The sequence below is a fragment of the Oncorhynchus nerka genome, linkage group LG23, assembly GCF_034236695.1.
Source record: "Oncorhynchus nerka isolate Pitt River linkage group LG23, Oner_Uvic_2.0, whole genome shotgun sequence".
NCBI lineage: Eukaryota > Metazoa > Chordata > Actinopteri > Salmoniformes > Salmonidae > Oncorhynchus > Oncorhynchus nerka.
In genome coordinates this window covers 5,952,538-6,024,626 of record NC_088418.1, presented here as the reverse complement: position 1 = coordinate 6,024,626, position 72,089 = coordinate 5,952,538, and positions in this window count along the sequence as shown.

The window sequence follows — 72,089 nt, the reverse complement described above, 5'->3', positions numbered from 1 at the left end:
GGTGTTTTACGTTGTACACGTAGAAAATGTTTGCAGAATTCTGCATACAGAGTCTCAATTTGGTGTTTGTCCCATTTTGTGAATTCTTGATTGGTGAGCGGACCCCAGATCTCACAACCATGAAGGGCATTGGGCTCTATAACCGATTCAAGTATTTTTACCTGTGGCGCTGATGTTTAGGCCGAGGTATGTATGGATTGAGTGCTTTTAGGCAACGGTGTCTAGATGGAATTTGTATTTATGGTCCTGGAGACTGGACCTTTTTTGGAACACCATTATTTGGTAGGCCCTCCTTGATTGGGGACAGAAGCACCAGATCATCAGCAAACAGCAGACATTTGACTCCGGATTCTAGCAGGGTGAGGCCGGGTGCTGCAGACTGTTCTAGTGCCCTCTCCAATTCGTTGATAGACATGTTGAAGAGGGTGGGGCTTAAGCTGCATCCCTGTCTCACCCCACAGCCCCGTGGAGAGAAATGTGTCTTTGTTTTTAGCCCAATTTTCACCTCACACTCGCAGTTTGTGTACATGGATTTTATAATGTCATATTTTTCCCTCCCAACACCACTTTCCATTAATTTGTATATCAGACCCTCATGCCAAATTGAGTCGAAAGCTTTTTTTGGAATCAACAAAGCATGAGAAGACGTTGCCTTTGTTTTCGTTCGTTTGTTTGTCAATTAGGGTGTGCAGGGTGAATACGTGGTCTGTTGTACGGTAATTTGGTAAAAAGCCAATTTGACATTTGCTCAGTACATTGTTTTCATTGAGGAAATGTACGCGTCTGCTGTTAATGATAATTTGGTAAAAAGCCAGTTTGTCATTTGTGAAAATTAATTAATTGCATTAATGATAATGCAGGGGATTTTCCCAAGTTGCTGTTGATGCATATCCCACGGTAGTTACTGGGGTCAAATTTGTCTCCACTTTTGTGGATTGGGGTGATCAGTCCTTCGTTCCAAAAATTGGCGAAGAAGCCAGAGCTGAGGATGATGTGAAAGAGTTTAAGTATAGCCAATTGGAAATTGTGGTCTGCATATTTTATAATTTAATTGAGGATACCATCAACACCACAGGCCTTTATGGGTTGGGGGGGTTGTGTTTTGTCCTGTAGATCTTTCAAGGTAATTGGAGAATCCAGTGGGTTCTGGCAGTCTTTAATAGTTGAATCTAAGACTTGCATTTGATTATGTTTTTGCTGTTTGTTCTTTATTATAGAGCCAAAAAGACTGGAGAAGTGGTTTACCCATCTGAGTTTTGGATAGATACAGTTGAAGTTGGAAGTTTACATGCACCTTAGCCAAATACATTTAAACTCAGTTTTTCACAATTCCTGATGTTTAATTAGTAAACATTCCCTGTCTTAGGTCAGTTAGGATCACCACTTTATTTTAAGAATGTGAAATGTCAGAATAATAGAAGAGAGAATGATTTATTTCAGCTTTTGTTTCTTCCATCACATTCCCAGTGGGTCAGAAGTTTACATACACTAAATTAGTATTTGGTAGCATTGCCTTCAAATTGTTTAACTTGGGTCATATTCTCGGGTAGCCTTCCACAAACTTCCCACAAAATTTGGGTGAATTTTGGCCCATTCCTCCTGACAGAGCTGGTGTAACTGAGTCAGGTTTGTTGGTTTCCTTGCTCGAACACGCTTTTTCAGTTCTGCCCACACATTTTCTATGGAATTGAGGTCAGAGCTTTGTGATGGCCACTCCAATACCTTGATTTTGTTGTCCTTAAGCCATTTTGACACAACTTTGGAAGTATGCTTGGGGTCATTTTGTTGCCAAACGGTTCTATTTTTGTTTCATCAGACCAGAGGACATTTTTCCAAAAAGTACGACCTCTGTCCCCATGTGCAGTTGCAAACCGTAGTCTGGCTTTTTATGGCGGTTTTGGAGCAGTGGCTTCTTCCTTGCTGAGCGACCGTTCAGGTTATGTCGATATAGGACTCGTTTTACTGTGGATATAGATACTTTTGTACCTGTTTCCTCTAGCATCTTCACAGTGTCCTCTGGGATTGATTTGCACTTTTCGCACCAAAGTACTTTCATCTCTAGGAGACAGAACGCGTCTCCTTCCTGAGCGGTATGACAGCTGCGTGGTCCCTTGGAATTTATACTTGCGTACTATTGTTTGTACAGATGAACGTGGTACCTTCAGGCGTTTGGAAATTGCTCCCGAGGATGAACCAGACTTGTGGAGGTCTACAATTATTTGCTGAGGTCTTGGCTGATTTCTTTTGATTTTCCCATGATGTCAAGCAAAGAGGCACTGAGTTTGAAGGTAGGCCTTGAAATACATCCATAGGTACACCTCCAATTGACTCAAATGAGTCTATCAGAAAGTGAAATAATCTGTCTGTAAACAATTGTTGGAAAAATGACTTGTGTCATGCACAAAGTAGATGTCCTAGTCGACTTGCCAAAAGTACAGTTTGTTAACAAGAAATTTGTGGAGTGGTTGAAAAACGAGTTTTAATGACTCCAACCTAAGTGTATGTAAACTTCAGACTTCAAATGTAACTCTTTGTGTTGTTTGTTTAGTGTTTTCCAATTTTCCCAGAAGTGGTTAGAGTCTATGGATTCTTCAATCACATTGAGCTGATTTCTGACATGCTGTTCCTTCTTTTTCCGTAGTGTATTTCTGTATTGTTTTAATGATTCACCATAGTGAAGGCGTAGACTCAGGTTTTCAGTTGGATAGGTTCGCAATTTCATTTATTCGTTTTCAATCAAACCATTTGTCATTCATTCTCTTAGGTTGTCCGCTTGAAATGTTTAGATTTGATAGGGAAGCTGCGAGGTCAAATATACTGTTTAGGTTTTCTACTGCCAGGGTCTCTCTCCTCACTCAACCTCTCTCTCTCTCCTATCTGTCCTCTCTCTCCCTCTCTCCTCACTCACTCTCCTCTCCTTTCTCTCCTCTCTCTCTTCACTTCTCACTCACTCTCCTCTCTCTCCTCACTTCTCACACACTCTCCTCTCCTCTCTCTCCTCACTCTCCTCTCTCTCACTCACTCTCCTCTCTCTCACTCACTCTCCTCTCTCTCTCTCACTCACTCTCTCTCCTCTCCTCTCTCTCCTCTCCCCTCTCTCCTCACTCGCCTCTCCCCTCTCTCCTCACTTCTCACTCAGTCTCCTCTCCTCACTCTCCTCTCTCTCACTCACTCTTCCTCCTCTCTCTCCTCACTCACCTCTCTCTCCCCTCTCTCCTCACTCTCCTCACTCTCCTCACTCTCCTCTCTCTCACTTCTCACTCACCTCTCTCTCACTTCTTTATCACCTCTCTCTCACTTCTTAATCACCTCTCTCTCCTCTCTCCTCACTCTCCTCACTCTCCTCTCACCTCACTCTCCTCTCCTCTCACCTCACTCTCCTCACTATCCTCTCTCTCCTCACTCTCCTCACTCTCCTCACTCTCCTCACTCTCCTCTCTCTCACTTCTCACTCACCTCTCTCTCACTTCTTTATCACCTCTCTCTCACTTCTTAATCACCTCTCTCTCCTGTCCTCTCACCTCACTCTCCTCTCCTCTCACCTCACTCTCCTCTCCTCTCACCTCTCTCTCCTCTCCTCTCTCCTCACTCTCCTCACTCTCCTCACTCTCCTCACTCTCCTCACTCTCCTCTCTCTCACTTCTTTATCACCTCTCTCTCACTTCTTAATCACCTCACTCTCCTCTCCTCTCACCTCACTCTCCTCACTCTCCTCACTCTCCTCTCTCTCACTTCTCACTCACCTCTCTCTCACTTCTTTATCACCTCTCTCTCACTTCTTTATCACCTCTCTCTCACTTCTTAATCACCTCTCTCTCCTCTCCTCTCACCTCTCTCTCCTCTCCTCTCACCTCACTCTCCTCACTCTCCTCACTCTCCTCTCTCTCACTTCTTTATCACCTCTCTCTCACTTCTTAATCACCTCACTCTCCTCTCCTCTCACCTCACTCTCCTCTCCTCTCACCTCACTCTCCTCTCCTCTCACCTCTCTCTCCTCTCCTCTCACCTCACTCTCCTCACTCTCCTCTCTCTCACTTCTTTATCACCTCTCTCTCACTTCTTAATCACCTCACTCTCCTCTCCTCTCACCTCACTCTCCTCACTCTCCTCACTCTCCTCACTCTCACTTCTCACTCACCTCTCTCTCACTTCTTAATCACCTCTCTCTCACTTCTTAATCACCTCACTCTCCTCACTCTCCTCTCTCTCACTTCTCACTCACCTCTCTCTCACTTCTTTATCACCTCTCTCTCACTTCTTAATCACCTCTCTCTCCTCTCTCCTCACTCTCCTCACTCTCCTCTCACCTCACTCTCCTCTCCTCTCACCTCTCTCTCCTCTCCTCTCACCTCACTCTCCTCACTATCCTCACTCTCCTCTCTCCTCACTCTCCTCACTCTCCTCTCTCTCACTTCTTTATCACTTCTCTCTCACTTCTTAATCACCTCACTCTCCTCTCCTCTCACCTCAATCTCCTCACTCTCCTCACTCTCCTCTCTCTCACCTCTCACTCACCTCTCTCTCACTTCTTTATCACCTCTCTCTCACTTCTTTATCACCTCTCTCTCACTTCTTAATCACCTCTCTCTCCTCTCCTCTCACCTCACTCTCCTCTCCTCTCACCTCACTCTCCTCTCCTCTCACATCTCTCCTCTCCTCTCACCTCACTCTCCTCACTCTCATCACTCTCCTCTCTCTCACTTCTTTATCACCTCTCTCTCACTTCTTAATCACCTCACTCTCCTCTCCTCTCACCTCACTCTCCTCACTCTCCTCACTCTCCTCACTCACCTCTCTCTCACTTCTTTATCACCTCTCTCTCACTTCTTAATCACCTCACTCACCTCACTCTCCTCTCACCTCACTCTCCTCTCCTCTCACCTCACTCTCCTCACTATCCTCTCTCTCCTCACTATCCTCACTCACTCTCCTCACCTCACTCATGTCATTCACTCTCAGCTACAAAACACAGTGGAAATGAACTCCCTGCTAGTTCCAGCCACTGGATTCAGCTAACTGTGCTGCTTATCACAACGCTCAACACCATTAGTCCTAATAGCTGCAGTCTCGATCTGCTCCCAGAGGTGTGAGAGAGAGAGAGAGAGAGAGAGAGAGAGAGAGAGAGAGAGAGAGAAGAGAGAGAGAGAGAGACAGAGAGAGACAGAGACAAAGAGAGACAGAGACAGAGAGAGAGAGAGAGAGAGAGAGAGAGAGAGAGAGACAGAGACACAGAGACAGAGACAGAGACAGAGAGAGAGAGAGACAAAGAGAGACAGAGACAGAGAGAGAGAGAGACAGAGATAGAGAGAGATACAGAGAGAGAGAGAGAGAGAGAGACATAGAGAGACAGAGACAGAGACAGAGAGAGAGACAAAGAGAGACAGAGACAGAGAGAGAGAGACAGAGAGAGAGAGAGATACAGAGAGAGAGAGAGAGAGAGAGAGAGAGAGAGAGAGAGAGAGAGAGAGAGAGAGACAAAGAGAGACAGAGACAGAGACAGAGAGAGAGAGAGAGAGAGTGCACTGTGTAATAGGTAGGAACTAGGGTAGCAGGGCCAATAGTGCACTGTGTAGGAACCAGGGTAGCAGGACCAATAGTGCACTGTGTAGGAACTAGGGTAGCAGGGCCAATAGTGCACTGTGTAGGAACCAGGGTAGCAGGGCCAATAGTGCACTGTGTAGGAACCAGGGTAGCAGGGCCAATAGTGCACTGTGTAGGAACCAGGGTAGCAGGACCAATAGTGCACTGTGTAGGAACCAGGGTAGCAGGGCCAATAGTGCACTGTGTAGGAAATAGGGTAGCAGGGCCAATAGTGCACTGTGTAGGAGATAGGGTAGCAGGGCCAATAGTGTACTGTGTAGGAACCAGGGTAGCAGGGCCAATAGTGCACTGTGTAGGAACTAGGGTAGCAGGGCCAATAGTGCACTGTGTAGGAACCAGGGTAGCAGGGCCAATAGTGCACTGTGTAGGAACCAGGGTAGCAGGACCAATAGTGCACTGTGTAACAGGCATTTGCAAAAGCAACAGCAGAGAAATGTCCGCCCCGACAGCTTATTGAAGCTCTGTGTGAACCGACAGGTCGTTAGCGTTACCGGGGCCATATGTCCTCATTCAACCATCAATCAAAGACTAATTAAGGATTCAATTCAATTGGAGATGATTTAAGGTTTAAACTGTGAAGCCTGTAAGGACAGAATAATGAGGAATGTTCCCTCCTTTTGACAGACACAAGCTAATAATAGTTGTATTGTTAGTGTGTGTGTGTGTGTGTGTGTGTGTGTGTGTGTGTGTGTGTGTGTGTGTGTGTGTGTGTGTGTGTGTGTGTGTGTGTGTGTGTGTGTGTGTGTGTGTGTGTGTGTGTGTGTGTGTGTGTGTGGCTGTGTGTGTGTGTGTGTGTGTGTGTGTGTGTGTGTGTGTGTGTGTGTGTGTGTGTGTGTGTGTGTGTGTGTCTGTGTGTGTGTGTGTGCGTGTGTGTGTCTCTGTGCATGCGTACCTGAGAGAGAGAGTGTGTGTCTCTGTGCATGTGTACCTGAGAGAGAGAGTGTGTGTCTCTGTGCATGTGTACCTGAGAGAGAGAGTGTGTCTCTGTGCATGCGTACCTGAGAGAGAGAGTGTGTCTCTGTGCATGTGTACCTGAGAGAGAGAGAGTGTGTGTCTCTGTGCATGCGTACCTGAGAGAGAGAGTGTGTGTCTCTGTGCATGTGTACCTGAGAGAGAGAGTGTGTGTCTCTGTGCATGTGTACCTGAGAGAGAGAGTGTGTGTCTCTGTGCATGCGTACCTGAGAGAGAGAGTGTGTGTCTCTGTGCATGTGTACCTGAGAGAGAGAGTGTGTGTCTCTGTGCATGCGTACCTGAGAGAGAGAGTGTGTGTCTCTGTGCATGTGTACCTGAGAGAGAGAGTGTGTGTATCTCTGTGCATGTGTACCTGAGAGAGAGAGAGTGTGTGTCTCTGTGCATGTGTACCTGAGAGAGAGAGTGTGTGTATCTCTGTGCATGTGTACCTGAGAGAGAGAGAGTGTGTGTCTCTGTGCATGTGTACCTGAGAGAGAGAGAGTGTGTGTATCTCTGTGCATGTGTACCTGAGAGAGAGAGTGTGTGTGTGTCTCTGTGCATGTATACCTGAGAGTGTGTGTGTGGTGTTTCGATATAAAGGTTACCTACTGAAGCCCACTGAGTGGAAGTGCAGAACGGTAGAATGGGAACCACACAGGACTTTCTTTCAGGAATAAAGGAAATTGGAAACCTGCCACCTACTAAGACGGACCCTTTGATTGACACAATATAAGATTCAGTCTCTTCAGAAAGTGTCCACACCTCTTGGCGGTTCCCCCAAATGTAGACCTAAACACAATATAAGATTCAGTCTCTTCAGAAAGTGTCCACACCTGTTGAGGGTACCCCCACATGTAGACCTAAACACAATATAAGATTCAGTCTCTTCAGAAAGTGTCCACACCTGTTGAGGGTACCCCCACATGTAGACCTAAACACAATATAAGATTCAGTCTCTTCAGAAAGTGTCCACACCTGTTGAGGGTACCCCCACATGTAGACCTACACACAATACCCCATCATGTCAAAGTGGAACTATGGGTTTTTTAATGAAAATGCTGAAATGTTGTTGAGTCAATAGGTTTTCAACCCTTTTGCTAGGGCAACGTACGTTCAGGAGTAAAGAAATGTGCTTAACAAGTCACACGATAAGTTGCATGGAGCATCATTGAATCACTACCTCATCTCTGTACCCCAACACATAGAATGATTTGTAAGGTCCCTTAGTCGAGCAGTGAATTTCAAACACACAGATTCAATCACAAAGACCAGGGAGGTTTTCCAATGCCTCACAAAGACCAGGGAGGTTTTCCAATGCCTCGCAAAGAAGGGCATTTATTGGTGGAAAAATTGACATTGAATATCACTTTGAGCATGGTAAAGTAATTCATTAACATTTTAGATGGTGTATCAATAAACCCAGTCACGACAAAAATACAGGCGTCCTTCCGAACTCAGTTACCGGAGAGGAAGGAACCCGCTCAGGGATTTTCACCATGAGGCCAATGGTGACTTTAAAACAGTTACAGAGTTTAGTGGCTGTGATTGGAGAAAACTGAGGATGAATCAACAACATTGTAGTTACTCCACAATACTAACCTAACTGACAGCGTGAAAAGAACCCTGTACAGAATAAAAATATTCCCAAACATACATCCTGTTCGCAACAAGGCACTAAAGTAATACTGGAAAAAATGTGGCAAAAGATTCCAATACAACACATTACGGAGTACCACTCTCCATATGTAAAGAAAATTAATCACAAGTCACGACTCGTCTCCAGTGTTCATGGAAGCAGAGAGACCACGGGCCTGAGAAAACTCCACACAATGCTGCTATGCTCTCCTCTCCTCCCCTTCTCTTCCACCCTTCCTCTCCTCCACCCTTCCTCTCCTACCTCTACTCTTCCTCTCCTCCCCTTCTCTCTTCCACCCTTCCTCTCCTACCTCTACTCTTCCTCTCCTCTCTTCCACCCTTCCTCTCCTACCTCTACTCTTCCTCTCCTTCTCTCTTCCACCCTTCCTCTCCTACCTCTACTCTTCCTCTCCTCCCCTTCTCTCTTCCCCCCTTCCTCTCCTACCTCTACTCTTCCTCTCATCTCCTTCTCTCTTCCACCCTTCCTCTCCTCCACCCTTCCTCTCCTACCTCTACTCTTCCACTCCTCTCCTACCTCTACTCTTCCACTCCTCTCCTACCTCTACTCTTCCACTCCTCTCCTCCCTCCCCTCTCTTCCACCCTTCCTCTCCTCTCCTCTCCCCTTCCTTCTCTTTCCTCACCCGTCCTCCACCCTCTCCTCTCCTCCTCCCCGCTCTCCTATAGCTAGTGCCTATAAGACGATGTCAACACGCTGCTGTGTTTAGACGGGTCAGGTTTAGACAGGCCTGGAGGGGTAGAATCACATTGATTTACTGAGTCATGTCTTCCTCTATTGGCAGGAGTCCCTCTGTCCCTCTGCTCAACATGTGGTAGAGTAGACGGTAGAGTAGACGGTAGAGTAGATGGTAGAGTAGACGGTAGAGTAGATGGTAGAGTAGATGGTAGAGTAGACGGTAGAGTAGATGGTAGAGTAGACGGTAGAGTAGATGGTAGAGTAGATGGTAGAGTAGACGGTAGAGTAGATGGTAGAGTAGATGGTAGAGTAGACGGTAGAGTAGATGGTAGAGTAGACGGTAGAGTAGATGGTAGAGTAGAAGGTAGAGTAGATGGTAGAGTAGACAGTAGAGTAGACGGTAGAGTAGACAGTAGAGTAGATGGTAGAGTAGAAGGTAGAGTAGACGGTAGAGTAGATGGTAGAGTAGACAGTAGAGTAGATGGTAGAGTAGATGGTAGAGTAGACAGTAGAGTAGATGGTAGAGTAGACGGTAGAGTAGATGGTAGAGTAGACGGTAGAGTAGAAGGTAGAGTAGATGGTAGAGTAGATGGTAGAGTAGACGGTAGAGTAGATGGTAGAGTAGAAGGTAGAGTAGACGGTAGAGTAGACAGTAGAGTAGATGGTAGAGTAGACGGTAGAGTAGACGGTAGAGTAGATGGTAGAGTAGATGGTAGAGTAGATGGTAGAGTAGATGGGACTACCTCTAGCTATTGGATTCCAAAGACACATAACCTAGAAAGACCAAACATGGTAGCTTAGGTTAAGGTCAAGTTGTTACAACTCCTCTGACACCACCTGGTATAGAGGTCCTGGATAGTGTGAAGCTTGGCCCCAGTGATGTACTGGGCCTTCCTCTGACACCGCCTGGTATAGAGGTCCTGTATGGCGTGAAGCTTGGCCCCAGTGATGTACTGGGCCTTCCTCTGACACCGCCTGGTATAGAGGTCCTGGATGGCAGGGAGCTTGGCCCCAGTGATGTATTGGGCCATACGCACTATGCTCTGTAGTGCTTTTAGGAGGAGACTAAGCACACACCCCTGAGGGGCCCCAGAGTTAAGGATCAGCGTGGCAGATGTGTTGTTGTCTACTCTTACCACCTGGGGGCGGCCCTTCAGGAAGTCCAGGATCCAGTTGCAGAGGGAAGTGTTTAGTCCCAGGGTCCTTAGCTTAGTGGTGAGCTTGGAGGACACTATGGTGTTGAACGCTGAGCTGCAATCAAAGATGAGCATTCACAGGTAGGGTGTTCTTCTTGTCCAGGTGGGAAAGGGCCGTGTGGAGTTCAATAGAGATTTTGTCATCTGTGGATCTGTTGGGGAGGTGTGCGAATTGGAGTGGGTGCAGGGTGTCTGGGATGTGCTACAGATGTGAGTGCTACAGGGCGTTAGTCATTTAGGCAGGTTACGTTGGCATTCTTGAGCACAGGAACTATAGGTGGTCTGCTTGAAACATGTAGGTATTACAGACTGATTCAGGGAGAGATTGAAAATGTCAGTGAAGACACTTGCCAGCAGGTCAGCGCTCTGAGTACACATCCTGGTAATCTGCCTGGGCTTGCAGCCTTGAGAATGTTAACCTGTTTAAAGGTCTTACATCAGCTACGGAGAGCGTGATCACACAGTCATCTGGAACAGCCGGTGCTCTCATGCATGGTTCAGTGTCGAAGTGAGCATAGAAGGCATTTGTGATAGTTTACAAGCCCTACCACATCCGACGAGCATCAGAGCCGGTGTAGTAGGATTTAATCTTAGTCCTGTATTGACACTTTGCCTGTTTGATGGTTCGTCGGAGGGCATAACAGGATTTCTTATAAACTTCCAGATTAGTGTCCTGCTGCTTGCACTTATTAATGAAGCCGGTGACTGATGTGGTAAACTCCTGAATGCCATTGGATGAATCCTGGAACATGTTCCAGTCTGTGCTAGCCAAACAGTCCTGTAACCTTAGCATCCGCTTCATCGGACAAATTCTGCATTGAGCTCATCACGGACACATCCTGTTTGGATTTTTGCTTGTAATCATGAATCAGGAGGATAGAGTTGTGGTCATATTTGCCAAATGGAGGGCAAGGGGGAGTTTTGTATGTGTCTCTGTGTGTGGAGTAAAGGTGATCTAGACTTTTTTCACCTCTAGTTGCACAAGTGACATGCTGGTAGAAATGAAGTAAAACGGATATCAGTTTCCCTGCATTAAAATCACCGGCCACTAGGAGCACCGCCTCTGGGTGAGCATTTTCGTGTTTGTTTATGGCCATGTACAGCTCGTTGAGTGTTGGTTTATAGTGGAAAGTAGACAGCTCCGAAAAATACAGATGAAAACTCTCTTGGTAGATAGTGTGGTCTACAGCTTATCATGAGGTTTTCTATCTCAGACAAGCAGACTTCCTTAATATTAGATATCGCGCATCAGCTGTTGTTAACAAAGAGAAACACCCCCATTACTTCTGACCAGTCCGTTCTGCCAACGTATAGAAAAAAAACAGCTAGATTTACATGTTTCATGTCCTTGTTCGGTGAAACCTAGGATATTACAGTGCTTTCGGACCACGTTGATAGTCTCATAGGATATTACAGTGCTTTCAGACCACGTTGATAGTCTCATAGGATATTACAGTGCTTTCAGACCACGTTGATAGTCTCAAACGGAGCTTGTCCAGTTTATTCTCCAGTGATTTGCACATTCGCCAATAGAACGGAGGGTAGAGGAGGTTTATCATCGCAGTCTCGTCCGGTACAGTATATCACAAAAGTGTGTACACCACTCACATTTTTGTATATATTTGAGTATATCTTTTCCTGTGACAACACTGAAGAAATGACACTTTGCTACAATGTAAAGTAGGGAGTGTACAGCTTGTATAACAGTGTAAATGTGCTGTCCCCTCAAAATAACTCAACACACAGCCATTAATGTCTAAACCGCTGGCAACAAAAGTGAGTACACCCCTAAGTGAAAATGTCCAAATTGGGCTCAAATAGCCATTTTCCCTCTCCGGTGTCATGTGACTCGTTAGTGTTCCAAGGTCTCAGGTGTGAATGGGGAGCAGGTGTGTTAAATTTGGTGTCATCGCTCTCACACTCCCTCATACTGACTGGTCACTGGAAGTTCAACATGGCCCCTCATGGCAAAGAACTCTCTGAGGATCTGAAAAAAAGAATTGTTGCTCTACATAAATGCACGCACGCACGCACGCACACACACTGTGCTGAACAATGGCAGGATGACATGGGCCCTGACAGGCCAATAACAGCGACAGGAGAAGTACTGCTTCAACAGAAAAACAATCAACTGTCTCTCACTCCTCCTTCTTCCTCCTCTGCCTCCCATACTTTATGTGTTTTGGCACCTCTTGTATTTTATGACTCAAAAGGGTGAACAGTCAAACTTTTAGAAGCAGAGCAGGAGAGAGCATTTAGAATGCATACAAGCTGAGCAGGAGAGAGCATTTAGAATGCATACAAGCTGAGCAGGAGAGAGCATTTAGAATGCATACAAGCTGAGCAGGAGAGAGCATTTAGAATGCATACAAGCTGAGCAGGAGAGAGCATTTAGAATGCATACAAGCTGAGCAGGAGAGAGCATTTAGAATGCATACAAGCTGAGCGGGAGAGAGCACACCCCAGATGGAAGGCAGGGAACAAGAGAGAGAACCCCCATTTTATGGGTGTCGTGTAAAAATGTAAAAATGATGGCTCACACACAACAAATACAGTATATACACAAAAGTATGTGGACAACCCTTCGAATTAGTGGACTTGGCTATTTCAGCCACACCCGTTGCTGACATGTGTACAAAATCAATTAAAACAGCCATGCAATCTCCATAGACAAACACTGGCAATATAATGGCCTTACTGAAGAGCTCAGTGGCACCATCATAAGATGCCACCATTCCAACAAGTCAGTTTGTCAAATTCCTGCCCTGCTAAGTGTTGCCCCTGTCAACTGTAAGTGCTGTTATTGTGAAGTGGAAACATCAGGAGGAACAAAGGCTCAGCCGTGAAGTGGTAGGCTACACAAGCTCACAGAAGAGGACCACTGAAGCGCGTTTCACATAAAAATCATCTGTCCTCAGTTGCAACACCCACTACCGAGTTCCAAACTGCCTCTGGAAGCAACGTCAGGACAAGAACTGTTCGTCGGGAGCTTCATGAAATGGGTTTCCATGGCCGAGCAGCCGCACACAAGCCTAAGATCACCATGCACAACGCCAAGGGAGTGGTGTGAAGCTCACCGCCATTGGACTCCGGAGCAGTGGATACGGGTTCTCTGGTGTGATGATTTAACCCTTCACCATCTAGCAGTCCAACGGACGAATCTGGGTTTGGCAGATGCCAGGAGAATGCTACCTGCCCCAATGCATAGTGCCAACTGTAACGTTTGGTGGATTAGGAATAATGGTCTGGGGCTGTTTTTCATGGTTCGGGCCCCTTTACGCTACAGCATACAATGACATTCTAGATGATTCTGTGCTTCCAACATTGTGGCAACAGTTTGGGGAAGGCCCTTTCCTGTTTCAGCATGACAATGCCCCCGTGCACAAAGCGAGGTCCATACAGAAATGGTTTGTCGAGATCGGTGTGGAAGAATTTGACTGGCCTGCACAGAACCCTGACCTCAACCCCATCGAACACCTTTGGGATGAATTGGAATACCGAGTGCAAGCCAGGCCTAATCAGTGCCCGTCCTCACTAATGCTTTTGTGGCTAAATGGAAGCAAGTCCACACAGCAATGTTCCAACATCTAATGGAAAGCCTTCCCAGAAGAGTGGAGGCTGTTATAGCAGCAATGTTCCAACATCTAGTGGAAAGCCTTCCCAGAAGAGCGGAGGCTGTTATAGCAGCAATGTTCCAACATCTAGTGGAAAGCCTTTCCAGAAGAGAGGAGGCTGTTATAGCAGCAATGTTCCAACATCTAGTGGAAAGCCTTTCCAGAAGAGAGGAGGCTGTTATAGCAGCAATGTTCCAACATCTAGTGGAAAGCCTTCCCAGAAGAGAGGAGGCTGTAATAGCAGCAATTTTCCAACATCTAGTGGAAAACCTTCCCAGAAGAGTGGAGGCTGTTATAGCAGCAATGTTCCAACATCTAGTGGAAAGCATTGCCAGAAGAGTGGAGGCTGTTATAGCAGCAAAGGGGGGACCAACTCCATATTAATGCCCATGATTTTGGAATAAAATGTTGGACGAGCAGGAGTCCACATCCTGTTGGTCAAGTAGTGTACACGTTTGGTAAGGAAGACGCCAAACTAACTCCTCTGCCTAAAAAGATGTGGCGTAAGATCATGGGGTGATAAAATCTCCTACTACTGTCTACATCCCAAATAGCACCCTTTTCCCTACAAACATACGGCACTACTTTTGACCAGAGCCTCAGGGCCATGGACAAAGGTACTTCACTATATAGGGAATAGGGTGCCATAGTGCTCTGATCTAAAGTAGTGCACTATATAGGGAATAGGGTGCCATAGGGCTCTGGTCTAAAGTAGTGCACTATATAGGGAATAGGGTGCCATAGGGCTCTGGTCTAAAGTAGTGCACTATATAGGGAATAGGGTGCCATAGGGCTCTGGTCTAAAGTAGTGCACAGCTATCCTGCTGTGTTATTGTTCAGAGCAGGTCTTCAGCAAGCTATCCTGCTGTGTTATTGTTCAGAGCAGGTCTTCAGGAAGCTATCCTGCTGTGTTATTGTTCAGAGCAGGTCTTCAGGAAGATATCCTGCTGTGTTATTGTTCAGAGCAGGTCTTCAGGAAGATATCCTGCTGTGTTATTGTTCAGAGCAGGTCTTCAGGAAGATATCCTGCTGTGTTATTGTTCAGAGCAGGTCTTTAGGAAGCTATCCTGCTGTGTTATTGTTCAGAGCAGGTCTTCAGGAAGCTATCCTGCTGTGTTATTGTTCAGAGCAGGTCTTCAGGAAGCTATCCTGCTGTGTTATTGTTCAGAGCAGGTCTTCAGGAAGCTATCCTGCTGTGTTATTGTTCAGAGCAGGTCTTCAGGAAGCTATCCTGCTGTGTTATTGTTCAGAGCAGGTCTTCAGGAAGCTATCCTGCTGTGTTATTGGCGTGTTCAGAGCAGGTCTTCAGGAAGCTATCCTGCTGTGTTATTGGCGTGTTCAGAGCAGGTCTTCAGGAAGCTATCCTGCTGTGTTATTGGCGTGTTGAGTTGAGGACTTGTGAGGTGTCTGTTTCTCAAACTAGACACTCTAATGTACTTGCTCTCTTGCTCAGTTGTGCACCGGGGCCTCCCACTCCTCTTTCTATTCTGGTTAGAGACAGTTTGCGCTGCTCTGTGAAGGGAGTAGTAGTAGTGCACAGTGTTGTATGAGATTTTCAGTTTAAAGGCAATTTCTCACATGGAACAGCCTTCATTTCTCAGAACAGACTGACGAGTTTCAATATGACATGTTTTGTTTCTGGCCATTTTGAGTCTGTAATCAAACTCATAAATGCTGATGCTCCAGATACTCAAACTAGTCTAAAGAAGGCCAGTTTTATTGCTTCTTTAATCAGACCAACAGTTTTCAACTGTGCTAACATAATTGCAAAAGGGTTTTCTAATGATGGATTAGCTAATACAACATGCCATTGGAACACAGGAGTGATGGTTGCTGATAATGGGCCTCTGTACACCTATGTAGCTATTTCATTTAAAAAAATCAGCCATTTCCAGCTTCAATAGTCATTTACAACATTAACAATGTTTACACTGTATTTCTGATCAATTTGATGTTATTTTAATGGACAAAACAACTTGCTTTCTTTAAAAAGCAAAGACATTTCTAAGTGACCCCAAACTTTTGAACGGTAGTGTAGATGCACTATCAGTCAATAGTTTGGACACACCTACTCATTCAAGGGTTTTTCTTATTTTTTTACATTGTAGAATAATAGTGAAGACACTGCATTTACGAAATTACACATATGGGAATCATGTAGTAATCAAAAAAAGTGTTAAACAAATCAAAATATGTTTTATAATTTGAGATTCTTTAAAGTAGCCACCGTGTTTGCCTTGATGACAGACCACAGGCCAGCCCAGGACCTCCACATCTGACTTCTTCAACTGGGGGATTGTGGGTAAACCAGTATGCAAACGTTATTAATGTGACCAGTGTTCAACGACGGGAGAGAGCAAACCAGTCTCTAAGGTTCAGGGTACTGGGTGGAGGCCGGCTTGTGGTGGCTGTTTAACAGTCTGATTGGCCTGGAGATAGAAGCTGTTAATCAGTCTCTTGGTCCCAGTTCTGATGCACCTGTACTACCTCTGTCTTCTAGACGGTAGTGGGGTGAACAAGCCACACTCCAATCCTCAAGTATCAAATCACACTTGAAGTGGGTGGAGAGATAGCAAGAACGGAAATACACGACACCCCTCCCATAATTTGATGACTTAATGTGATCCTCTAAAGTCCTGCTTTCAAAATGATTAAGTGGGTGATTTCTGAAAGTGTGGGACTTGAAAGCAGCAAATCCTTAGCCATTTGATAGGCTACTTCCCATTATAGTCTCATGAATTAAGAATAGGAGGCCAAGGATTTTATTTCACTACTAGTTGATTCCCCCCTGTGTTCCTAACACTTGTCAGGAAAGGCAGAGTTCAAATGCAGACATACAGGGCTACTCCTGGTAACGCTACTATAGTAATCACACTTCTGGTATGACAACGCTACTATAGTAATCACACTGCTGGTATGACAATGCTACTATAGTAATCACACTTCTGGTATGACAATGCTACTATAGTAATCACACTGCTGGTATGACAATGCTACTATAGTAATCACACTTCTGGTATGACAACGCTACTATAGTAATCACACTTCTGGTATGACAACGCTACTATAGTAATCACACTTCTGGTATGACAACGCTACTATAATAATCACACTGCTGGTATGACAACGCTACTATAGTAATCACACTTCTGGTATGACAACGCTACTATAATAATCACACTGCTGGTATGACAACGCTACTATAGTAATCACACTTCTGGTATGACAATGCTACTATAGTAATCACACTTCTGGTATGACAACGCTACTATAATAATCACACTGCTTGTGAGTGAAAAGCAAAGAATTAGATGTGCATGAAATGCCAACCACTGCCTTGTCCCTAGGCTCACTTTCAGAAACACAGCTCCATTTCACTGCCACTGTAGTCAGCCTTCAGCTGACAGCAAATATAATCAAAGTTTGTGGTCTCTCTCTCTGTGTGTCTCTCTCTCTCATTCAATGGCCTTTATTGGCATGGGAAACATGTTTACATCTCTCTCTCTCTCTCTCTCTCTCTCTCTCTCTCTCTCTCTCTCTCTCTCTCTCTCTCCTGTAGTGGAATTGAAAGCTGCTTCGTGCAGTGAGTTCTTCGGTGGCAATCTCCAATTACCTTGCTGCGTGTGAGTGTTCACTGCACTGGAACTTTTCCATTTCATCATTACACCCCAAGCCAAGCGGCAGGCAGGGTGGGAGGGAGGGAGGCAGGGAGAGAGAGAGAGTCAGGCAGGCAGGCAGGGAGAGAGAGAGGCAGGCAGGGAGGGTGGCAGGGAGAGAGAGAGTCAGGGAGGGAGGGAGGCAGGGAGAGAGAGGCAGGCAGGGAGGGAGGCAGGCAGGCAGGGAGAGAGAGAGAGAGAGAGAGAGGCAGACAGGGAGGGTGGCAGGGAGAGAGAGAGGCAGGCAGGGATAGAGGGAGGGATGGAGGGATGGAGGGAGGGAGGGAGGGAGGGAGGGAGGGAGGGAGGGAGGGATGGAGGGAGGGAGGGAGGGAGGGAGGGAGAGAGAGGCAGGGAGAGAGAGAGGTAGGCAGGGAGGGAGGGAGGGAGGCAGGGAGAGAGAGAGGCAGGCAGGGAGGTAGTGAGAGAGAGAGAGGCAGGCAGAGAGGGAGAGAGAGGCAACTACAAAGCCAACCATGTCCTCCAGGCTCCACAGGGGGCCTTACAAGCTCCACACACACACGGACAAACACAGACACAACAGGGGCCTTCCAAGCTCCAGCAGATTCCTGGATTTGTCTGCATGGAAAATATCAATTCCTTTACAAAGCACAGGTGCAGGGAGCTTTTAAAGCAACGTTCCCCAAACTTGGTCCTGGTCCTAAATAGTACCCCTCCCTCTCTTCCGCCATGTTTGGTTCAACTTTCTCCAAGTACGCATCTCAAATGGCACCCTATTCCCTATGTAGTAGTGCACTACCCATAGGGCCCTGGTCAAAAGTAGTGCACTACCCATAGGGCTCTGGTATAAAGTAGGGCACTACCCATAGGGCTCTGGTCTAAAGTAGTGCCTACCCATAGGGCCCTGGTCAAAAGTAGTGCACTACCCATAGGGCCCTGGTCAAAAGTAATGCACTACCCATAGGGCTCTAGTCTAAAGTAGTGCACTACCCATAGGGCTCTGGTCAAAAGTAATGCACTACCCATAGGGCCCGGGCCAAAAGTAGTGCACTACCCATAGGGCTCTGGTCTAAAGTAGTGCACTACCCATAGGGCCCTGGTCAAAAGTAGTACACTACCCATAGGGCTCTGGTCTAAAGTAGTGCACTACCCATAGGGCTCTGGTATAAAGTAGGGCACTACCCATAGGGCTCTGGTCTAAAGTAGTGCCTACCCATAGGGCCCTGGTCAAAAGTAGTGCACTACCCATAGGGCCCTGGTCAAAAGTAATGCACTACCCATAGGGTTCTAGTCTAAAGTAGTGCACTACCCATAGGGCCCTGGTCAAAAGTAATGCACTACCCATAGGGCCCGGGCCAAAAGTAGTACACTACCCATAGGGCTCTGGTCTAAAGTAGTACACTACCCATAGGGCTCTGGTCTAAAGTAGTGCACTACCCCATAGGGCTCTGGTCTAAAGTAGTACACTACCCATAGGGCTCTGGTCTAAAGTAGTGCACTACCCCATAGGGCTCTGGTCTAAAGTAGTGCACTTAATAGGGGACCAGTGAGATCCAGCCCAAAGAGGTGATGACCTTTTAAAATACACAGAGGTGAAGAAGATAAAACCAGTCTGTTTGCAGTAAAACGACCTTAAACTTTATCATCCCTGCAGGACATTCTCCAGCATGTTGTTGCGCACCCTATTCCCTATGAGGTGCACTACTTTTGATCAGGGCCCTACATAGGGAATAGGGTGCCATTTGGAACATTTTTTGGGGCTTCAATAGCATTGTCTCCCTGATCTTGGACAACGGATTACGGGAGACGAGAACGAGGGAATCATTTGATCCAACTTCTATTCAGGTGGTCAATTCATCCACCGATCAATATTAATCAACGTGTGTTAGCACATCCCCAGACATCAGTGTGTGGGTGTGTGTGTGTGTCTCAGCCAAGACTGATGTCTCAGGACTTAACCTGGGGTGAGGGCCTAAGGCAGTCAAGCTTTCTCTCCCTCCCAGCCAGAGATCTCATTGCAACATCCTGAAAATGATTCATCAACAGCTTTAGACAAGTCGCAGGTATAAAGCAGCCAGCAATCACACACACACACACACACACACACACACACACACACACACACACACACACACACACACACACACACACACACACACACACACAGTGGCCGTGTCTGCCTCCTAAAGAGTAGGACGTTTGAGTATGGATAGTGATGGTGTCACCTCCTATTGGCCAACCCCCCCAACAATACGATGGTATCACTTCCTATTGGCCAATCCCCCCAACAATACGATGGTATCACCTCCTATTGGCCAATCCCCCCAACAATACGATGGTATCACCTCCTATTGGCCAACCCCCCCAACAATACGATGGTATCACTTCCTATTGGCCAATCCCCCCAACAATACGATGGTATCACCTCCTATTGGCCAATCCCCCAACAATACGATGGTATCACCTCCTATTGGCCAACCCCCAAACATACGATGGTATCACCTCCTATTGGCCAAACCCCCAACAATACGATGGTATCACCTCCTACTGGCCAACCCCCAACAATACGATGGTATCGCCTCCTATTGGTCAACCGCCCCAACAATACGATGGTATCACCTCCTATTGGCCAACCCCCCAAACATATGATGTTATCACCTCCTATTGGCCAACCCCCAAACATACGATGGTATCACCTCCTACTGGCCGATCCCCCCAAACATACGATGGTATCACCTCCTATTGGCCAACCCCCAAACATACGATGGTATCACCTCCTATTGGCCAACCCCCAAACATACGATGGTATCACCTCCTACTGGCCAATCCCCCAAACATACGATGGTATCACCTCCTATTGGCCAATCCCCCAAACATACGATGGTATCACCTCCTATTGGCCAACCCCCCCAAACATACGATGGTATCACCTCCTATTGGCCAACCCCCCAAACATACGATGGTATCACCTCCTACTGGCCAATCCCCCAAACATACGATGGTATCACCTCCTACTGGCCAATCCCCCAAACCTACGATGCTATCACCTCCTACTGGCCAATCCCCCAAACATGATGGTATCACCTCCTACTGGCCAATCCCCCAACATACGATGGTATCACCTCCTATTGGCCAACCCCCAAACATACGATGGTATCACCTCCTATTGGCCAACCCCCAAACATACGATGGTATCACCTCCTACTGGCCAACCCCCAAACATACGATGGTATCACCTCCTATTGGCCAATCCCCCAAACATACGATGGTATCACCTCCTACTGGCCAACCCCCCCCCCCCCAACAATATGATGGTATCACCTCCTACTGGCCAACCCCCCCAACAATATGATGGTATCACCTCCTACTGGTTTCTATTGGACGTATCCAGGTATTTTTAGTTTGTTTGCTTCCAGTTAAGAAATGTTTTTTCAACAGAAAATTCAGCCTAATGAATGCAGCAGCCCCTGATCACAAACACAGTTCACGTTCATAGCAGCCACGTTGTATTCCTTCTAGCCTCAATGCACTCTCCTCCCATCACCTTTTCCCTTTGTTTGTGGACTTCAAGGAAGAACACATCAGCTGTATGTGACCAGAATAAAAAATAAAAAATGTAAACTGTTCAACTATTGTCTTTCTTGCTCTTTGAGTCATCTACTCACCACATTTTATGCACTGCAGTGCTAGCTAGCTCTAGCTTATGCTTTCTAGATTCATCCTCTGCTCCTTTGATTGTGTGGACAAAATGTCAGGTCATGCAGCAAGAGCTCTGATAGGTTGGAGGACATTGTCATAATTACTGCGTAAGTCTATGGAAGGGGGTGAGAACCATGAGCCTCCTAGGTTTTGTATTGAAGTCAATGTACCCAGAGGAGGACGGAAACTAGCTGTCCTCTACACCATGGTTCTACCCTACAGAGTGCGGTTGAGGCTACTGTAGACCTTCATTGCAAAACAGTGCGTTTTAATCAATTATTTTGTGATGTGAATATATTTAGTTTATCTAAAAAAGGATAACCTTTTCAATGTTAAACTATTTTATTATTATGAAATTCACTGAGGATCCTCCCTTTCCTCCTCTGACACACACATAAACAGAACAGCTCCTCCAAGAGCTGCGCTGCGCTGCTGCGCTGCCAAAACGGCAGTCACGCCAGTCTAGATAAGACCAAGCAGTCACGTGGGCCTCTTAGAAAGCCTCTTGGTGTGGTTTCCCCTCACAGAGGGAGAAGACGCCTGGGAGTGACTGTTGTTCAAATGACAACCTATAGACAGTAGTCCACTACCAAATAGACCCCGGTCAACAGTAGTCCACTACCCTGGTCTACAGTAGTCCACTACCAAATAGACCCTGGTCTACAGTAGTCCACTACCCAATAGACCCTGGTCTACAGTAGTCCACTACCCAATAGACCCTGGTCTACAGTAGTCCACTACCCTATAGACCCTGGTCAACAGTAGTCCACTACCCTGGTCAACGGTAGTCCACTACCCAATAGACCCTGGTCTACAGTAGTCCACTACCCTGGTCTACAGTAGTCCACTTCCCAATAGACCCTGGTCAACAGTAGTCCACTACCCTGGTCAACAGTAGTCCACTACCCTGGTCAACGGTAGTCCACTACCCAATAGACCCTGGTCTACAGTAGTCCACTACCCTGGTCTACAGTAGTCCACTTCCCAATAGACCCTGGTCAACAGTAGTCCACTACCCTGGTCAACAGTAGTCCACTACCCTGGTCTACAGTAGTCCACTACCAAATAGACCCTGGTCAACAGTAGTCCACTACCCTATAGACCCTGGTCAACAGTAGTCCACTACCAAATAGACCCTGGTCTACAGTAGTCCACTACCCTGGTCTACAGTAGTCCACTACCCTATAGACCCTGGTCTACAGTAGTCCACTACCCTGGTCAACAGTAGTCCACTACCCTATAGACCCTGGTCTACAGTAGTCCACTACCCTATAGACCCTGGTCTACAGTAGTCCACTACCCTGGTCAACAGTAGTCCACTACCCAGGTCTACAGTAGTCCACTACCCTGGTCAACAGTAGTCCACTACCAAATAGACCCTGGTCTACAGTAGTCCACTACCCAATAGACCCTGGTCTACAGTAGTCCACTACCCTATAGACCCTGGTCAACAGTAGTCCACTACCCTATAGACCCTGGTCAACAGTAGTCCACTACCCTATAGACCCTGGTCTACAGTAGTCCACTACCCAATAGACCCTCTCAGGACTGTTTGACTGTTGAACATGGGGTTACTGGGTAAACCACCTCTTGTCAGCTTGTCATAGGCCATGTGTGTCCTCCCCCCTCCCCCTCCCCCTCCCCTCCCCAATTGTACCAAGGGAAATCACCACTCAGGGAAACTCAAGAGGGCTCTTCAGGAAGAGGTATAGCAGACTTCAAACTGTTCTCAGTGTTTATCATCTAGGACCTAGGTCAAAGAGACTACATGTGTTGAAGACAGCTTCTCCTTGTCCGTGGAGTGTGTGTGTGTGTGTGTGTGTGTGTGTGTGTGTGTGTGTGTGTAGAACATGTTAAATTCTGTCAGTCTCATTTAGCGGTCTGGTCACTGAATATTCATGATCTCGCTGCCTTCCTTAACGGTGTCACTTACTAAATGCCAGCCAGAACACACACACACACACACACACACACACACACACACACACACAAACTGATATGTCCGGCGCCGACAGAGATGGCCGCCTCGCTTCGCGTTCCTAGGAAACTATGCAGTTTTTTGTTTTTTTACGTGTTATTTCTCACATTAGTACCCCAGGTCATCTTAGGTTTCATTACATACAGTCGAGAAGAACTACTGAATATAAGATCAGTGTCAACTCACCATCAGTACGACCAAGAATATGTTTTTCGCGACGCGGATCCTGTGTTCTGCCTTACAAACAGGACAACGGAATGGATCACATGCAGCGACCCAAAAAAACGACTCCGAAAAAGAGGGAAACGAGGCAGTCTTCTGGTCAGACTCCGGAGACGGGCACACCGTGCACCACTCCCTAGCATTCTTCTTGCCAATGTCCAGTCTCTTGACAACAAGGTTGATGAAATCCGAGCAAGGGTAGCATTCCAGAGGAACATCAGAGACTGTAACGTTCTGTGCTTCATGGAAACATGGCTCACTGGAGAGACGCTATCCGAGGCGGTGCAGCCAACGGGTTTCTCCACGCATCGCGCCGACAGGAGCAAACACCTTCCTGGTAAGAAGAGGGGCGGGGGCGTATGCCTCATGACTAACGAGACATGGTGTGATGAAGGAAACATACAGGAACTCAAGTCATTCTGTTCACCTGATTTAGAATTCCTCACAATCAAATGTAGACCGCATTATTTACCAAGACAATTCCCTTCGATTATAATCACAGCCGTATATATCCCCCCCCAAGCAGACACATTGATGGCTCTGAACGAACTTTATTTAACTCTTTGCAAACTGGAAACCATTTATCCGGAGGCTGCATTCATTGTAGCTGGGGATTTTAACAAGGCTAATCTGAAAACAAGACTCCCTCAATTTTATCAGCATATCGATTGCGCAACCAGGGGTGGTAAAACCTTGGATCATTGTTACTCTAACTTCCGCGACGCATATAAGCCCCTGCCCCGCCCCCCTTTCGGAAAAGCTGACCACGACTCCATTTTGTTAATCCCTGCCTACAGACAGAAACTAAAACAAGAGGCTCCCACGCTGAGGTCTGTCCAACGCTGGTCCGACCAAGCTGACTCCACACTCCAAGACTGCTTCCATCACGTGGACTGGGATATGTTTCGTATTGCGTCAGATAACAACATTGACGAATACGCTGATTCAGTGTGCGAGTTCATTAGAATGTGCGTTGAAGATGTCGTTCCCATAGCAACGATTAAAACATTCCCTAACCAGAAACCGTGGATTGATGGCAGCATTCGCGTGAAACTGAAAGCGCGAACCACTGCTTTTAATCAGGGCAAGGTGTTTGGTAACAAGACCGAATACAAAAAGTGCAGCTATTCCCTCCGCAAGGCTATCAAACAAGCTAAGCGTCAGTACAGAGACAAAGTAGAATCTCAATTCAACGGCTCAGACACAAGAGGCATGTGGCAGGGTCTACAGTCAATCACGGACTACAGGAAGAAATCCAGCCCAGTCACGGACCAGGATGTCTTGCTCCCAGGCAGACTAAATAACTTTATTGCCCGCTTTGAGGACAATACAGTGCCACTGACACGGCCTGCAACGAAAACATGCGGTCTCTCCTTCACTGCAGCCGAGGTGAGTAAGACATTTAAACGTGTTAACCCTCGTAAGGCTGCAGGCCCAGACGGCATCCCCAGCCGCGCCCTCAGAGCATGCGCAGACCAGCTGGCAGGTGTGTTTACGGACATATTCAATCAATCCCTATACCAGTCTGCTGTTCCCACATGCTTCAAGAGGGCCACCATTGTTCCTGTTCCCAAGAAAGCTAAGGTAACTGAGCTAAACGACTACCGCCCCGTAGCACTCACTTCCGTCATCATGAAGTGCTTTGAGAGACTAGTCAAGGACCATATCACCTCCACCCTACCTGACACCCTAGACCCACTCCAATTTGCTTACCGCCCAAATAGGTCCACAGACGATGCTATCTCAACCACACTGCACACTGCCCTAACCCATCTGGACAAGAGGAATACCTATGTGAGAATGCTGTTCATCGACTACAGCTCGGCATTCAACACCATAGTACCCTCCAAGTTCGTCATCAAGCTCGAGACCCTGGGTCTCAACCCCACCCTGTGCAACTGGGTACTGGACTTCCTGACGGGCCGCCCCCAGGTGGTGAGGGTAGGCAACAACATCTGCTCCCCGCTGATCCTCAACACTGGGGCCCCACAAGGGTGCGTTCTGAGCCCTCTCCTGTACTCCCTGTTCACCCACGACTGCGTGGCCACGCACGCCTCCAACTCAATCATCAAGTTTGCGGACGACACAACAGTGGTAGGCTTGATTACCAACAACGACGAGACGGCCTACAGGGAGGAGGTGAGGGCCCTCGGAGTGTGGTGTCAGGAAAATAACCTCACACTCAACGTCAACAAAACTAAGGAGATGATTGTGGACTTCAGGAAACAGCAGAGGGAACACCCCTCTATCCACATCGATGGAACAGTAGTGGAGAGGGTAGCAAGTTTTAAGTTCCTCGGCATACACATCACAGACAAACTGAATTGGTCCACTCACACAGACAGCATCGTGAAGAAGGCGCAGCAGCGCCTCTTCAACCTCAGGAGGCTGAAGAAATTCGGCTTGTCACCAAAAGCACTCACAAACTTCTACAGATGCACAATCGAGAGCATCCTGGCGGGCTGTATCACCGCCTGGTACGGCAACTGCTCCGCCCTCAACCGTAAGGCTCTCCAGAGGGTAGTGAGGTCTGCACAACGCATCACCGGGGGCAAACTACCTGCCCTCCAGGACACCTACACCACCCGATGTTACAGGAAGGCCATAAAGATCATCAAGGACATCAACCACCCGAGCCACTGCCTGTTCACCCCGCTATCATCCAGAAGGCGAGGTCAGTACAGGTGCATCAAAGCTGGGACCGAGAGACTGAAAAACAGCTTCTATCTCAAGGCCATCAGACTGTTAAACAGCCACCACTAACATTGAGTGGCTGCTGCCAACACACTGACACTGACACTGACTCAACTCCAGCCACTTTAATAATGGGAATTGATGGGAAATGATGTAAATATATCACTAGCCACTTTAAACAATATTACCTTATATAATGTTACTTACCCTACATTATTCATCTCATATGCATACGTATATACTGTACTCTATATCATCGACTGCATCCTTATGTAATACATGTATCACTAGCCACTTTAACTATGCCACTTTGTTTACATACTCATCTCATATGTATATACTGTACTCAATACCATGTACTGTATCTTGCCTATGCTGCTCTGTACCATCACTCATTCATATATCCTTATGTACATATTCTTTATCCCCTTACACTGTGTATAAGACAGTAGTTTTGGAATTGTTAGTTAGATTACTTGTTGGTTATTACTGCATTGTCGGAACTAGAAGCACAAGCATTTCGCTACACTCGCATTAACATCTGCTAACCATGTGTATGTGACAAATACAATTTGATTTGATTTGACACACACACACACACACGCTTGTTTTCCTATCCTTCTGGAGACCTATAATTGATTTCCATTCAAAATCCTATTTTTACCTAATCCTCAAGCCTTACATTAATCTCAAACCCCTCAATTGTAACCCTAAACCCCACAAGGGAGAATGTCCCTCATTTTACTATCCTTGTGAGGATATCATGTAACACATGGATAGTTATAGAAGCGCACACACGCGCGCACACACACACACACACACGCACACATTGGTAACACCAATGATGGTAACAGTAACAACAATGATGGTAACAACAATGATGGTAACACCAATGATGGTAACACCAATGATAGTAACAACAATGATGGTAACAACAATGATGGTAACAACAATGATGGTAACACCAATGATGGTAACACCAATGATGGTAACACCAATGATGGTAACACCAATGATAGTAACACCGATGATGGTAACACCAATGATGGTAACACCAATGATAGTAACACCAATGATGGTAACACCAATGATGGTAACACCAATGATGGTAACAACAATGATGGTAACACCAATGATGGTAACCAATGATGGTAACACCAATGATGGTAACACCAATGATGGTAACACCAATGATGGTAACACCAATGATAGTAACACCAATGATAGTAACACCAATGATGGTAACACCAATGATAGTAACAACAATGATGGTAACAACAATGATGGTAACACCAATGATAGTAACAACAATGATAGTAACAACAATGATAGTAACAACAATGATGGTAACAACAATGATGGTAACAACAATGATGGTAACAACAATGATAGTAACAACAATGATAGTAACAACAATGATGGTAACAACAATGATGGTAACACCAATGATGGTAACAACAATGATGGTAACAACAATGAACCATCAATGATGGTAACAACAATGATGGTAACAACAATGATGGTAACAACAATGATGGTAACACCAATGATGGTAACACCAATGATAGTAACAACAATGATGGTAACAACAATGATGGTAACACCAATGATGGTAACAACAATGATGGTAACAACAATGATGGTAACACCAATGAGAAATCTTAGGTAAATTAGGATTATTATTACAAATGCTCAAATCGGAGGTCATCAAATCCTTTTAAAAAAATATTTTGTGATCATATTAAAGCTCACAATGTTATTTCCCTTAATTTAAATTGACACCAAGTGACACTTTGAATTTAGAAAATAAATCAATAATAATAAATCAATGGAATTCGATTTATAACAAACAGAAAGGTTGGGAGGTTAGCATTTTATATCATACCCCCAAGACATGCTAACCTCTCACCATTACAATAACAGGGGAGGTTAGCATTTTATATCATACCCCCAAGACATGCTAACCTCTCACCATTACAATAACAGGGGAGGTTAGCATTTTATATCATACCCCCAAGACATGCTAACCTCTCACCATTACAATAACAGGGGAGGTTAGCATTTTATATCATACCCACAAGACATGCTAACCTCTCACCATTACAATAACAGGAGGTTAGCATTTTATATCATACCCCCAAGACATGCTAACCTCTCACCATTACAATAACAGGGAGGTTAGCATTTTATATCATACCCCAAGACATGCTAACCTCTCACCATTACAATAACAGGGAGGTTAGCATTTTATATCATACCCCCAAGACATGCTAACCTCTCACCATTATAACAGGGGAGGTTAGCATTTTATATCATACCCCAAGACATGCTAACCTCTCACCATTACAATAACAGGGAGGTTAGCATTTTATATCATACCCCCAAGACATGCTAACCTCTCACCATTACAATAACAGGGAGGTTAGCATTTTATATCATACCCCAAGACATGCTAACCTCTCACCATTACAATAACAGGGGAGGTTAGCATTTTATATCATACCCCAAGACATGCTAACCTCTCACCATTACAATAACAGGGGAGGTTAGCATTTTATATCATACCCCCAAGACATGCTAACCTCTCACCATTACAATAACAGGGGAGGTTAGCATTTTATATCATACCCCCAAGACATGCTAACCTCTCACCATTACAATAACAGGGGAGGTTAGCATTTTATATCATACCCCAAGACATGCTAACCTCTCACCATTACAATAACAGGGGAGGTTAGCATTTTATATCATACCCCCAAGACATGCTAACCTCTCACCATTACAATAACAGGGGAGGTTAGCATTTTATATCATACCCCCAAGACATGCTAACCTCTCACCATTACAATAACAGGGGAGGTTAGCATTTAATATCATACCCCCAAGACATGCTAACCTCTCACCATTACAATAACAGGGAGGGGTTAGCATTTTATATCATACCCCCAAGACATGCTAACCTCTCACCATTACAATAACAGGAGAGGTTAGCATCTTATATCATACCCCCAAGACATGCTAACCTCTCACCATTACAATAACAGGGGAGGTTAGCATTTTATATCATACCCCAAGACATGCTAACCTCTCACCATTACAATAACAGGGAGGTTAGCATTTTATATCATACCCCCAAGACATGCTAACCTCTCAGCATTACAATAACAGGGAGGTTAGCATTTTATATCATACCCCAAGACATGCTAACCTCTCACCATTACAATAACAGGGAGGTTAGCATTTTATATCATACCCCAAGACATGCTAACCTCTCACCATTACAATAACAGGGAGGTTAGCATTTTATATCATACCCCAAGACATGCTAACCTCTCACCATTACAATAACAGGGAGGTTAGCATTTTATATCATACCCCAAGACATGCTAACCTCTCACCATTACAATAACAGGGGAGGTTAGCATTTTTATATCATACCCCCAAGACATGCTAACCTCTCAGCATTACAATAACAGGGAGGTTAGCATTTTATATCATAATCACAAGACATGCTAACCTCTCACCATTACAATAACAGGGGAGGTTAGCATTTTATATCATACCCCAAGACATGCTAACCTCTCACCATTACAATAACAGGGGAGGTTAGCATTTTATATCATACCCCAAGACATGCTAACCTCTCACCATTACAATAACAGGGGAGGTTAGCATTTTATATCATACCCCCAAGACATGCTAACCTCTCACCATTACAATAACAAGGGAGGTTAGCATTTTATATCATACCCCCAAGACATGCTAACCTCTCAGCATTACAAAAACAAGGGAGGTTAGCATGTTATATCATACCCCCAAGACATGCTAACTTCTCACCATTACAATAACAGGGGAGGTTAGCATTTTATATTATAATCACAAGACATGCTAACCTCTCACCATTACAATAACAGGGGAGGTTAGCATTTTATATCATACCCCAAGACATGCTAACCTCTCACCATTACAATAACAGGGGAGGTTAGCATTTTATATCATACCCCCAAGACATGCTAACCTCTCAGCATTACAATAACAGGGGAGGTTAGCATTTTATATAATACGCCCAAGACATGCTAAACTCTCACCATTACAATAACAAGGGAGGTCAGTGTTATTGGAGGGGGGGTTTGATATTTATGCATCTGTAACAGGGAGAAAAAGGTCAATATTGACCCACTGATAGTCAACTCTGTTATCCCCACGACAACCATCTGCCCTATGATGTTACAGGAGTAACACTAGGGCACATGAACACACACAAAGACAAACACAAAAGCTCTGTCTCTACCCAGCTGCAGCCTCAGTCCCAGGAGAACTTAGTGTGACTAGGACATGAACCATACAACCCCGCCAGCGTCACCCAGAAACCACCTGGCTGAAACCCCCCCACCGTCTGACTGTCTGACTGACTGAATGAAGAGAGGTTGTGTTGTGTGCCACTACTACTAATCAATGGGGCAATGCGAAGCCTCGCTCACACACACAGTCGTACACACACACACACACACACACACAGTCACACATACACACACACACACACACACACACACACACACACAGTCACACATACAGACATGAACAAGGGCAACACACACACACACACACACACACAGTCACACATACAGACATGAACAAGGGCAACACACACACACACACACACACACAGTCACACATACAGACATGAACAAGGGCAACACACACACACACGCACGCATGCACGCACGCACGCACGCACACACACACACACACACACACACACACACACACACAGTCACACATACAGACATGAACAAGGGCAACACACACACACACGCACGCACGCACACACACACACACACACACACACAGTCACACATACAGACATGAACAAGGGCAACACACACACACACACACACAGTCACACATAAAGACATGAACAAGGGCAACACACACACACACGCACGCACGCACACACACACACACACACACACACACAGTCACACATACAGACATGAACAAGGGCAACACACACACACACACACACACACAGTCACACATAAAGACATGAACAAGGGCAACACACACACACACGCACGCACGCACGCACACACACACACACACACACAGTCACACATACAGACATGAACAAGGGCAACACACACACACACGCACGCACGCACGCACACACACACACACACACACAGTCACACATACAGACATGAACAAGGGCAACACACACACACAGTCACACATACAGACATGAACAAGGGCAACACACACACACACACACGTCACGCACATACACACACACACACACACACACACACACACACACACACAGTCACACATACAGACATGAACAAGGGCAACACACACACACACGCACGCACACACACACACACACACACACACACAGTCACACATACAGACATGAACAAGGGCAACACACACACACACACACACACAGTCACACATACAGACATGAACAAGGGCAACACACACACACACGCACGCACACACACACACACACACACACACACACACACAGTCACACATACAGACATGAACAAGGGCAACACACACACACACGCACGCACGCACGCACGCACACACACACACACACACACACACAGTCACACATACAGACATGAACAAGGGCAACACACACACACACACACACACACAGTCACACATACAGACATGAACAAGGCAACACACACACACACACACACACACACAGTCACACATACAGACATGAACAAGGGCAACACACACACACACGCACGCACGCACGCACACACACACACACACACACAGTCACACATACAGACATGAACAAGGGCAACACACACACACACGCACGCACGCACGCACACACACACACACACACAGTCACACATACAGACATGAACAAGGGCAACACACACACACACACACACACACAGTTATTTATTTTGTTGCTCTTTTGCACCCCAGTAGCTCTACTTCACCATTTATCATCTACACATCTACCACTCCAGTGTTTTACTTGGTATATTGTATTTACTTCGCCACCATGGCCTATTTTTTGCCTTTACCTCCCTTATCTCACCTCATTTGCTCACATTGTATATAGACTTATTTTTCTACTGTATTATTGACTGTGTTTGTTTTACTCCATGTGTAACTCTGTGTTGTTGTTTGTGTCGAACTGCTTTGCTTTATCTTGGCCAGGTGGCAGATGTAAATGAGAACCAGGCTATGTACAGTAACCAGGCTATATACAGTAACCAGGCTATATACAGTAACCAGGCTATGTACAGTAACCAGGCTATATACAGTAACCAGGCTATATACAGTAACCAGGCTATATACAGTAACCAGGCTATATACAGTAACCAGGCTATGTACAGTAACCAGGCTATATACAGTAACCAAGCTATATACAGTAACCAGGCTATGTACAGTAACCAGGCTATGTACAGTAACCAGGCTATATACAGTAACCAGGCTATATATAGTAACCAGGCTATATACAGTAACCAGGCTATATACAGTAACCAGGCTATATATAGTAACCAGGCTATATACAGTAACCAGGCTATGTACAGTAACCAGGCTATATACAGTAACCAGGCTATATACAGTAACCAGGCTATGTACAGTAACCAGGCTATGTACAGTAACCAAGCTATATACAGTAACCAGGCTATATACAGTAACCAGGCTATATACAGTAACCAGGCTATATACAGTAGAGGGGCTATATACAGTAACCAGGCTATATACAGTAGAGAGGCTATATACAGTAGAGAGGCTATATACAGTAGAGAGGCTATATACAGTAACCAGGCTATATACAGTAACCAGGCTATGTACAGTAACCAGGCTATATACAGTAACCAGGCTCTATACAGTAACCAAGCTATATACAGTAACCAGGCTATATACAGTAACCAGGCTATATACAGTAACCAGGCTATATACAGTAACCAGGCAATATACAGTAGGGAGGCTATACACAGTAACCAGGCTATATACAGTAACCAGGCTATATACAGTAGGGAGGCTATATACAGTAGAGAGGTTATATACAGTAGAGGCTATATACAGTAGAGAGGCTATATACAGTAGATGCTATATACAGTAGCAAGGCTATATACAGCAGAGAGGCTATATACAGTAGAGGGGCTATATACAGTAGAGAGGCTATATACAGTAGAGAGGCTATATACAGTAGAGGGGCTATATACAGTAGAGGCTATATACAGTAGAGGGGCTATATACAGTAGAGAGGCTATATACAGTAGCAGGGCTATATACAGTAGAGAGGCTATATACAGTCGATGGGCTATATACAGTAGAGGGGCTATATACAGTAGAGAGGCTATATACAGTAGAGAGGCTATATACAGTAGAGGCTATATACAGTAGAGAGGCTATATACAGTAGAGAGGCTATATTCAGTTGCAAGGCTATATACAGTAGAGAGGCTATATACAGTAGCAGGGCTATATACAGTAGCAGGGCTATATACAGTAGAGGGGCTATATACAGTAGAGAGGCTATATACAGTAGAGAGGCTATATACAGTAGAGAGGCTATATTCAGTTGCAAGGCTATATACAGTAGAGAGGCTATATACAGTAGAGGGGCTATATACAGGGGAGGCTATATACAGTAGAGGGGCTATATACAGTAGAGAGGCTATATACAGTAGAGAGGCTATATACAGTAGCAGGGCTATATACAGTAGAGAGGCTATATACAGTAGAGGGGCTATATACAGTAGAGGGGCTATATACAGTAGAGAGGCTATATACAGTAGAGAGGCTATATACAGTAGAGAGGCTATATTCAGTTGCAAGGCTATATACAGTAGAGAGGCTATGTACAGTAGCAGGGCTATATACAGTAGCAGGGCTATATACAGTAGAGGGGCTATATACAGTAGAGGGGCTATATACAGTAGAGAGGCTATATACAGTAGAGAGGCTATATACAGTAGAGAGGCTATATACAGTAGAGAGGCTATATTCAGTTGCAAGGCTATATACAGTAGAGAGGCTATATACAGTAGCAGGGCTATATACAGTAGAGAGGCTATATACAGTAGAGAGGCTATATACAGTAGAGAGGCTATATACAGTAGAGAGGCTATATACAGTAGAGGGGCTATATACAGTAGAGAGGCTATATACATTAGAGAGGGGCTATATACAGTAGAGGGGCTATATACAGTAGAGAGGCTATATACAGTAGAGGGGCTATATACAGTAGAGAGGCTATATACATTAGAGAGGGGCTATATACAGTAGAGAGGCTATATACATTAGAGAGGGGCTATATACAGTAGAGAGGTTATATACAGTAGAGGGGCTATATACAGTAGAGAGGCTATATACATTAGAGAGGGGCTATATACAGACACCTGTTAGTCAGACTGATTGAGGTAGTATGTACATGTAGATATGGTTAAAGTGACTATGCATATATGATGAACAGAGAGTAGCAGTAGCGTAAAAGAGGGGTTGCTGAAGATCACCTGAATAATGACACACAGCTACAAACATATTGAAAGTTTTCAATAATTTACTGTTCAGCAAAACGATGTTCATATAGAGGCTACAACACTTCCTCCGCTCAGGACACAAAACAGGATACTAGTAGCTCGCTAGCAAATAAGTTACATTCAGTCAGAGAAAGCTAATTATGCTAGCTATCTCACAGCTAAAGCTAACATCAGTTCACTACCCAATTTGATTTGATATAATATGCAAACCATAACGCAAAACAATTTAAATGTATCCAAAAATGTTTCTTTGGTTAAATGACTCGTTTCTCTTTCTTGACGAACTGTTGCATGTGAGAGTGTCTTGACTGGTGAGCGCCAGTCCTAACCTATAACAGTCTGAGCCCTGTCTAAGCTGGGAGGGGGGAAGGTTTTATACTAAGCTATTGGGAATTGTTTTAAGAAGGTCATGTTAAGGATCGGTTGGCTATTTGATTTTGAATTTTAAGACAACTTGAAGTATCAAATAAGATATACAGTACCAGTCAATAGTTTGGACACCTACTCATTCCAGGGGTTCTTTATTTTGACTATCTTCTACATTGTATAATAATAGTGAAGACATCACAACTATGAAACAACACATATGGAATCATGTAGTAACCAAATAAGTGTTAAAAGTTGATGACAGGTGGCTCTGCTTTGCCCTGTGCTCTGCTCTGCGCTCTGCCCTGCACTCTGCCCTGCACCCTGCACTCTGCCCTGCACTCTGCCCTGCACTCTGCCCTGCACCCTGCGCTCTGCCCTGCACTCTGCCCTGCACTCTGCCCTGCACTCTGCCCTGCACCCTGCGCTCTGCCCTGCGCTCTGCCCTGCGCTCTGCTCTGCACTCTGCCCTGCACCCTGCACTCTGCCCTGCGCTCTGCCCTGTGCTCTGCTCTGCGCTCTGCCCTGCACTCTGCCCTGCACTCTGCCCTGCACTCTGCCCTGCACTCTGCTCTGCGCTCTGTGCTGCACTCTGCCCTGCACTCTGCCCTGCACTCTGCACTCTGCCCTGCACTCTGCCCTGCACTCTGCCCTGCACTCTGCCCTGCACCCTGCACTCTGCTCTGCACTCTGCCCTGCACCCTGCACTCTGCCCTGCACTCTGCCCTGCACTCTGCCCTGCACTCTGCCCTGCACTCTGCTCTGCGCTCTGCCCTGCACTCTGCCCTGCGCCCTGCACTCTGCCCTGCACTCTGCCTCCTGAAAAGCTGGTCGGTCGTCGGTCGGTCTGCCATCTCATTGCTGATGGCTCCGTCTGCGTCCCAAATGGAAATCCCTTCTGTTTGCACACATACAAACCCTCCATTGTTACACAGCAGAGTGAAACTGCCCTTTGGACCTTTCAGGGCCGCGGAGAAGTAGCCTTTGTCGGTGTCCCAAACAGCACCGTATTCTAGGGCCCTGATCAATAGTAGTGCGCTATGTAGGGAATAGGGTTAATTTGGGACACATGTGTTCTTGTGGTTCCCCCCCGAGGGCAGCTAACCACTGCTTAATGAACCTGTTTGACAAAATTATTATATACAGTGCCTTACGAAAGTATTCGGCCCCCTTGAACTTTGCGACCTTTTGCCACATTTCAGGCTTCAAACATAAAGATATAAAACTGTATTTTTTTGTGAAGAATCAACAACAAGTGGGACACAATCATGAAGTGGAACGACATTTATTGGATATTTCAAACTTTTTTAACAAATCAAAAACTGAAAAATTGGGCGTGCAAAATTATTCAGCCCCTTTACTTTCAGTGCAGCAAACTCTCCAGAAGTTCAGTGAGGATCTCTGAATGATCCAATGTTGACCTAAATGACTAATGATGATAAATACAATCCACCTGTGTGTAATCAAGTCTCCGTATAAATGCACCTGCACTGTGATAGTCTCAGAGGTCCGTTAAAAGCGCAGAGAGCATCATGAAGAACAAGGAACACACCAGGCAGGTCCGAGATACTGTTGTGAAGAAGTTTAAAGCCGGATTTGGATACAAAAAGATTTCCCAAGCTTTAAACATCCCAAGGAGCACTGTGCAAGCGATAATATTGAAATGGAAGGAGTATCAGACCACTGCAAATCTACCAAGACCTGGCCATCCCTCTAAACTTTCAGCTCATACAAGGAGAAGACTGATCAGAGATGCAGCCAAGAGGCCCATGATCACTCTGGATGAACTGCAGAGATCTACAGCTGAGGTGGGAGACTCTGTCCATAGGACAACAATCAGTCGTATATTGCACAAATCTGGCCTTTATGGAAGAGTGGCAAGAAGAAAGCCATTTCTTAAAGATATCCATAAAAAGTGTTGTTTAAAGTTTGCCACAAGCCACCTGGGAGACACACCAAACATGTGGAAGAAGGTGCTCTGGTCAGATGAAACCAAAATTGAACTTTTTGGCAACAATGCAAAACGTTATGTTTGGCGTAAAAGCAACACAGCTCATCACCCTGAACATACCATCCCCACTGTCAAACATGGTGGTGGCAGCATCATGGTTTGGGCCTGCTTTTCTTCAGCAGGAACAGGGAAGATGGTTAAAATTGATGGGAAGATGGATGGAGCCAAATACAGGACCATTCTGGAAGAAAATCTGATGGAGTCTGCAAAAGACCTGAGACTGGGACGGAGATTTGTCTTCCAACAAGACAATGATCCAAAACATAAAGCAAAATCTACAATGGAATGGTTCAAAAATAAACATATCCAGGTGTTAGAATGGCCAAGTCAAAGTCCAGACCTGAATCCAATCGAGAATCTGTGGAAAGAACTGAAAACTGCTGTTCACAAATGCTCTCCATCCAACCTCACTGAGCTCGAGCTGTTTTGCAAGGAGGAATGGGAAAAAATGTCAGTCTCTCAATGTGCAAAACTGATAGAGACATACCCCAAGCTGCTGTAATCGCAGCAAAAGGTGGCGCTACAAAGTATTAACTTAAGGGGGCTGAATAATTTTGCACGCCCAATTTTTCAGTTTTTGATTTGTTAAGAAAGTTTGAAATATCCAATAAATGTCGTTCCACTTCATGATTGTGTCCCACTTGTTGTTGATTCTTCACACAAAAATACAGTTTTATATCTTTATGTTTGAAGCCTGAAATGTGGCAAAAGGTCGCAAAGTTCAAGGGGGCCGAATACTTTCGCAAGGCACTGTATTACTGCATTAAAGACAATAACAATTCAAGGAAACGCCAAGGTAGCGTCCCCAATGTCCGGGTCCATAGGGCTCTGGTCAATAGTAGTGCACGACATAGGAAATAAGATCCCATAGGGCTCTGGTCAAAAGTAGTGCACTATCTAGGGGAATAGGAAGCCATTTGGGACACGCTACAAGGGAAAACATTTCAAGCTGGGCACTACGGTTTAATTGATGGTCATACTGTGGTCACACTGGACAGGCTGTCTGGCTGCTGAGAGACTTCTTAGAAACGAGAAGTATAACTATTAGAAATATAAGACGTGTCAAATCAATTAAGTCCAGCTCAGGACTCCAGCTGTGAATTTACTAACTTGCTAGCTAAGTGGCTAGATGTCAAGATCAAGTTTCCTAGTTAGAGCAGAGACCATCAAAGACAGACAGACAGACAGACAGACAGACCTCAACTAGATCTCACAGCTTCACATCATAATTAGATGTTCATCCATGTTTCTCAAACGGCAAAACATTTCGAAGTTGTTGAAGTTTAAGTCAGAGCATCAACTCTTTTTATAAGGTCAGGATTGAGTTTAGGCAACTCCAACTGGTTAAGGTTTGGGATAGGATTAAATCAAACATCTCAAACACAATGACTACACCCATCCACCATCCCCGTCCACACAACCCTAGTAAAACCCAAACCTACTTGAAGGTAACAGCGCTCACTGTTGCCCCTATTGGCCAGTTTACACGTTTCCCCGACATCCTCAGACAAGGATGGACGTCGAATACGGACTTGGATCATGGGTGACCTGACTCACACCACACCGAGACCGAGACAGAGACGGATCTGTAGTGTACTGTGCTCTCTAGGATGATTCTGGACCTACTGTTGTCTTGACCTTTCCCACAGTGCAATATTGAACATGATAGTCAAGATATATTCAATGACTGAATTTGGTGTGTGTCCATTTAAGTCAATATTAGGACGAATGACTGCTCTGCGACACAGCAGTACAAGCTCTCAACCCAGGATGCATTGGATCTAATGGTCTGTAGTGTAGAATCATCTAATGGTCTGTAGTGTAGAATCATCTAATGGTCTGTAGTGTAGAATCATCTAATGGTCTGTAGTATAGAATCATCTAATGGTCTGTAGTAGAATCATCTAATGGTCTGTAGTATAGAATCATCTAATGGTCTGTAGTAGAATCATCTAATGGTCTGTAGTGTAGAATCATCTAATGGTCTGTAGTATAGAATCATCTAATGGTCTGTAGTATAGAATCATCTAATGGTCTGTAGTATAGAATCATCTAATGGTCTGTAGTAGAATCATCTAATGGTCTGTAGTGTAGAATCATCTAATGGTCTGTAGTATAGAATCATCTAATGGTCTGTAGTGTAGAATCATCTAATGGTCTGTAGTATAGAATCATCTAATGGTCTGTAGTATAGAATCATCTAATGGTCTGTAGTAGAATCATCTAATGGTCTGTAGTAGAATCATCTAATGGTCTGTTGTAGAATCATCTAATGGTCTGTAGTAGAATCATCTAATGGTCTGTTGTAGAATCATCTAATGGTCTGTAGTAGAATCATCTAATGGTCTGTTGTAGAATCATCTAATGGTCTGTAGTATAGAATCATCTAATGGTCTGTAGTAGAATCATCTAATGGTCTGTAGTAGAATCATCTAATGGTCTGTAGTATAGAATCATCTAATGGTCTGTAGTAGAATCATCTAATGGTCTGTAGTAGAATCATCTAATGGTCTGTAGTATAGAATCATCTAATGGTCTGTAGTAGAATCATCTAATGGTCTGTAGTATAGAATCATCTATTGGTCTGTAGTAGAATCATCTAATGGTCTGTAGTAGAATCATCTAATGGTCTGTAGTATAGAATCATCTAATGGTCTGTAGTGTAGAATCATCTAATGGTCTGTAGTAGAATCATCTAATGGTCTGTAGTATAGAATCATCTAATGGTCTGTAGTAGAATCATCTAATGGTCTGTAGTATAGAATCATCTAATGGTCTGTAGTATAGAATCATCTAATGGTCTGTAGTAGAATCATCTAATGGTCTGTAGTAGAATCATCTAATGGTCTGTAGTATAGAATCATCTAATGGTCTGTAGTAGAATCATCTAATGGTCTGTAGTAGAATCATCTAATGGTCTGTAGTAGAATCATCTAATGGTCTGTAGTAGAATCATCTAATGGTCTGTAGTAGAATCATCTAATGGTCTGTAGTAGAATCATCTAATGGTCTGTAGTAGAATCATCTAATGGTCTGTAGTAGAATCATCTAATGGTCTGTAGTATAGAATCATCTAATGGTCTGTAGTGTAGAATCATCTAATGGTCTGTTGTAGAATCATCTAATGGTCTGTAGTAGAATCATCTAATGGTCTGTAGTATAGAATCATCTAATGGTCTGTAGTAGAATCATCTAATGGTCTGTAGTAGAATCATCTAATGGTCTGTAGTAGAATCATCTAATGGTCTGTAGTAGAATCATCTAATGGTCTGTAGTAGAATCATCTAATGGTCTGTAGTAGAATCATCTAATGGTCTGTAGTAGAATCATCTAATGGTCTGTAGTATAGAATCATCTAATGGTCTGTTGTAGAATCATCTAATGGTCTGTAGTATAGAATCATCTAATGGTCTGTAGTAGAATCATCTAATGGTCTGTAGTAGAATCATCTAATGGTCTGTAGTAGAATCATCTAATGGTCTGTAGTAGAATCATCTAATGGTCTGTAGTATAGAATCATCTAATGGTCTGTAGTATAGAATCATCTAATGGTCTGTTGTAGAATCATCTAATGGTCTGTAGTAGAATCATCTGTAGTAGAATCATCTAATGGTCTGTAGTATAGAATCATCTAATGGTCTGTTGTAGAATCATCTAATGGTCTGTAGTATAGAATCATCTAATGGTCTGTAGTATAGAATCATCTAATGGTCTGTTGTAGAATCATCTAATGGTCTGTAGTAGAATCATCTAATGGTCTGTAGTAGAATCATCTAATGGTCTGTAGTATAGAATCATCTAATGGTCTGTAGTATAGAATCATCTAATGGTCTGTAGTGTAGAATCATCTAATGGTCTGTAGTGTAGAATCATCTAATGGTCTGTAGTAGAATCATCTAATGGTCTGTAGTAGAATCATCTAATGGTCTGTAGTAGAATCATCTAATGGTCTGTAGTAGAATCATCTAATGGTCTGTTGTAGAATCATCTAATGGTCTGTAGTAGAATCATCTAATGGTCTGTAGTAGAATCATCTAATGGTCTGTAGTAGAATCATCTAATGGTCTGTAGTAGAATCATCTAATGGTCTGTAGTGTAGAATCATCTAATGGTCTGTAGTATAGAATCATCTAATGGTCTGTAGTAGAATCATCTAATGGTCTGTAGTGTAGAATCATCTAATGGTCTGTTGTAGAATCATCTAATGGTCTGTAGTAGAATCATCTAATGGTCTGTAGTAGAATCATCTAATGGTCTGTTGTAGAATCATCTAATGGTCTGTAGTATAGAATCATCTAATGGTCTGTAGTAGAATCATCTAATGGTCTGTAGTAGAATCATCTAATGGTCTGTAGTATAGAATCATCTAATGGTCTGTAGTGTAGAATCATCTAATGGTCTGTAGTAGAATCATCTAATGGTCTGTAGTAGAATCATCTAATGGTCTGTAGTATAGAATCATCTAATGGTCTGTAGTGTAGAATCATCTAATGGTCTGTTGTAGAATCATCTAATGGTCTGTAGTATAGAATCATCTAATGGTCTGTTGTAGAATCATCTAATGGTCTGTAGTGTAGAATCATCTAATGGTCTGTAGTAGAATCATCTAATGGTCTGTAGTAGAATCATCTAATGGTCTGTAGTAGAATCATCTAATGGTCTGTAGTAGAATCATCTAATGGTCTGTAGTAGAATCATCTAATGGTCTGTAGTAGAATCATCTAATGGTCTGTTGTAGAATCATCTAATGGTCTGTTGTAGAATCATCTAATGGTCTGTAGTATAGAATCATCTAATGGTCTGTTGTAGAATCATCTAATGGTCTGTAGTATAGAATCATCTAATGGTCTGTAGTAGAATCATCTAATGGTATGTAGTAGAATCATCTAATGGTCTGTAGTATAGAATCATCTAATGGTCTGTAGTAGAATCATCTAATGGTCTGTAGTAGAATCATCTAATGGTCTGTAGTAGAATCATCTAATGGTCTGTTGTAGAATCATCTAATGGTCTGTAGTATAGAATCATCTAATGGTCTGTAGTAGAATCATCTAATGGTCTGTAGTATAGAATCATCTAATGGTCTGTAGTATAGAATCATCTAATGGTCTGTAGTAGAATCATCTAATGGTCTGTTGTAGAATCATCTAATGGTCTGTTGTAGAATCATCTAATGGTCTGTAGTAGAATCATCTAATGGTCTGTTGTAGAATCATCTAATGGTCTGTAGTATAGAATCATCTAATGGTCTGTTGTAGAATCATCTAATGGTCTGTAGTAGAATCATCTAATGGTCTGTAGTAGAATCATCTAATGGTCTGTAGTGTAGAATCATCTAATGGTCTGTAGTAGAATCATCTAATGGTCTGTAGTATAGAATCATCTAATGGTCTGTAGTATAGAATCATCTAATGGTCTGTAGTGTAGAATCATCTAATGGTCTGTAGTAGAATCATCTAATGGTCTGTAGTAGAATCATCTAATGGTCTGTAGTATAGAATCATCTAATGGTCTGTAGTATAGAATCATCTAATGGTCTGTAGTATAGAATCATCTAATGGTCTGTAGTATAGAATCATCTAATGGTCTGTAGTATAGAATCATCTAATGGTCTGTAGTAGAATCATCTAATGGTCTGTAGTAGAATCATCTAATGGTCTGTAGTAGAATCATCTAATGGTCTGTAGTAGAATCATCTAATGGTCTGTAGTAGAATCATCTAATGGTCTGTAGTATAGAATCATCTAATGGTCTGTAGTAGAATCATCTAATGGTCTGTAGTGTAGAATCATCTAATGGTCTGTTGTAGAATCATCTAATGGTCTGTAGTAGAATCATCTAATGGTCTGTAGTAGAATCATCTAATGGTCTGTAGTATAGAATCATCTAATGGTCTGTAGTAGAATCATCTAATGGTCTGTTGTAGAATCATCTAATGGTCTGTAGTAGAATCATCTAATGGTCTGTAGTAGAATCATCTAATGGTCTGTAGTATAGAATCATCTAATGGTCTGTAGTAGAATCATCTAATGGTCTGTTGTAGAATCATCTAATGGTCTGTAGTAGAATCATCTAATGGTCTGTTGTAGAATCATCTAATTGTCAACCTTTTGAGTTCAAATATTTACAGTCTATGTAAATAAGACAATTGACCTGGTAAAATAAATAAATACATTCATTGTATAATTTTATTCTGGCTGCCTAGCAACAATGAAACGAGGAAGTAGCAGGATAATGCTGCTATGAATGTAATCGTCCACCTTACAGTACTGATAAACATACCAGTGAACAGTCAAGTTCGTCAGTACAGTCATATCTAGCGCTAGGCTATCTGACTCTGGCTAATGCGAGAGGATTCCACCTCTACCTGTTTTGGTCGGACACTCCATTAGCTCAAATTGATGTGTATTGAATAGATGTTTCCACTCCACAATTTGGTCAATCAGCCAAACGGATGAAGTGAAGTCCATTTTGCTGAGTGCATTGAGCAACTGTCAGAATTAAACATTATCAATTCATCAGCCAGCGCTGTTGCTCTACGTCCTGAACCCTGAATGGCCCCCTATTCCCTACATAGTGCACTACTTTTGACCACAGACTATGGGGCCCCTGGTCAAATGTAGTGCACTAACTAGGGAATAGTATGCCTTTTGAGACGCGAACCGAGACAACTCGAAGCGGCTGAAGAACATGCTGCTTACCCTGCAGAAACAGGTAAACGTAAAGAACGTGTCCAGGGCATTAAATTAGGTCACTGGTCTGACACAAACTACATACAGTTGAAGTCTGAAGTTTACATACGCCTTAGCCAATTCCTTACATTTAATCCTAGTAAACATTCCCTTGTCTTAAGTAAGTTTGGATCACCACTTTATTTTAAGAATGTAAAATGTCAGAATAATAGTAGAGAGAATGATTAATTTCAGCTTTTATTTCTTTCTGTACATTCCCAGTGGGTCAGAAGTTTACATACACTCAATTAGTATTTGGTAGCATTGCCTGTAAATTGTTTAACTTGGGTAAAACGTTTTGGGGTAGCTGTCTACAAGCTTCCCACAATTAGTTGGGTGAATTTAGGCCCATTCCTCCTGACAGAGCTGGTGTAACTGTGTCAGGTTTGTAGACCTCCTTACTCGTAAATGCTTTGTCAGTTCTGCCCACAAATGTTCTATAGGATTGAGGTCAGGGCTTTGTGATGGCCACTCCAATAGCTTGACTTTGTTGTCCTTAAGCCATTTTGCCACAACTTTGGAAGTATGCTTGGGGTCTTGTCCATTTGGAAGACCCATTTGTGACCAAGCTTTAACTTCCTGACTGATGTCTTGAGATGTTGCTTCAATAAGTCCACATAATTTTCCTACCTCATGATGCCCTCTATTTTGTGAAATGCACTAGTCCCTCCTGCAGCAAAGCACCCCCACAACATGATGCTGCCACCCCCGTGCTTCACGGTTGGGATGGTGTTCTTCAGCTTGCAAGCCTCCCCCTTTTTCCTCCAAACATAACGATGTTCATTATTGCCAAACAGTTCTATTTTTGTTTCATCAGACCAGAGGACATTTCTCCAAAAAGTATGATATTTGTCCCCAGTTGCAAACCGTAGTCTGGCTTTTTTTATGGCGGTTTTGGAGCAGTGGCTTCTTCCTTGCTGAGCGGCTTTTCAGGTTATGTTGATGTAGGACTCATTTTTACTGTGAATATAGATATTTTTGTACCTGTTTCCTCCAGCATCCTCACAAGGTCCTTTGCTGTTGTTCTGGGATTAATTTGCACTTTTCGCACCAAAGTCCTTTCATCTCTAGGAGACAGAACGCGTCTCCTTCCTGTGCGGTATGACGGCTGCGTGGTCCCATGATGTTTGGCTGGTAGGGATATCCTTGTCTCATCACGCACTATCGCCTCCTGTGGGGGGCGCCTGACCAGGTCGCCAGGTGCACGGTGTTTCCTCAGACACATTGGTGCGGCTGGCTTCGGGTTGGATGCGCGTGGTGTGGTGTGGCTTGTGTTTCTGAGGACGCATGGCTCTCGACCTTCGTCTCTCCCGAGCCCGTACGGGAGTTGTAGCGATGAGACAAGATAGTAACTACTAACAATTGGATACCACGAAATTGGGGTGAAAAAAATGTTTAAAGAACAAATACATCCACAGGTACACCTCCAATTGACTCAAATGATGTCAATTATCAGAAGCTTCCAAAACCATGACATCATTAACTGGAATTTTCCAAGCTGTTTAAAGTCAACTTAGTGTATGTAAACTTCTGACCCACTGGAATTGTGATACAGTGGGTGATAATTGTGATATATATTATAAACATTGATCAAATTAAATGAACTGAACTGTAGTCATTGCATAAGTATTCAGCTCTCTGAGTCAATACACCTTAGAAACATACCTACACGTACGCTACGGTCACAAGACGCAGGCCTCCTAATTGTCCCTAAAATTTCTAAGCAAACAGCTGGAGGCAGGGCTTTCTCCTATAGAGCTCCATTTTTATGGAACGGTCTGCCTACCCATGTCAGAGACGCAAACTCGGTCTCAACCTTTAAGTCTTTACTGAAGACTCATCTCTTCAGTGGGTCATATGATTGAGTGTAGTCTGGCCCAGGAGTGGGAAGGTGAACGGAAAGGCTCTGGAGCAACGAACCGCCCTTGCTGTCTCTGCCTGGCCGATTCCCCTCTTTCCACTGGGATTCTCTGCCTCTACCCTGTTACGGGGGCTGAGTCACTGGCTTACTGGGGCTCTCTCATGCCGTCCCTGGGGGGGGGTGCGTCACCTGGGTGGGTTGATTCACTGTTGTGGTCGGCCTGTCTGGGTTGGCGCCCCCTTGGGTTGAGCTGTGGCGGAGATCTTTGTGGGCTATACTCGGCCTTGTCTCAGGATGGTAAGTTGGTGGTTGAAGATATCCCTCTAGTGGTGTGGGGGCTGTGCTTTGGCAAAGTGGGTGGGGTTATATCCTTCCTGTTTGGCCCTGTCCGGGGTGTCCTCGGATGGGGCCACAGTGTCTCCTGACCCCTCCTGTCTCAGCCTCCAGTATTTATGCTGCATTAGTTTATGTGTCGGGGCTAGGGTCAGTTTGTTATATCTGGAGTACTTCTCCTGTCCTATTCGGTGTCCTGTGTGAATCTAAGTGTGCGTTCTCTAATTCTCTCCTTCTCTCTTTCTTTCTCTCTCTCGGAGGACCTGAGCCCTAGGACCATGCCCCAGGACTACCTGACATGATGACTCCTTGCTGTCCCCAGTCCACCTGGCCATGCTGCTGCTCCAGTTTCAACTGGCCTGGGCCCTAGGACCATGTCCCAGGACTACCTGACATGATGACTCCTTGCTGTCCCCAGTCCACCTGGCCATGCTGCTGCTCCAGTTTCAACTGTTCTGCCTTACTATTATTCAACCATGCTGGTCATTTATGAACATTTGAACATCTTGGCCACGTTCTGTTATAATCTCCACCCGGCACAGCCAGAAGAGGACTGGCCACCCCACATATGCTCTCTCTAATTCTCTCTTTCTTTCTCTCTCTCGGAGGACCTGAGCCCTAGGACCGTGCCCCAGGACTACCTGACATGATGACTCCTTGCTGTCCCCAGTCCACCTGACTGTGCTGCTGCTCCAGTTTCAACTGTTCTGCCTTATTATTATTCGACCATGCTGGTCATTTATGAACATTTGAACATCTTGGTCATGTTCTGTTATAATCTCTACCCGGCACAGCCAGAAGAGGACTGGCCACCCCACATAGCCTGGTTCCTCTCTAGGTTTCTTCCTAGGTTTTGGCCTTTCTAGGGAGTTTTTCCTAGCCACCGTGCTTTTACACCTGCATTGTTTGCTGTTTGGGGTTTTAGGCTGGGTTTCTGTACAGCACTTTGAGATATCAGCTGATGTACGAAGGGCTATATAAATAAATTTGATTTGATTTGATTTAGAAACACCATTAGCAGCAATTACAGCTGTGAGTCTTATTGGGTAAGTCTCTAAGAGTCATTACAGCTGTGAGTCTTATTGGGTAAGTCTCTAAGAGTCATTACAGCTGTGAGTCTTATTGGGTAAGTCTCTAAGAGTCATTACAGCTGTGAGTCTTATTGGGTAAGTCTCTAAGAGTCATTACAGCTGTGAGTCTTATTGGGTAAGTCTCTAAGAGTGATTACAGCTGTGAGTCTTATTGGGTAAGTCTCTAAGAGTCATTACAGCTGTGAGTCTTATTGGGTAAGTCTCTAAGAGTCATTACAGCTGTGAGTCTTATTGGGTAAGTCTCTAAGAGTCATTACAGCTGTGAGTCTTATTGGGTAAGTCTCTAAGAGTCATTACAGCTGTGAGTCTTATTGGGTAAGTCTCTAAGAGTCATTACAGCTGTGAGTCTTATTGGTAAGTCTCTAAGTCTCTAAGAGTCATTACAGCTGTGAGTCTTATTGGGTAAGTCTCTAAGAGTCATTACAGCTGTGAGTCTTATTGGGTAAGTCTCTAAGAGTCATTACAGCTGTGAGTCTTATTGGGTAAGTCTCTAAGAGTCATTACAGCTGTGAGTCTTATTGGGTAAGTCTCTAAGAGTCATTACAGCTGTGAGTCTTATTGGGTAAGTCTCTAAGAGTCATTACAGCTGTGAGTCTTATTGGTAAGTCTCTAAGAGTCATTACAGCTGTGAGTCTTATTGGGTCAGTCTCTAAGAGTCATTACAGCTGTGAGTCTTATTGGGTAAGTCTCTAAGAGTCATTACAGCTGTGAGTCTTATTGGGTAAGTCTCTAAGAGTCATTACAGCTGTGAGTCTTATTGGGTAAGTCTCTAAGAGTCATTACAGCTGTGAGTCATATTGGGTAAGTCTCTAAGAGTCATTACAGCTGTGAGTCTTATTGGGTAAGTCTATAAGAGTCATTACAGCTGTGAGTCTTATTGGGTAAGTCTATAAGAGTCATTACAGCTGTGAATCTTATTGGGTAAGTCTATAAGAGTCATTACAGCTGTGAGTCTTCTTGGGTAAGTCTCTAAGAGTCATTACAGCTGTGAGTCTTATTGGGTAAGGCTATAAGAGTCATTACAGCTGTGAGTCTTATTGGGTACGTCTATAAGAGTCATTACAGCTGTGACTCTTATTGGGTAAGTCTCTAAGAGTCATTACAGCTGTGAGTCTTCTTGGGTAAGTCTATAACATCGTTCCATTATTCTTTTAAGAAATATTCAAGCTTTTCATAAGTCTTTAAAAATGTTAGGGATTATGGCTAGACAGCAATTTTCTGGTCTTGCCATAGTTTTTCAAGCAGACTTGGCCACTCAGGAAAGAATTTATCCCAGCCATGAAAGCTGCCAGAGCACGTGGGGACATTGCTTACATCTGCTATGACAGGCTCATTGTCCACCCTCCCTCCCAGAAGTCTGGAAGAGATGAGAGAGCCAAGCCTATGGGTTAGTAGCTTCAATCCCCGCAGTGCACACACACACACACACACACACACACACACACACACACCGGCTGAATGTATATATTTTTTTCTCTGACTTCATTTGCTCTTTTCCATATTATATCTATCTCTGATAAGCTACCCAGGAAAGGGCTGAAAATAGCCCATATTAATATATGTAGCCTTAGAAAGTCAGCTCATAGGCCACGGTGCCACTCGGGAGGCCTAAGACACTGCATCGCAGTGCTAGCTGTGTCACTCGAGATTCTGGGTTCGAGTCCAGGCTCTGTCGCAACCGGTCACGACCCATATTTCTCATGGGTCTGAGAGTCCTTTAGGTGCCTTTTTGGCAAACTCCAAGCGGGCTGTCATGTGCCTTTCACTGAGGAGTGGCTTCCGTCTGGCCACAATACCATAAAGGTCTGGAGTGGCTTTCTGCAGAGATGGTTGTATTTCTGGAAGGTTCTCCCATCTCCACAGAGGAACTCTGGAACTCAGTCAGAGTGACCATGGGGTTCTTGGTCACCTCCCTATTCCCTATATAGTGCACTACTGTTGACCAGAACCCATGCACCCTATTCCCTATATAGTGCACTACTGTTGACCAGAACCCATGCACCCTATTCCCTATATAGTGCACTACTGTTGACCAGAACCCATGCACCCTATTCCCTATATAGTGCACTACTGTTGACCAGAACCCATGCACCCTATTCCCTATATAGTGCACTACTGTTGACCAGAACCCATGCACCCTATTCCCTATATAGTGCACTACTGTTGACCAGAACCCATGCACCCTATTCCCTATATAGTGCACTACTGTTGACCAGGGGCTATAGTCATCATCTATGATATACAGTACATCTCAGAGAGGTTTGCCAATACAGAATAGTGACATCGATTCATTAAAAATGTAACCGTATTCCTTGCTGAGGGGACATACTTGTTTTACAGTCGTCAAAAACAACCAAAACCACACATTGACATAAATACACTATTTTATAAATATTTATTTTTCTCTCTCAGTGGACCATTAATATCAGCAATGCAAAACATTCAACATCAGCCAAACAAACAGTGCAAATAAGTCCTCGATTTTTCTGCTTATTAAAAAAAAAGCATATTGTAGATTAGAACAAGTGTAGTGTGTGTTTGTGCTGTTAGCTAAACAAGGCCATAAGAAAACACACAAAAAGGACATTTGAATGAAGCTACATGTGACTCGTTTACAAATGGAGCTGTGTCATTTACATAGAGGCCATTTCAAACCCAGGAACACTGGACAATTTTTTGACAGAAAATCGTTTCTGTTAACAGTTTGTTATGAGGACAAACCCAACACAGTCAGGATGACCATTTTCATCTAGTACAAAAAATATATATCAGTGATTCGATTTTCAAGTTAAAAAAAATATTTGTGATTTAATTCGATTTTTATGTAGATCAATAGAGAAGTGCTTACGGAAAAAATAAAAAATAAAATAAATACCATTGTGGTTGAATGGCCATTAATTTAACGATTACAAAAACATCTATATGGAGGAAGATGAGGTGTGAAAACATTAAGGAGATTTACTGACGATAACTATTATTATGTCCATAAAAAAAAAAAAAAGAAAAAAAAAAAGGCTATTTTAGTCCATTGGAGAATTGATGTCAACATAAGAAAGATTAAGTTTGAAAACTGTGTGGTGTAAGTTATCTTGCTGTCGCAAGAACAGAGATATTCTCAATGGGTTCTTTGATCCCAGAAGCAAAAAACAACAAAAACATTTTTTTTTAAAGGTTCTGAGAATCAACTGAGAACCATTTATCTGGAGGAATTCGTCCCCCAAACTCTTGGATGGTTGCCCGTTCCTTTGAAGAAAAGAGAGAGTTATTTCCTCTGCCCTCAAAGCCAACACTGTGTGTACCATAACATCACCCCTGTTAATTCCCTCTGCCTTCACATTCATTCATACTTAGAAGAAGACCAGCGCCCAGGGGCTAATGTCTTCCAGCGCCCAGCGCCCAGGGGCTAATGTCTTCCACCGCCCAGGGGTTAATGTCTTCCACCGCCCAGGGGCTAATGTCTTCCACCGCCCAGGGGCTAATGTCTTCCACCACACAGGGGCTAATGTCTTCCACCACACAGGGGCTAATGTCTTCCACCGCCCAGGGGCTAATGTCTTCCACCACACAGGGGCTAACGTCTCCCACCACACAGGGGCTAACGTCTTCCACCACACAGGGGCTAATGTCTTCCATCACACAGGGGCTAATGTCTTCCACCACACAGGGGCTAATGTCTCCCACCACACAGGGGCTAATGTCTTCCACCACACAGGGGCTAACGTCTCCCACCACACAGGGGCTAACGTCTTCCACCACACAGGGGCTAATGTCTTCCATCACACAGGGGCTAATGTCTTCCACCACACAGGGGCTAATGTCTCCCACCACACAGGGGCTAATGTCTTCCACCACACAGGGGCTAACGTCTCCCAGCCAGCGTGTCAAAAAGAAAGGAATACAACCCAGTGATCATCAGACAAAACAAAGTAGTTCCCTCTCTTCGTCTCTGTAGTTCCCTCTCTCCTTTAAGCTCCTAACAAGGGCTTTAATCCTCTAATGATCGACAACGGGATGAGTCAAACACATTTACTGTGACAGATTGAAAGGATCCTAACATAAATATAATTACAAGTCACTCACGTGATCCCCAACCTCATTTACCCCTCCCTCCATTCCCTTCCTCCCTCCCACTCACTCACTTCCCTCTCATCCCTCCCTCCCTCTTTCCCCCTCACTCACTCCCACCCTACCTCCCTGCCTTCCTCTTTCTCCCTCACTCACTCCCTCCCTCCCTCCCTGCCTTCCTCTTTCCCCCTCCCTCACTCCCTCCCTTCCTCGCCCCCCCCCTCCCTAAGAACTGCATGCTAGGCCTAGCCTAACACAAAGGGGATAAGCTATGCTCTGCAGCTTCCAGTAATATGCTGCGTGTTCAATTTACTCATCAAGATCAAACCCTGTGCCAAGTCAACAAAGCAGGGCTAGATAAACCATTATGGGTGTGTTAGCTAGCGGTTAGTGCTGCTTTAAAGTGGCAAAGCCTTATTAGCAAGACACTTTACCTATATTAGGGCTTCTGTGTTAGCGTTAGCAGTTAAATGCTAGTTGGTGTGTACTGAAAGCTAGCTAACCAGTCCCAGGTTCTCTGTCCCAGTCCCGGGTTCTCTGTCCCAGTCCCGGGTTCTCTGTCCCAGTCCCGGGTTCTCTGTCCCAGTCCCGGGTTCTCTGTCCCAGTCCCAGGTTCTCTGTCCCAGTCCCAGTTCTCTGTCCCAGTCCCAGTTCTCTGTCCCAGTCCCAGGTTCTCTGTCCCAGTCCCAGGTTCTCTGTCCCTGTCCCAGTCCCAGGTTCTCTGTCCCAGTCCCAGGTTCTCTGTCCCAGTCCCAGGTTCTCTGTCCCAGTCCCAGGTTCTCTGTCCCAGTTTCTCTGTCCCAGTCCAAGGTTCTCTGTCCCAGTCCCGGGTTCTCTGTCCTAGCCACGGGTTCTCTGTCCTAGTCACAATCAAACCTAAACTGTAAAACATTGGGAAGTGGAGTTCTCCTAGAGAGAGAACCAGCTGGCCCAACCCCCAGGCCAGTACAGATGACGTTTCACATTCCTCCTACCTTAGAAATAGAAAGAAAACACACTGGGGATGTGTCCAAAATGACACCCTATTCCCTATATCGTGCACTACATTTGGCCAGAGCCCTGATCAAAGGTAGTGCACTAAATAGGGAAAAGGGTGTCATTTGGGAAGGGACCTGGGCGAAGGAGGAACACATAATGAGAGACAGACTCATTTTGTTATTGAGACATTTCAAACTCCTAACGGTTTTATCTAGATGAGAATGTTCCGTTCTTGCCTACCATCAGAGTATGTGAGAGAGAATGCAAGCTGGCATGTACAGTACATACCTCCATCTCTGGTGAGTACCATGTACTGTACATACCTCCATCTCTGGTGAGTACCATGTACTGTACATACCTCCATCTCTGGTGAGTACCATGTACTGTACATACCTCCATCTCTGGTGAGTACCATGTACTGTACATACCTCCATCTCTGGTGAGTACCATGTACTGTACATACCTCCATCTCTGGTGAGTACCATGTACTGTACATACCTCCATCTCCGGTGAGTACCATGTACTGTAGATACATGAGAGAACATGATTGCGCCGACAGAGATGGTCGGCTCGCTCCAGGTCCTTAGAAAACTATGCAGTAATTCGTTTTTTATGTATTATTTCTTACATTGTTCGACCAGAAAATTTCAAGTGTTCTTACATACAGTCGGGACTAATGGATATAAAAGGGACGTCAACTAACCAACATTACCCCAGAGGCCGACCCGAAACAACGCGGTCGCCGCAGGAGAGGCAGAAGGAGCGGCCTATTGGTCAGACTCAGAAGGTGAGCACACCATCCACCGCTTCCGAGCGTATTACTCGCCAATGTCCAATCTCTAGATAACAAGGTGGACGAAATTAGGGCACGAGTTGCCTTCCTGGGAGACATCAGAGATTGTAACATTCTCTGTTTCACGGAAACATGGCTCACTCGGAACATGTTGTCAGAGTCGGTACAGGTTTCTTCACGCATCGCGCCGACAGAAACAAACACCTCTCTGGTAAGAAGAAGGGCGGGGGTGTATGCCTTATGATTAACGACTCATGGGGGAATCATAACAACATACAGGAACTCAAGTCCTTTAGTTCACCCGACTTAGAATTCCTTACAATCAAATGCCGACATCATTATCTACCAAGATAATTCTCTTTGATTACAGCCGTGTATATCCCTCTCAAGCAGATACAGTGGGGATACAGCCATAGTGGAGTTTGGAGTGTGACTGTTTGAGGTTGTGGACAGGTGTCTTTTATACTGATAACAAGTTCAAACAGGTGCCATTAATACAGGAAACGAGTAGAGGACAGAGGAGCCTCTTAAAGAAGTTGTTACAGGTCTGTGAGAGCCAGAAATCTTGCTTGTTTGTAGGTGACCAAATACTTATTTTCCACCATAATTTGCAAATAAATTCATTAAAAATCCTACAATGTGATTTTCTGGAGAAAAAAATAATAATTTTGTCTGTCATAGTTGAAGTGTACGTATGATGAAAATTACAGGCCTCTCTCATCTTTTTAAGTGGGAGAACTTGCACAATTGGTGGCTGACTAAATACTTTTTTGCCCCACTGTACATCGACGGCCCAAAAATAACTTCACTGGACTCTATGTAAACTGGTAATGATATATCCTGAGGCTGTATTTATTGTAGCTGGGGATTTTAACAAAGCTAATCTGAGAACAATACTTCCTAAATTTTATCAGCATATCGAATGCACAACCTGGGCTGGCAGCATTCTGGATCATTGCTACTCTAACTTCCACAATATATACAAAGCCCTCCCCACCCTCACTTCGGCAAATCTGACCATGACTCCAATTTGTGACTCCCAGCCTATAGACAGAAACTAAAACAGGAAACTCCCATGCTTAGGGCTATCCAACGCTGGTCTGACCAATCGGATTTCACGCTTCAAGATTGCTTCGATCACCTGGACTGGGATATGTTCTGGATAGCATCAGACAACAACATTGATCTATATGCTGACTCGATGAGCGAGTTTATTAGCAAGTGCATCGGTGACGTTGTAACCACTGTGACAATTAAAACCTTCCCTAACCAGAAACTGTGGATTGATGGCAGCATTCATGCAAAACTGAAAGCACGAACCACCGCTTTTAATCAGGGTATGTAACTGGAAACATGATAGAATACAAACAGTGTAGCTATTCCCTCCGCAAGGCAATCAAACAAGCAAAGCGTCAGTATATAGACAAAGTAGTTGCAATTCAATGGCTCAAACACGAGACATATGTGGCAGGGTCTACAGTCAATCATGGATTACAAAAAGAAAACCAGCCCAGTCATGGACATCAACGTTTTGCTCCCAGACAAATTAAACAACTTCTTTGCTCGCTTTGAGGACAATATAGTGCCACCGATACGGACCGCTACCGAAGCCTGTGGGCTCTCCTTCACTGTAGCCAACGTGAGTAAAACATTTAAACGTGTTAACCCTCGCAAGGCTGCCAGCCCAGGCGGCATCCCTAGCCGGGTCCTCAAAGCTTGCACAGACCGGCTGGCTGGTGTGTTTACGGACATATTCAATCAATCCCTATCCCAGTCTGCTGTTCCCACATGCTTCAAGAGGGCCACCATTGTTCCTGTTCCCAAGAAAGGTAACTGAACTAAATGACTATAGCACTCAATTATGTCATCATGAAGTGCCTTCAGAGACTAGTCAAGGATCATATCACCTCCATCTTACCTGCCACCCTAGACCCACTTCAATTTGCTTACCGCCCCAATAGGTCCACAGACGATGAAATCGCCATCACACTGCCCTATCCCATCTGGACAAGAGAAATACCTATGTAAGAATTCTGTTCATTGACTATAGCTCAGCATTTAACATCATAGAACCCTCCAAACTCAGCATTAAGCTTGAGACCCTGGGTTTCAACCCCGCCCTGTGCAACTGGGTCCTGGACTTTCTGACGGGCCGTCCCCAAGTGGTGAAGGTAGGAAACATCTCCACCCCGCTGATCCTTAACACTGGGGCCACACAAGGGTGTGTTCTCAGCCCTCTCCTGTAGTCCCTGTTCACCCATGACTGCGTGGCCATGCACGCCTCCAACTCAATCATCAAGTTTGCAGACGACACTACAGTGGTAGGCCTGATTACGAACAACGATGCGACGGCCTACGGGGAAGAGGTGAGGGCCCTCAAGAGTGTGGTGTCAGGAAAATAACCTCACACTCAACGTCAACAAAACAAAGGAGATGATTGTGGACCAGGAAACAGCAGAGGGAGCACCCCCCTATCCACATCGACGGGACATTAGTGGAGAAAGTGGAAAGCATTAAGTTCCTCGGGGTACACATCACGGACAAACTGAAATGGTCCACCCACAAAATGCAAATGAATTACTTTAAAATCATACAAAGTGGTTTTCTGGATTTTTGTTTTAGATTCCGTCTCTCACAGTTGAAGTGTACCTATGATAAAAATTACAGACCTCTATATGCTTTGTAAGTAGGAAAACCTGCAAAATCGGCAGTGAATCAAATACTTGTTCTCCCCACTGTATATACTGTATTCTATACCATCTACTGCATCTTGCCTATGCCTCACGGCCATCACTCATCCATATATTTATATGTACATATTCTTATTCATCCCTTTACACTTGTGTGTTTAAGGTAGTCGCTGTGAATTTGTTAGATTACTATGTTAGATATTACTGCACGGTCGGAACTAGAAGCACAAGCATTTCGCTACACTCTCATTAACAACATCTGGTAACCAGGTGCATGCGACCAATCAAATGCTTTTTGATTAGACATCCATCTCTGGTGATGTACTGTAGATGTAGAACTGTACTGTAGAACTGTACTGTAGATGTAGATAGATGTAGTACTGTAGATGTAGATAGATGTAGAACTGTACTGTAGATGTAGATAGATGTAGAACTGTACTGTAGGTGTAGATAGATGTAGAACTGTACTGTAGGTGTAGATAGATGTAGTACTGTAGATGTAGATAGATGTAGGACTGTAGATGTAGTACTGTAGATGTAGATAGATGTAGTACTGTAGATGTAGATAGATGTAGTACTGTAGATGTAGATAGATGTAGTACTGTAGATGTAGATAGATGTAGTACTGTACTGTAGGTGTAGATAGATGTAGTACTGTAGATGTAGATAGATGTAGTACTGTACTGTAGATGTAGATAGATGTAGTACTGTAGATGTAGGTAGATGTAGTACTGTAGATGTAGATAGATGTAGTACTGTAGAACCAGAAACTGTAGATGTAGATAGATGCATTACTGTAGATGTAAGATGTAGTACTGTAGATGTAGATAGATGTAGTAACTCAGGTGTAGATAGGTAACTAGATGAGAAGATGATAGACTGTAGAAATAGATGTAGTACTGTAGATGTAGGTAGATGTAGTACTGTAGATGTAGATAGATGTAGTACTGTAGATGTAGATAGATGTAGTACTGTAGATGTAGATAGATGTAGAACTGTACTGTAGATGTAGGTAGATGTAGTACTGTAGATGTAGATAGATGTAGTACTGTAGATGTAGGTAGATGTAGTACTGTACTGTAGATGTAGGTAGATGTAGTACTGTAGATGTAGGTAGATGTAGTACTGTAGATGTCAGATAGATGTAGTACTGTAGATGTAGATAGAACCAGTACTGTACTGTAGATGTAGGACATGTAGTACTGTAGATTAGATAGATGACAAGATGTAGGTAGATGTAGTACTGTAGGTTAGATAGATGTAGTACTGTAGATGTAGACAGATGTAGTACTGTACTGTAGATGTAGATAGATGTAGTACTGTAGATGTAGGTAGATGTAGTACTGTAGATGTAGATAGATGTAGTACTGTAGATGTAGATAGATGTAGTACTGTAGATGTAGATAGATGTAGGACTGTACTGTAGATGTAGATAGATGTAGAACTGTAGATGTAGATAGATGTAGAACTGTACTGTAGATGTAGATAGATGTAGAACTGTACTGTAGATGTAGATAGATGTAGTACTGTAGATGTAGATCCCTATCCCAGATCAAGAGGGCCACCATTAGTACTGTAGATGTAGAGATGTAGGACTGTAGATGATAGATGTAGAACTGTACTGTAGATGAGATGCCTTCAGAGACTGTAGATGTAGATAGATGTAGAACTGTAGATGTAGTACTGTAGATGTAGATAGATGTAGAACTGTAGATGTAGATAGATGTAGTAATAGGTAGAACTGTACTGTAGATGTAGATAGATGTAGAACTGTACTGTAGATGTAGATAGATGTAGTACATCAGATAGATGTAGAACTGTACTGTAGATGTAGATAGATGAAATGTAGATGTAGATAGATGTCATTGTACTGTAGATGTAGATAGATGTAGAACTGTACTGTAGATGTAGATAGATGTAGAACTGTACTGTAGATGTAGATAGATGTAGTACTGTAGATGTAGATAGATGTAGAACTGTAGATGTAGTACTGTACTGTAGATGTAGATAGATGTAGAACTGTACTGTAGATGTAGATGTAGATAGATGTAGTACTGTACTGTAGAACTGTACTGTAGATATAGATAGATGTAGTACTGTACTGTAGATGTAGATAGATGTAGAACTGTACTGTAGATGTAGATAGATGTAGAACTGTACTGTAGATGTAGATAGATGTAGAACTGTACTGTAGATGTAGATAGATGTAGTACTGTACTGTAGATGTAGATAGATGTAGAACTGTACTGTAGATGTAGGTAGATGTAGTACTGTAGATGTAGATAGATGTAGAACTGTAGATGTAGATAGATGTAGTTCTGTAGCCCTAGATAGATGTAGTCCCTGTTCACTGTAGATGCGTAGATGCACGTACTGTAGATCAATCATCAAGTTTGCAGATAGATGTAGTACTGTAGATGTAGGATGATTACTGTAGACAGATAGATGTAGTACTGTACTGTAGATGTAGATAGATGTAGAACTGTACTCAAGATGTAGGTAGATGTCAGGTACTGTAGATGTAGATAGATGTAGAACTGTAGATGTAGATAGATGAGTACTGTAGATGTAGATAGATGTAGGACATTAGATGTAGATAGATGTAGAACTGTATTAGATGTAGGTAGATGTAGTACTGTAGATGTAGATAGATGTAGAACTGTAGATGTAGTACTGTACAAGATGTAGAAATGAGTACTGTAGATGTAGAAGATCATACAAAGTGATGTTTTCTGTAGATGTAGGTAGATGTAGTACTGTAGATGTAGATAGATGTAGTACTGTAATGTAGAACTGTACTGTAGATGTAGATAGATGTAGTACTGTAGATGTAGATAGATGTAGAACTGTACTGTAGATGTAGGTAGATGTAGTACTGTAGATGTAGATAGATGTAGTACTGTAGATGTAGATAGATGTAGAACTGTAGATGTAGATAGATGTAGTACTGTAGATGTAGATAGATGTAGAACTGTACTGTAGATGTAGATAGATGTAGTACTGTAGATGTAGATAGATGTAGTACTGTAGATGTAGATAGATGTAGAACTGTACTGTAGATGTAGATAGATGTAGAACTGTACTGTAGATGTAGATAGATGTAGTACTGTAGATGTAGATAGATGTAGTACTGTACTGTAGATGTAGGTAGATGTAGTACTGTAGATGTAGATAGATGTAGAACTGTACTGTAGATGTAGATAGATGTAGTACTGTAGATGTAGATAGATGTAGAACTGTACTGTAGATGTAGATAGATGTAGAACTGTACTGTAGATGTAGATAGATGTAGTACTGTAGATGTAGATGTAGATAGATGTAGAACTGTACTGTAGATGTAGATAGATGTAGAACTGTACTGTAGATGTAGATAGATGTAGTACTGTAGATGTAGATAGATGTAGTACTGTAGATGTAGATAGATGTAGAACTGTACTGTAGATGTAGGTAGATGTAGTACTGTAGATGTAGATAGATGTAGTACTGTAGATGTAGATAGATGTAGAACTGTACTGTAGATGTAGATAGATGTAGTACTGTAGATGTAGATAGATGTAGAACTGTAGATGTAGATAGATGTAGAACTGTACTGTAGATGTAGATAGATGTAGTACTGTAGATGTAGATAGATGTAGAACTGTACTGTAGATGTAGATAGATGTAGTACTGTAGATGTAGATAGATGTAGTACTGTAGATGTAGATAGATGTAGAACTGTACTGTAGATGTAGATAGATGCAGTACTGTAGATGTAGATGTAGATAGATGCAGTACTGTACTGTAGATACACAGCAGAGATGGAGGTGTTTCCCGACCAGTGAGACTACAGGATGATACACCTTCAGAGGATGTCTCTCCACACACACACACACACACACACACACACACACACACACACACACACACACACACACACACACACAGGGAACCAGGTTACCGTGATTTACCGCCCAAACCCACTCCCGTTTCCCGGGATTCTATTTTTATTTGACCTTTATTTAACCAGGAAGGGCTCATTGAGATTTAAAAATCTATTTTCCAAGAGCGTCCTGGCCGAGACAGGTAGCACCAAGTCATTACAAAAATTACAGACAGACAACATGAAAAACTACAAGTAATCTAGTAAAAACCATAGAATTCACAAGAGTGTGGAGGGGGGTTCAGCACGTTCAGAGGGGGGGTCTCAGCACATTCAAAGGGGGGTTCTGCACCTTCAGAGGGAGGGGGTGGTTCAGCACGTTCAGAGAGGGGGTTTCAGCACGTTCAGAGAGGGGGCTTCAGCACGTTCAGAGAGGGGGTTCAGCACGTTCAGAGAGGGGGGCTTCAGCACGTTCAGAGAGGGGGCTTCAGCACGTTCAGAGAGGGGGTTCAGCACATTCAGAGAGGGGGTTCAGCACATTCAGAGAGGGGGGGTTTCAGCACATTCAGAGAGGGGGTTCAGCACGTTCAGAGAGGGGGTTTCAGCACGTTCAGAGAGGGGGCTTCAGCACGTTCAGAGAGGGGGCTTCAGCACGTTCAGAGAGGGGGTTCAGCACATTCAGAGAGGGGGTTCAGCACATTCAGAGAGGGGGTTTCAGCACATTCAGAGAGGGGGTTCAGCACGTTCAGAGAGGGGGTTCAGCACGTTCAGAGAGGGGGTTCAGCACGTTCAGAGAGGGGGATTCAGCACGTTCAGAGAGAGGGGGTTCAGCACGTTCAGAGAGGGAGGGGGTTCAGCACGTTCAGAGAGGGGGGTTCAGCACGTTCAGAGAGGCGGGGTTCAGCACGTTCAGAGAGGGGGTGTTCAGCACGTTCAGAGAGGGGAGGGGTCAGCACGTTCAGAGAGGGGGTTCAGCACGTTCAGAGAGGGGGTTCAGCACGTTCAGAGAGGGGGTTCAGCACGTTCAGAGAGGTGGGGGGTTCAGCACGTTCAGCGAGGGGGGTTCAGCAAGTTCAGAGGGGGTTCGGCACGTTCAGAGAGGTGGGGGGTTCAGCACGCTCAGGGGGGTGTTCAGCACGTTCAGAGAGGGGGTTCAGCACATTCAGAGAGGGGGGTTAAGCACGTTCAGGGAGGGGGTTCAGCACGTTCAGAGAGGGCGGGGTTCAGCACGTTCAGAGAGGGGGGTTCAGGACGTTCAGAGAGGTGGGGGGTTCAGCACGTTCAGCGAGGGGGTTCAGCAAGTTCAGAGGGGGTTTCAGCACGTTCAGGGAGGGGGAGGGGGGGTTCAGCACGTTCAGGGAGGGGGTTCAGCACGTTCAGAGAGGGGGTTCAGCACGTTCAGAGAGGGGGGTTTCAGCACGTTCAGAGAGGGGGGTTTCAGCACGTTCAGATAGGGGGTTCAGCACGTTCAGGGAGGGGGGTCCAGCACGTTCAGAGAGGGGGGGTTTCAGCACGTTCAGAGAGGGGGGTTCAGCACGTTCAGGGAGGGGGTTCAGCACGTTCAGAGAGAGGGGGGGTTCAGCACTTTCAACCCAACACCACAGACGCACAGCCAACCCAACACCACAGACACACAGCCAACCCAACACCACAGACACACAGCCAACCCAACACCACAGACACACAGCCAACCCAACACCACAGACACACAGCCAACCCAACACCACAGACACACAGCCAACCCAACACCACAGACAGAGCCCTGACTCACACCTCCTTTTAGAGCAGATGGTCAAAAATAGCTCTGCCTTCAACATTTTCATCAGCTCTGGGCACTATTGGGCCACACACTGTTTGCCAAGATGTGTGTGTGTGAGAGTTGTGAGTGTAGCTAGGTGTGTGTGTATGTATGTATGTATATATGCATGTATGTATGTGTGTATGTATGTATGTATATATGTATGTATGTATGTGTGTATGTATGTATGTATGTATGTATGTATGTATGTGTGTGTGTATGTATGTATGTATGTATGTGTGTATGTGTGTGTGTGTGTGTGTGTGTGTGTGTGTGTGTGTGTGTGTGTTGTGTGTGTAGCTAGGTGTGTGTCTAGCTAGGTGTGAGTGTAGCTAGGTGTGTGTGTAGCTAGGTGTGTGTGTAGCTAGGTGTGTGTGTAGCTAGGTGTGTGTGTGTAGCTAGGTGTGTGTAGCTAGGTGTGTGTGTGAGTTGTGTGTGTGTAGCTAGGTGTGAGTGTAGCTAGGTGTGTGTGTGTGTGTGTAGCTAGGTGTGTGTGTAGCTAGGTGTGTGTGTGTAGCTAGGTGTGTGTAGCTAGGTGTGTGTGTGAGTTGTGTGTGTGTGTAGCTAGGTGTGAGTGTAGCTAGGTGTGTGTGTGTGTGTGTAGCTAGGTGTGTGTGTAGCTAGGTGTGTGTGTGTGTGTGTAGCTAGGTGTGTGTGTAGCTAGGTGTGTGTAGCTAGGTGTGTGTGTATTCTACACATTGATAAAATACTCTGATGTTAAAATGGAAGAAAAATTCCAACATTGATTTATTTGGTCTGCAGATGTTCTATCTGCTGACAAGCAACTGACTATTTCCCAAGTGGCGCAGTGGTCTAAGGTACTGCATCTCAGTCACTACAGACCCTGGTTCAGAGGGGCGTCACTACAGACCCTGGTTCAGAGGGGCATCACTACAGATCCTGGTTCAGTGGTCTAAGGCACTGCATCTCAGTGCTGGAGGCGTCACTACAGACCCTGGTTCAGTGGTCTAAGGCACTGCATCTCAGTGCTGGAGGCGTCACTACAGACCCTGGTTCAGAGGGGCGTCACTACAGACCCTGGTTCAGTGGTCTAAGGTACTGCATCTCAGTGCTGGAGGCGTCACTACAGACCCTGGTTTGATTCCAGGCTGTATCACAAATCGGCCGTGATTGGGAGTCCCATAGGGCGGTGCACAATTGGCCCAGCATCGTCCGGGTTTGGCCGGGTATAGGCCGTCATTGTAAAGAAGAATATGTTCACTGACTTGCCTAGTTAAATAAATAAAATATGTTGATAGCAAGCAGTTGCTTAAGGTTAGAGTTGGTTTAAGGATTAGAATAAGGGTAAAGGTTAGAGTTAGGGCTAGGGTTAACTTTAGGGATAGGATAAGGCCTTAGCAGACTATACAATTTTGCCGTCCCAGACAATGTGTCCACGTCGTGGGAAAACTATTGTCGGAGGTCTTGGCTCGTTTAGTGTGACAGAGTTTAGGTCTGCGACAGGGTCTAGGTCTGCGACAGGGTCTAGGTCTGCGACAGGGTCTAGGTCTGCGACAGGGTCTAGGTCTGCGACAGGGTCTAGGTCTGCGACAGGGTCTAGGCCTGCGACAGGGTCTAGGTCTGCGACAGGGTCTAGGTCTGCGACAGGGTCTAGGTCTGCGACAGGGTCTAGGTCTGCGACAGGGTCTAGGTCTGCGACAGGGTCTAGGTCTGCGACAGGGTCTAGGCCTGCGACAGGGTCTAGGTCTGCGACAGGGTCTAGGTCTGCGACAGGGTCTAGGCGACAGGGTCTAGGTCTGCGACAGGGTCTAGGCTCCCACAAAGTTCTGGCAGTGTCCGATTCTTTTCTTGCCTTTATCGTGTAGTGTGGATGGTGTTACAATCCGGTCTCAAGTCGCTGACCAATAGGAACACGGTCGGGAACTGAGTATGCACAAAATAACACGATTATTGTGGATAGTCAAATTAATATTATAGTTTGATTAAAATGTTTACATGCTTTGCAAGAAGAAGAATAAGAATGTCCTTATCAATCCTGTTGTCATGGACACATCTAAAAACCAGGCTACCTGATGGGATTTTTGATAAATGCACAAAATCACCAAATCAAAATAAACATTTGACCATGTTATTTGACACTGAGGTCGGACGTATAAACTTTTAGTTTTTCCCAGAACTCACTTCACTCATTAAGCACAGAGAGAGGCTGATGCTGCACGTGTTGGCACATGGTCAGATCAAATACACTGCTGCGTTTGACGTAGCCGTCGTCGGGCCGACGTATCCTCGCAAGCCAATGGCAGAATGTGACGACAGATCCGAAGCAAATCGTAAACAAAATCTGGCTGATATCCAGACTTTAATCTGGTCACATTGCAGTGTGATGTGATATATCGTAATAGACTGAATCCAAACGTACAGTCTGCTAAGTCCTTTAGGGCCTATCCATATAACGTCTGATCATATTCACACCCCATGAGTCAATACATGTTAGAATCACCTTTGGCGGGCGATTACAGCCGTGAGTCTTTCTGGGTAAATCTCTGAGAGCTTTCCACACCTGGATTGTGCAATATTAGCCCATTATTATTTTCAGAAATCGTCAAGCTTTTCTTAAGTCTTTCATAAGTTTGGGGCGGCGGGTAGCCTCGCAGTTAGAGTGTTGGGCCAGTAACCCGAAAGGTTGCTGGATCGAATCCCAAGCTGACAAGGTAGAAATCTGTCGTTCTGCCCCCTGAACAAGGCAGTTAAACCTAAACCATTGTTCCCCAGTAAGCCGTCATTATAAATAAGAATTTATTCTTTAACTGACTTGCCTAGTTAAATAAAGCTTACATTTAAAAAATCATTAGATAACCTGAAAATTACTGTCTTTGCCATAGAATTTCAACCAGATTTAAAGTCGAAACTGTAACTCAGGAACATTCACCGTCTTCTTGAGAGGGACGACTGTATCTTTGATGTGTCTGGGTGGTTTAATACATCACATACGGCATAATTATTAACTTCACTTTAAAAAAAAAAAAGAGGTATTCAATGTCTGATGTGTTATTGTTCCCCATCGACCAATCACTGCCCTTCTTTATGGAGGCTTTCCAAAAGCTCCCGCTGTCTTTTGTAGTTGAATCTGTGGCTTGAAAATCCACGAGTTGACTGAGGGACCCCACAGACGTTGTACGGAGAACAGAGGAAGGAAGTCATTTAAAAATCATGTCAACCGCTATTTGTTCACACAGAGTGAGTCCATGTAAACTTATTATTGGATTTGTTAAACCACATTTGACTCCTGAACTGATTTAGTAAATGTGATTTAGGCGCCAAAACAAAAAGGGGTGAATGTAACAAATATATTTTAGTTATTACATTTGTTTTCATTTGTTACCATTTATTTGTCACTGACTTCCGTAGCCCTCTGTATGAGGAGAGATGACTTCCGAAGCCCTCTGTATGAGGAGAGATGACTTCTGGAGCCCTCTGTATGAGGAGAGATGACTTCTGGAGCCCTCTGTATGAGGAGAGATGACTTCTGGAGCCCTCTGTATGAGGAGAGATGACTTCCGAAGCCCTCTGTATGAGGAGAGATGACTTCTGGAGCCCTCTGTATGAGGAGAGATGACTTCTGGAGCCCTCTGTATGAGAGATGACTTCTGGAGCCCTCTGTATGAGGAGAGATGACTTCTGGAGCCCTCTGTATGAGGAGAGATGACTTCTGGAGCCCTCTGTATGAGGAGAGATGACATAAAGCCCTCTCTATGAGGAGAGATGACTTCTGAAGCCCTCTGTATGAGGAGAGATGACTTCTGGAGCCCTCTGTATGAGGAGAGATGACTTCTGGAGCCCTCTGTATGAGGAGAGATGACTTCTGGAGCCCTCTGTATGAGGAGAGATGACTTCTGGAGCCCTCTGTATGAGGAGAGATGACTTCCGAAGCCCTCTGTATGAGGAGAGATGACTTCTGGAGCCCTCTGTATGAGGAGAGATGACTTCTGGAGCCCTCTGTATGAGAGATGACTTCTGGAGCCCTCTGTATGAGGAGAGATGACTTCTGGAGCCCTCTGTATGAGGAGAGATGACTTCTGGAGCCCTCTGTATGAGGAGAGATGACATAAAGCCCTCTCTATGAGGAGAGATGACTTCTGAAGCCCTCTGTATGAGGGAGAGATGACTTCTGGATGAGGAGAGATGACTTCTGGAGCCCTCTGTATGAGGAGAGATGACTTCTGGAGCCCTCTGTATGAGGAGAGATGACTTCTGGAGCCCTCTGTATGAGGAGAGATGACTTCTGGAGCCCTCTGTATGAGGAGAGATGACTTCTGGAGCCCTCTGTATGAGGAGAGATGACATAAAGCCCTCTCTATGAGGAGAGATGACTTCTGAAGCCCTCTGTATGAGGAGAGATGACTTCTGGAGCCCTCTGTATGAGGAGAGATGACTTCTGGAGCCCTCTGTATGAGGAGAGATGACTTCTGGAGCCCTCTGTATGAGGAGAGATGACTTCTGGAGCCCTCTGTATGAGGAGAGATGACTTCTGGAGCCCTCTGTATGAGGAGAGATGACTTATGGAGCCCTCTGTATGAGGAGAGATGACTTCTGGAGCCCTCTGTATGAGGAGAGATGACTTCTGAAGCCCTCTGTATGAGGAGAGATGACTTCTAAAGCCCTCTGTATGAGGAGAGATGACTTCTAAAGCCCTCTGTATGAGGAGAGATGACTTCTGGAGCCCTCTGTATGAGGAGAGATGTGCACCACGTCATCACTCTCTCCCTTTCAGCTAGCATCTTGCTAGCTGTTACTCAAATGGTGAGGTGCTGAAGCTCATTGGCTAGGACTCTAAATGCTAGAGAGCTGGGCACCGCACAGCTTCCATTATGTTCCCCTTAATTTTTCCTAATTTCGCAGTCTCTCCAGAGCAACTAACAAGTTAAGTGCCTTGCTCAAGGGCACATCGGCAGATTCCTCATCTAGTTGGCTCGGGGATTTTGGTTACTGGCCCAACGCTCCTAACTGCTAGGCTACCTGCAAGCCCCAAAACAGCCACTGTGAAAACCTAGGGATTTCATGGCTAATTGAGGAAAGACAGTAATTATGCATGTAGGATCTACACAGACACATCCAGACAAAACGCAGGAGTTTATTAAAAAAATACTTAGCTGTCGCTAAATTGTGACTCCCTTGAGTGACAAAACATACTTATGCAACGTGTGTGTGTGTGTGTGTGTGTGTGTGTGTGTGTGTGTGTGTGTGTGTGTGTGGCCAACACATCGTTACAATGCCCAATTGTATGGTGTTAAAATGATGATGTAATACCATATTGATACAGCATTCAAGTACAGTATGACACACTGATCAATGCCTTGTCCTCAATGTGTATTCTTTAGGTATTCTAGGTGACCCCGAGCTGCCTAAAATACCATTGAAAGTAGTTTATGTGTATTTCCATAAACTGAAGCTGAGCTAAGAGGAGGACAGCCACCGGACGGACGGGGTACAGAAGGAAATAAGAATGTTAAGTTATTTTAAGTCTTCCAGACTAGAGAACATCCCCCTGTCAGACTGTACCATTGGGCTGTAGGGGTCCAGGTTAGTTCCAGACTAGTGAACATCCCCCTGTCAGACTGTACCATTGGGCTGTAGGGGTCCAGGTTAGTTCCAGACTAGTGAACACCCCCCCTGTCAGACTGTACCATTGGGCTGTAGGGGTCCAGGTTAGTTCCAGACTAGTGAACATCCCCCTGTCAGACTGTACCATTGGGCTGTAGGGGTCCAGGTTAGTTCCAGACTAGTGAACACCCCCCCTGTCAGACTGTACCATTGGGCTGTAGGGGTCCAGGTTAGTTCCAGACTAGTGAACACCCCCCCTGTCAGACTGTACCATTGGGCTGTAGGGGTCCAGGTTAGTTCCAGACAGTGAACACCCCCTGTCAGACTGTACCATTGGGCTGTGGGGGGTCCAGGTTAGTTCCAGACTAGAGAACATCCCCCTGTCAGACTGTACCATTGGGCTGTAGGGGTCCAGGTTAGTTACAGACTAGTGAACACCCCCCCTGTCAGACTGTACCATTGGGCTGTGGGGGGTCCAGGTTAGTTCCAGACTAGTGAACACCCCCCCTGTCAGACTGTACCATTGGGCTGTGGGGGGTTCCAGGTAGTGAACACCCCCCTGTTCCTGTGGGGGTCCAGAGTTCAGACATCCCCCTGTCAGACTGTACCATTGGGCTGTAGGGGTCCAGGTTAGTTCCAGACTAGTGAACATCCCCCTGTCAGACTGTACCATTGGGCTGTAGGGGTCCAGGTTAGTTCCAGACTAGTGAACACCCCCCCTGTCAGACTGTACCATTGGGCTGTGGGGGGTCCAGGTTAGTTCCAGACTAGAGAACATCCCCCTGTCAGACTGTACCATTGGGCTGTGGGGGGTCCAGGTTAGTTCCAGACTAGAGAACATCCCCCCTGTCAGACTGTACCATTGGGCTGTAGGGGTCCAGGTTAGTTCCAGACTAGTGAACACCCCCCCTGTCAGACTGTACCATTGGGCTGTAGGGGTCCAGGTTAGTTCCAGACTAGTGAACACCCCCCCTGTCAGACTGTACCATTGGGCTGTGGGGGGTCCAGGTTAGTTCCAGACTAGAGAACATCCCCCTGTCAGACTGTACCATTGGGCTGTAGGGGTCCAGGTTAGTTCCAGACTAGTGAACATCCCCCTGTCAGACTGTACCATTGGGCTGTAGGGGTCCAGGTTAGTTCCAGACTAGTGAACACCCCCCCTGTCAGACTGTACCATTGGGCTGTGGGGGGTCCAGGTTAGTTCCAGACTAGAGAACATCCCCCTGTCAGACTGTACCATTGGGCTGTGGGGGGTCCAGGTTAGTTCCAGACTAGAGAACATCCCCCTGTCAGACTGTACCATTGGGCTGTAGGGGTCCAGGTTAGTTCCAGACTAGTGAACATCCCCCTGTCAGACTGTACCATTGGGCTGTAGGGGTCCAGGTTAGTTCCAGACTAGTGAACACCCCCCCTGTCAGACTGTACCATTGGGCTGTGGGGGTCCAGGTTAGTTCCAGACTAGAGAACATCCCCTGTCAGACTGTACCATTGGGCTGTGGGGGGTCCAGGTTAGTTCCAGACTAGAGAACATCCCCCCTGTCAGACTGTACCATTGGGCTGTAGGGGTCCAGGTTAGTTCCAGACTAGTGAACACCCCCCCTGTCAGACTGTACCATTGGGCTGTGGGGGGTCCAGGTTAGTTCCAGACTAGAGAACATCCCCCTGTCAGACTGTACCATTGGGCTGTGGGGGGTCCAGGTTAGTTCCAGACTAGAGAACATCCCCCCTGTCAGACTGTACCATTGGGCTGTAGGGGTCCAGGTTAGTTCCAGACTAGTGAACACCCCCCCTGTCAGACTGTACCATTGGGCTGTAGGGGTCCAGGTTAGTTCCAGACTAGTGAACACCCCCCCCCCCCTGTCAGACTGTACCATTGGGCTGTGGGGGGTCCAGGTTAGTTCCAGACTAGAGAACATCCCCCTGTCAGACTGTACCATTGGGCTGTAGGGGTCCAGGTTAGTTCCAGACTAGTGAACATCCCCCTGTCAGACTGTACCATTGGGCTGTAGGGGTCCAGGTTAGTTCCAGACTAGTGAACACCCCCCCTGTCAGACTGTACCATTGGGCTGTGGGGGGTCCAGGTTAGTTCCAGACTAGAGAACATCCCCCTGTCAGACTGTACCATTGGGCTGTGGGGGTCCAGGTTAGTTCCAGACTAGAGAACATCCCCCTGTCAGACTGTACCATTGGGCTGTAGGGGTCCAGGTTAGTTCCAGACTAGTGAACATCCCCTGTCAGACTGTACCATTGGGCTGTAGGGGTCCAGGTTAGTTCCAGACTAGTGAACACCCCCCCTGTCAGACTGTACCATTGGGCTGTGGGGGGTCCAGGTTAGTTCCAGACTAGAGAACATCCCCCTGTCAGACTGTACCATTGGGCTGTGGGGGGTCCAGGTTAGTTCCAGACTAGAGAACATCCCCCCTGTCAGACTGTACCATTGGGCTGTAGGGGTCCAGGTTAGTTCCAGACTAGTGAACACCCCCCCTGTCAGACTGTACCATTGGGCTGTAGGGGTCCAGGTTAGTTCCAGACTAGTGAACCCCCCCCCCTGTCAGACTGTACCATTGGGCTGTGGGGGTCCAGGTTAGTTCCAGATAGTCACAGTATAGTTGTGCATGTGACTACATGACATTGCTATATTCACCTAGCTACTGTCCCCACGCACTAGGCTTGAGCAGTATACAGATTTTCATATCATACCATTCTATATTCCCAACATTTATGGTATTACCGGCATAGCACACAAGGGGGAACTAAAAACTAAAAAGAAAATCCCACAATTACCGTACAACCGCGTTACCGACGATTACGGATGAAGACCGCCATGAAAATAAAATAATTGTGGAACGAACAGCTGACTGAAGACGGGACGGCATTCACGCAGTCGAGTCGGTTTCTACGGTAACGTGACCTCTACAACGCGATGATGAAGCTTAGTTGCTCCTGACCTAAACAAGCAAAGTGTTGTAGCAAACGAGTCTTCGATTGCCTAGGCAATACCCCCCCCCCCCCCCCCCCTCCCTACAGCACATGCGCACATATCTCACCTTGAGGATAATGACATTGAGAATGTCTCTCAAATGTTTTATGGAGATTGGAGAACACATTGTGAGGGGATGTTAGACCATCCCTCCATACAGAACCTGTCCAGATGCTTGATATTTATTTATTTTATTTCACCTTTATTTAACCAGGTAGGCAAGTTGAGAACAAGTTCTCATTTACAACTGCGACCTGGCCAAGATAAAGCAAAGCAGTTCGACACATACAACAACACAGAGTTACACATGGAGTAAAACAAACATGCAGTCAATAACACAGTAGAAAAACAAGTCTATATACGATGTGAGCAAATGAGGTGAGATAAGGGAGGTAAAGGCAAAAGAAGGCCATGGTGGCAAATTAAATACAATATCAATATTGTAGTATATACAATATCCTTTGTCTGACCTTATGAACCGTCCTCTTCAATTCAAACCACAGGTTTTCAATGGATTTCAAGTGAGCCGCTGAGATGGCCACAGCAAAATGTCGATATTGTGGCTAATTAACCATTTCTTTGTGGATTTTGATGTGTTTTGGGGGGTTATTGACTTGCTGGAAGATCCACTTGAGGCCAGGTTTCAGCCTCCGAGCAGAGGCAACCTGTCCGTGATGCCGGTGACATTAACAAGGAATACAGGACCAGTGGAAAGCAGAACAGCCCCGTAACGTCAAAAGATCCACCGTCATTGTTTTACAAGAGGGACAGGGTTCATTTCTGCTCAGACGTACTCAGTTCAACGCCAAACCCACCACTGGTGTGAGCGGACAAAAACCTATCCCCCAAATAGAGCTATTTGGCCATGAAAGACAGTAAGCTCGCCACGACGCTGTAGGAGAGGTCACAACGCTAGCATAAAACAGGTTAACGTTGTAGGAGAGGTCACAACGCTAGCATAAAACAGGGTAACGCTGTAGGAGAGGTCACAACGCTAGCATAAAACAGGGTAACGTTGTAAGAGAGGTCACAACGCTAGCATAAAACAGGTTAACGTTGTAGGAGAGGTCACAACGCTAGCATAAAACAGGGTAACGTTGTAGGAGAGGTCACAACGCTAGCATAAAACAGGGTAACGCTGTAGGAGAGGTCACAACGCTAGCATAAAACAGGGTAACGCTGTAGGAGAGGTCACAACGCTAGCATAAAACAGGGTAACGCTGTAGGAGAGGTCACAACGCTAGCATAAAACAGGTTAACGTTGTAGGAAAGGTCACAACGCTAGCATAAAACAGGGTAACGTTGTAGGAGAGGTCACAACGCTAGCATAAAACAGGGTAACGCTGTAGGAGATGTCACAACGCTAGCATAAAACAGGGTAACGTTGTAGGAGAGGTCACAACGCTAGCATAAAACAGGTTAACGTTGTAGGAGAGGTCACAACGCTAGCATAAAACAGGGTAACGTTGTAGGAGAGGTCACAACGCTAGCATAAAACAGGGTAACGTTGTAGGAGGGGTCACAATGCTAGCATAAAACAGGTTAACGTTGTAGGAGGGGTCACAACGCTAGCATAAAACAGGTTGACGTTGTAGGAGAGGTCACAACGCTAGCATAAAACAGGGTAACGTTGTAGGAGAGGTCACAACGCTAGCATAAAACAGGTTAACGTTGTAGGAGGGGTCACAACGCTAGCATAAAACAGGTTAACGTTGTAGGAGGGGTCACAACGCTAGCATAAAACAGGTTAACGTTGTAGGAGAGGTCACAACGCTAGCATAAAACAGGGTAACGTTGTAGGAGAGGTCACAACGCTAGCATAAAACAGGGTAACGTTGTAGGAGAGGTCACAACGCTAGCATAAAACAGGGTAACGTTGTAGGAGAGGTCACAACGCTAGCATAAAACAGGGTAACGTTGTAGGAGAGGTCACAACGCTAGCATAAAACAGGTTAACGTTGTAGGAGAGGTCACAACGCTAGCATAAAACAGGGTAACGTTGTAGGAGAGGTCACAACGCTAGCACAAAACAGGGTAATGTTGTAGGAGAGGTCACAACGCTAGCATAAAACAGGGTAACGCTGTAGGAGAGGTCACAACGCTAGCATAAAACAGGGTAACGTTGTAGGAGAGGTCACAACGCTAGCATAAAACAGGTTGACGTTGTAGGAGAGGTCACAACGCTAGCATAAAACAGGTTAACGTTGAGGAGAGTTCACAACGCTAGCATAAAACAGGGTAATGTTGTAGGAGAGGTCACAACGCTAGCATAAAACAGGGTAACGTTGAGGGGAGTTCCATGCAGGCAGAGTGAGTCTCTAACCAACGTGTCCTGTGACTGTCTCTCTTTCACTCTAAGTGCTCGTCTTTCCCCTCTGAGAGCCCCCCCCCCCCACCCCCCACCCCGGTTCCTACCAGTCACAGAGTCATGCATGTTTCACCAGACACGGATGAAGTCACAGTACAATGTCCTCGTCACTCGGTCCAAAGTGAATCATAAATAGCATCCAACTATTCCAAAGTTCTCTTCTGGGTA